The sequence below is a fragment of the Triticum urartu genome, chromosome 5, assembly GCF_003073215.2.
Source record: "Triticum urartu cultivar G1812 chromosome 5, Tu2.1, whole genome shotgun sequence".
NCBI lineage: Eukaryota > Viridiplantae > Streptophyta > Magnoliopsida > Poales > Poaceae > Triticum > Triticum urartu.
The window spans coordinates 169873470-169945558 of NC_053026.1; the positions used below are offsets into that span (position 1 = coordinate 169873470).

The 72089-nt window shown below is 45.2% G+C and overlaps 1 protein-coding gene and 2 long non-coding RNA genes across 4 annotated transcripts; all 3 read left to right on the forward strand.

Moving 5' to 3' along the window:
• Positions 1-22673: 22673 nt before the first annotated feature.
• On the forward strand, positions 22674-24435 carry LOC125508286. Its single transcript, XR_007283346.1, has 2 exons — positions 22674-23489; positions 23572-24435. It is a non-coding gene; the product is annotated as an uncharacterized LOC125508286 (long non-coding RNA).
• A 2095-nt stretch (positions 24436-26530) lies between these two features.
• On the forward strand, positions 26531-28015 carry LOC125555792. Of its 2 annotated transcripts, XR_007304865.1 has the most exons (3): positions 26601-26742; positions 26827-27174; positions 27956-28015. XR_007304865.1 is itself a non-coding variant. In XM_048718637.1 (2 exons), the coding sequence occupies exons 1-2, from the start codon at positions 26531-26533 to the stop codon at positions 27017-27019; spliced, it is 405 nt and encodes a 134-aa protein (XP_048574594.1). In that variant the 3' UTR covers positions 27020-27509. The 2 variants fall into 2 exon arrangements, 1 of the variants encoding a protein (XP_048574594.1); XM_048718637.1 differs by lacking the exon at positions 27956-28015 and having other exon boundaries at positions 26531-26742; positions 26827-27509.
• A 4901-nt stretch (positions 28016-32916) lies between these two features.
• Positions 32917-35251, forward strand: LOC125508287. Its single transcript, XR_007283347.1, has 3 exons — positions 32917-33304; positions 33595-34779; positions 34919-35251. It is a non-coding gene; the product is annotated as an uncharacterized LOC125508287 (long non-coding RNA).
• Positions 35252-72089: the final 36838 nt, after the last annotated feature.

Sequence of the window (72089 nt, forward strand, 5' to 3'; positions counted from 1 at the left end):
TCTAGCCAAGCTACCTAGATCCACCTGCTTGCTTGTTGCACATTGTGTGGAGGGAGCAGATCTCGCCACTGCTTAAGTGTAAAGCTAGATAGTGTGTGTGTGTGTGAGAGTCCACTTAGCTGAAAATGTTGGGAGACATGATTTATCTGTTCAGTCACCATCACACACACTCAGATTAACATTCAACACCTGAACTAGAGTTAACAAATTGGGCATCTTCTAGGTCAAACTATAAATGTTGATTAATTTTTGTTTCGGTTGAGAATCGGGCACCTTCTAGGTCAAGAAAATTGGGCATGACCTTTGCTAATTTTCTTGACCTAGGAGTGCCCCATTCTCAACCGAAACAGAAATTAATCAACATTTCAGGAGAAAGGGGTCATTTCAGAAGATCACAAGTAGCAGCAGCATCACAAGTTGACAAAATCACAAGTAGCAGCAGCATCACAAGTAGTGCAGCAGCAGCAGCATCACAAGTAGTACATCAGCAGCAGTGAATAAAATCACAAGTAGCAGCAGCATCACAAGTAGTGCAGCAGCAGCAACATCACAAGTAGTACATCAGCAGCAGTGAATAAAATTTTTATATGAAGTTTCTGAAATTTATGGAAGTTTCTAATACACTAAAGGAGAGAAAGGAGAGGAAGTACCCTAGCAATCTATGAAAGTGTCCAGTACACTAAACTCCAACTCCGGTACCAGAGGAAATGGGCAGTAGATGGGCAGCACTAGACCACCTACAACAGACTCAACAAATTACTCCAGTTAAGTTAAATTACTCCAACTCCTATTTGCAAGATCACAAGTACAACAAGCAGTGCTCTACTTCTATTTGCAACATCACCAATTATACTAGCGGATTACTCAATCACACAATTATACTAGCAGATTACTCAATCACAAAGCAAGCTTTCGATGACAGTTATTTCTCATAGCATAAAGATGGAGTAGAAGCAGTAGAAGCAGTAAGTTCACAGTGGAACATCATCTACAGTGCACAAATCTGAACCTAGGAACCTAGGAACCTAGGAACACAGGAGAGGGAGGAAGGAGGAAGGAGGAGAGGTACCTGGGCGGGAGGACGGCGGCAGTGGCTGGAGGACGGCGTTGTCGACGAACTCGAGGGCGGGGGCACCGGATGCTCCTCTCGTTGATGGGGGAGGGGAGGGGCTGGAGGCAAACCCTAGCCGCCAAGCGCACGAGTGCTGCAGCTAGGTGGAGTAACCTCTGCCGGAGACGACGGAGCAGGTGGCCGGCGTCGTGGTTGGTGAGGAGCAGGTGGCCGACGTCGTGGTTGGTGAGGAGAGCGCGAGGAAGAGCGCCTCGTGCGCGATGAGGAGGCGCGGCGTCGGCGTCGTGGGTCGGGAGGCGGCGCACGTAGGGGGAGGCGGCGCTCGAGGGGGAGGAAGGGGAGAGGGAGACGGCGGGGGCGCGTGGGCGGCTACGGCGCCGTGGGTCGGGGCAGCGGCGGCGGCGTGGTGGATGGAGGGACGAGGGAGGGAGCGGCGCCGTGGAGGGATAGGAAGGACGAAGTGTCTGGCGAGGGCAGTAGGTGGAGTGGGGGGAGGGTTCTAATGGCGCACCTCCCCTTGGTGCGCCATAAGTACAACTATTCTAATGGCGCACCTCCCCTCGGTGCGCCATTAGAATTTTGTTTTAATCTAGCCCACTAACCATATCTACAGCCTAACCCTATCTACAATAGAACCCATCCACTAGCCCGATTGGTTAGCACGCAGCACACACACTAGGAGGTCCTAGGTTCGATTCCCAGGCTCCCCAATATTTTTTTATGCATTTTAAATGCTGTTTTTGATATTTATTTGTGTTTAAATATGTTCAAACTTGTTTAAATCATAACAGTAATATTTTTTTATAAAAATAGTAATAATTTTTTTAAAAATATGTTCAAATTTGTTACTTGAAAATATCATCGGCGGCGGCGGTGGAGCGGGGGAGGGTGCGGGGGGTGCCCGTTGGCGGCGGTGGAGTGGGGGGGGGCGGGTGCTCGGGCGGTGGAGCGGGGGAGGGTTGCGGTGGGTCGTCGGCGGCGGTGGAGCTAGCGGGGGACGGTGCGGGTGGGATCGAGATGGAGGGGGATCGAGATCGAGATGGAGGGGGAATCGAGATCGAGATGGAGGGGGATCGAGATCAAGTGTCCTCATGAATTCAAAAAGTGCCCATGAAATTTAAAAATATTCATGATATCAAAAAGTGCCCATGAAATACAATCGAGAAATGAAGACTACGATCTTAGCTAGCTATCTGTTCACAATCTTCTTGCCCTTCTTTTTCGCAAATGGAGTTCTTCTGTGGAACGGACATCCTTTAGGTAGGGTGGTCCTGCTTCTTCTTGTGGTGTGTGCTGCTACTTCATCGTCGTCGTCATGTTCGATCTTCGGGTCACCGTACTTGTCGAAGTCTTGCTCATTGGCTACTCCATCCATTTCGATGATCTTCCTTTTGCCTCTCCTCATGACAACACGACTGGGCTTTGACGGGTCGGTAATGAAGAAGCATTGGTCCACTTGGGAAGCCAGTACCCATGGCTCATTTTTCGCGGTGACGTTTGCGCCCGCGGTCTTGGATTTGGCTTCGGGTATAACCATGGTGGTGAAATACCGGTCTTCTTTTAGGACGCTCTTGGCCCATCTGACACGGAACATCGGGACCTTCTCTCCAACGTAGCTCAGCTCCCAGATCTCCTCGATCCTTCCGTAGTATCTGTCCTTGTCGTTACCGGTGTAGGATTCCATCGTTACCCCGGAGTTCTGATAACCATCGCTCTTCATGTCCTTGTTCTTGGTGTAGAATGTGTAGCCATTGATATTGTACGCCTCATAGGTCATCAGGTTGTGCTCGGTGCCCTGTCACAAGGCGAATATGAGTTGTTCTTCCGCGGAAGAATCCTCATGTAAAGGGTACGACAAAAGCTTCTGCTTGAACCAACGCGTGAAACATGAGTTGTGCTCTTTGAGTATATCTCCATCCGTCCTCTGTTGGCCTCGGTCATTGTACATCTTCTCAATAAAGGTTTTGTGCTCTACCACCCAAGGATCGACCACATCTATGTGTTGTAGCGTGACTAGGTTTCCTCTTTCAAAGTCGGCGAGTCGACCCTCGAAGTCGACATGCATTTCGGGGTGACCCTCACGGTGACCCCATCCAGCGAGCCTGCCGAGGTGCCTGTTGACGGGCAGACCAACGGGGTTCTCGATGCCTAGATAATTCGTGCAGTAGGAGATGCACTCTTCGGTCAGAAAGCCCCTGGCTATACTTCCCTCTGGACGTGACATGTTGCGAACTTATCCTTTGATGACACCATTCATCCTTTCGAACGGCATCATGCTGTGCAGGAACGTCGGCCCGAGTTGGATGATATCCTCCACGATATGGACCAGTAGATGCACCATAACATCGAAGAATGCGGGCGGGAAGTACATCTCAAGCTCGCATAGTATCACCACGATCTCTTCCTGTAGCCTTCTGAGTTGCCTCACGCCAATCGACTTCCGAGAGATGACGTCGAAAAAGTTGCATAGGCCAAATAGTGTTTCACGGACGTGCGCGTCCATGATCCCACGGATTGCAACTGGAAGTATCTACGTCATCAGCACGTGACAGTCGTGAGACTTCATCCCGCTGAACTTCTGCTTCGCTGGGTCTAGGTATCTGCTTATCTTCCCCACGTAACCGTAAGGAAGTTTTACTCCTAGGAGGCAGGTCAAAAACTGCTCGATCTCCTCCTGACTTAGAGTGAAGCACGTGGGAGGGTAGTCATTTCCGGTCTTCTTGGCCTTTTTGCCTTTGCAACGACTTTCTGTGTCCTGCTTCGCCTCATCATCATCATCATCATCATCATTATCATCATCATCATCATCATCATCATCATCATCATCAGCGTGAAGCTCCTGCCTGATGCCCATTGATTTCAAGTCTGCCCTTGCTTTCGGCCCATCTTTGGTCCTCTCTGGCATGTTGAGCAGGGTACCAAGCAGACTCTCGCACACGTTCTTCGTGATATGCATGACATCAAGGCTGTGAGGCACACGGTGGATATCTTCTAGTATGGCAAGTCCCAGAAAACAGACCTCGTTTTCCATACCTTCAGCAGCGGCTCTGGCGCCTTTCGCTTCTTTCCCGGCTCTGGCGCCTTTTGCTTCTTTCCCGGCAGTGGGCAGTCTTTCCAATTTTTCAACAGCTCGTCTATTTCCTCGCCGCTCCTCGTACATGGGCGTTTTCGGGGTTTGGTTTCACCATCGAACAGATCCTTGCGTTTCCTCCACGGGTCATCGTCGCGAAGCCACCTTCGATGTCCCATGAACACGGTTTTCGAAGACCCGGGATCTCTATCTAGCTGGCGATACGTTGTGTCATCCACTCACCTTATGCATCCAGAAAATCCGTGGACTACCTGCCCCGCGAGATATCCGTAACCGAGATAGTCGTGCACTATCGTGAGCAGTGCGGCTCTCATAGGGAGATATTCTTTCTCTGCGGCGTCCCACATATTGGCTGGCGTTTTCCACAGTGTGTCTAGCTCCTCCTTCAGCAGCCCCAGATACAAATTGATGTCGTTCCCTGGTTGTTTTGGCCCTTCAATTAGCATACTCATGTGAATGTACTTCCTCTTCATGAACAACCAGGGGGAAGGTTGTACATCCACACAAACATAGGCCAGGTGCTATGTGTGCTTCTCTGGTTGCCAAACGGATTGCCTCCATCGGTGCTCGCGCCCAGCACGATGTTCCTTGGATCCTTCCCAAATTCTGGATATTCGAAGTTCAACACTTGCCACTGGCTCGCATCCTTAGGGTGAATCAGCATCTTGTCTTTTTTATTTATCTCCGGATCATTTCCGTCATCTTCCCGCTTCTTCTCCTCCCTATCCGCGTGCCAACGCAGGAGCTTTGCTACCTTAGGGTCCGCGAAATACCGCTGGAGACGAGGAGTGATCGGAAAGTACCACACCGATTTTTGAGGAGCTTTCTTCCTCTTCTTGTATCGAGTGACGCCGCACACCGGACATATGGTAGACTCCGCGTGCTTGTCCCGATAAATGATACAATTGTTCATGCACACATGGTATTTCACGTGCGGTAAATCCAGAGGACACACGATTTTCTTCGCCTCCTCAAAACTGGTCGGGCACTTGTTCCCCTTGGGAAGACGTTCGTGCCAGAATGACATGTTCTCGTCGAAGCATGCGTCGGTCATTTTGTGTTTTACCTTCATCTCCAGAGCCATGAGCGTTACTTTCAGGCGGGTATCCTCGGGCCTGCATCCTTCATACAATGGAGTAACCGCGTCTATCTCCAGTTGATCCAGCTTGGCTTTCTCTCGGGCGGCAGCTCTTGCGTTATCCGTCTGCTTGAGAAGCAGCTCTTGAATATGAGGGTCCTGCACCCAGCCTCCATCGTCGTCTACTCCGGCATCTTCATCTTCATGATCATGCCCTTCGTCTTGATCTTCCTCATCATCATGTACGACATCTTCTACATGATGACTGTGTACAGCATCACCGTCGTGATCATGTCCTGGAGATTCTTCATCTTCTCGCCCGCCCTCGCCGCGGTGGTACTTGTCTTGTTGCCCTTCCTCATTTCTTGCCCGGCCCCCATGGACGACCTCATAGTCATCTTCATCACCTTGCCACCGATAGCCATCCATGAAACCACGCAAGAGCAGGTGGTCCTGCACCTGCCCGGAATCCGGGTCCACAATAAGGCTCTTCAGCTTGCATCTTCGACATGGACATCTTATCTCCGTCTCGTTCTTTTGAAGCATCTCGGCCTTCATGGAGATCAAAAACCTATTCACGATGCCTTCAGTCATCGTGCGGACCATGGTCACCTGCGGGGTAGAGCAAAACGATATTTTAGAACCAAGAAAAAATTTGGCATGACCTTCCCTAAAAATAGGACCAAAAAGAATGCATAGTGCCAAAATTCTCGCCGAAAAGGAAATGAATCAAAACATTCCGGCAAAATATTGGCAACTATCGCATTTCAAATACCGGTACCTTCAAACACAAACATATATGCAACACCACAAACACATGCAACACCACAAACATACATAGATCTAGCTAGGCCACAAAAAGTGCATGTGCATGTTGTTGGAGCGAGCTAGGGAGAAAAAAAGTAGATCTACATCATGAAGATAGCTTTCCCCTTACTTACCTATCAAAAAAAGGTAATTTCACCACTTAATTTTGATGAATCTATGGTGGAAATGAGGTGAGGAGGAGGAGATGGCCGAAAGCTTGGAGAAGGAGGTGGAGGGAATGAAGTGGGGAAAGTGAGTGGGTAGGTGTGGGGCTGTCCAAAATATCTTGTTGGGGTCCCAGGTTACTAATGGCGCACCACCAGCAAATGCGCCATTAGTAACCCTGGTTACTAATGGCGCACCTGCAGGTGGTGCGCCATTAGTAGTTTTGCAAAAAAGTAAAAAAAATAAGTATATATACTAATGGCGCACTGGGTAATAGTGTGCCATTACTAGTTTAAACTAGTAATGGTGCACTGTGAAATGATGCGCCATTAGTAGTTTTGCAAAAAAAAAGAATAAATTTTTTTACAGTAATGGCGCACTGTCTGCTTGGTGCGCCATTACTACTTAGAACTAGTAATGGCGCACTTCGACCTGATGCGCCATTAGTATGTATGGAAAAATGGAAAAAAAATAATTTAATACTAGTGGCGCACCTCGTTTCTGGTGCGCCATTAGTGTCTTCCACACTAATGGCGCATCACCAACCGGTGCGCCATTAGTATATAGTAGTGGCGCACTGCTTCCATGGTGCGCCATTAGTATCAATCCTATCTATAGCCCTTTTCCTAGTAGTGAAAGACACACTCACACTTAACAATCTCCTTCTATCTACCCCCCCCCCGCCGTCTCACTCTTCCCCTATATCCCCGAAACCAATAATACCACCCCTTAGTTTAATTCCCGCCTACATGCACCATCGATATATAGTAGTCTTCCTCGGTGTCTCTCGAACAAACACGTTCTCTCGAAGTCGAGTCCTCTCATGCATATAGGTCCTAATGCGTTTTTTGAGGCTCACTTTGACCAAACGTTAGAGCAATAATATATGACATGCAATTTACACAAAGCATACCTTCAATTTTGTATGTCAAAGGAGCTTCCAATAATATAATTTGCATAGTGTACATCTCATGTGCTATTAATCTTGTCAATAGTCAAAGGCTGTCTTGAAAAACACATTAGGCCCTATATAGATGGAAGGAGGGAGTAGGTCCCATGCAAAAAATGAGAATAAAATTCAAACATCTAGGCATCGTGGCTCAGTCGATAACATTGAGAAACTTGGTTTTAAAATCATGAAACTTGGCATGGTGTCATGTCATGATAGTACCATGCCGTGGTAAAAAAATTGGCCGAATAGGAACAAATTTTGGTATAAGATTCTTGCAAATCGGAGCTTCTCCCATGAAGGCTCATGGTTCTGGGAGGGAACGTGTCACCTTTGTGTGCATAATTCAAATTTGAAATACAAGCACATGTTCCAGTGCACCAAAGTTGGTTGAAAAATCACATGTGTGTCCTCGGGTAAATTTCTAGGTTCCATGCAAGAAATGGGAATTAAATTCAAAATTCTGGGCATCGTGGCTGGGTTGGAAACATTGAGAAACGTAGTTTTTTAATTCCTGTAAATCCAAAACACGCATGAAAATAATGAAACTTGGCTTGGTGCCATGACATGGCACCAACATGCTGTGGTAAATTTGCAGTCCGATTTGCGAAGGTGCACACATTAACAATCAACAAAGTCATTTTGGAAGAAGTGATGTCACGTTACAATCAGAAACACAAGTATTATTGAAACTGTGGGCGTTCTACTTACTAGTACCATTTATGTGCTGCCACGCGTCCCCTTTTTTATTAGCCAGGAGGCGACGTGTAGGGTAGCTATTTGAGTACGAGAGGCGTGCGATCAGACCCCTGTGCGTGCTTATCGGGAGGAGAGCCCTTTGACCTCCATCTGCCGTCCACCTCTCTCCCAAGGTCTCCATTAATGCCGCCCGAGCCTCTGTTTAATGGCGTGGCTATGTCTCACTCAACTGAGATTTAAGAGATAAAAAAGAAAATCTGAAAGCATGGATCTTGATGTAAGATCCGACGGACCTATATAGCATCTACTGCGACTTATAGTAAGACTAATGAATATATAAGGACGATTAAATTTTTTTTTGATCAAAGAAGGGCTTGCCCCTTCCAATTTTCATTACTGAAAACCACCACAATTCACAAGAAGTTCAGCACAACTCCAGCCTAACACGAAGGACTAAAAGCTACCAGATTGAAATCGCAACATCCCAAGAGGCCAACAAAGGCCAAACATCCGCACTAGAACCCAACATTTCACAACCGACGACACAATCCACATCCTAAACCGATTATTACATCAAAAGAAACCAGGAAACTAGTCTCCGCGGCGAGCGGCAATGAGCTCTTTCATGTCCTCAAGATGCTACTTGAGAACATCCACGGATTCCTCCACCAGCCTTTGGCGCTCGTTGCGGAGCATGTCATTCTCGTCCATAAGTTTCTACAACAAGGCACTAGTCTCCTCCTGCAGGTCTGCACTTCGGACGATCTTCTCCCTCAGCAGGTCGCGCTCGGCCCGGAGCCTCTCATTGCCCTCTCTTAGTTGCCGGATGACGCCAGTAGCCTGTTTAAATGAGGCTATCATGTCGTCCTGCAACCTCGCCGAGCGGGAGATCTGATCCATCTGGCTATGGACGGTCGGATGCATGCGCCTGTAACAGTCGTCGCGTGCCCGCGAGAAATTTTCCCAGGCTGCCGCGGCACGGCGGGACATCTCTACTACATTCGTGGTGCGGCGGCACCAGTCTGCTGCATCGACGGCGTGGCCGGACCAGTCTGCTGCATCAACAGTGTGGCGGGACCTCCGTGCTGCTTCAGCGGCACGGCGGGACCTCTGTGCTGCTACTTCTGCGCGGCGGGACATGTCGGCTGCTCTCGCAGCGAGGCGGGACATCTCTCGTGCTTCCGCTTCCATGCTCGCCTCTCCCTGGTGGCAATCTCTCAAGCCAGAACTCACGCTGGCCATGGCAGACGCAAGGGAAGGATGCTGAATGACTTGTTTGTTTTTGTGGATGAGGTGTTGAGGAGGAATGTGCAGTCATCTTGGCATACTAGTATTTATAACCGATTACTAATACGCTCCTAAGTGGGAAACTGTTTAGGTTGTGATCAGTGTGAACAGGTTTGCAATTCAATATAGCGTGGAGTAATTTGGAATGTGACAAGACGCAAGCTCGAAATTTATTGACGGTTCTAGTTTCGAAGTGCGGCACTATTCCCGGATGGAGTACTTCTTTTTCTACTCCCTCCTTTCCGGTTTTATAGGGCTTATCTCAAATTTTAGTTTTCCCATTTTATAAGGCTCAATTTGGTTGTCCCCAACACATGTTCAGATTCCAAGGTGCACTAAATCATTGCATGCAAGTATTAAGAGAAAATTGACCAATGCATGTACTTTATGCATGCATGCATTGCAATTAATGCATTAAACCTATCTCTCGGGACTTCTCGCACGCACCATCGTGCCACCCACAAAAACTTGTACTCTGAGTTTAGTAGTACGTTATACAGGAAGGGAAGAGGTGCACGCACGCACTCATCCTCTCACACACGCATCTATTTTTTCTCGAAAAGGAGGATGATGACCCCCGGCCTCTACATCTGGGAGTCACACACGCAAATTATTGAAATATATCGAGTGCAGTGCTTTGATGTGCCGCGTCAACTCGTACATCAACGAGAAGTTTGATTATCCTCTCCCTCGCGGACTTAACTGCACATGCCTTTGGCTATATGACAGGTTGGCCACACACCTGTAGGGCCCACCTGTCATACACGCAAAGGCAGGAGCGTCCCTCCCTCGCCCATGAGCGTGGTGGCTGGCAAGACTAGGAGAATCTTTCGCTACACGCTCTCCCTCCCGCACGCGGTGGACATGTAGCAGTTCAATCGGTGTCAGATGGCCAGAAGCGTACTGTAGTACTCCTCCAGTGCGGTAGTATTCCATCATTGTTCGACTTCCCGAAGAGGCAAAGAGCCCAGCACAGCCCGGACGCTCGTGTGGCAGTTTCATGTGTATAGTAGTCTAGGATAGCGTGTACCGTGCCTGTAAGCTTAAAATCGTTGGGTTTGGCTCCATGCTATGTGGCCATCTTGAAGTTTTAAAAAAATTAAAATAGTCTTCTGGCCCTACCCGAAAACTGCCGCGCGTACTGCCCGGGAAAAGCCCCGCCCTCAACTTTTAACTACGCGAAAACAGTTCGAGCTTGTTCGTTCTATATAAATACAGTACTTTGTATGTTTATTCACCTGTGGGGTTGTTCAATGAATGGAGGGGCGGGGAGCACAAGTGAACAATACTGTAGTACTACTAGTAGTAAGTAGGAGTCGTACAATAGTCACCTTAAATAGAGAGTTTATTTTATTTAATGCCACGTACACAAATTGAAACGCTTGTTGTGGAGAGAAAAAAGATAATCACTCCACTATATATGGACGCAGGGGCGTGAGCGCTTGCTTTACTAGGGTTGTTCTCTTCATCCTCTCATCCTCTCCAGATATAAACAAGACAGCGGTAGCGACATTTTCTCTCTGCTCACCGCTGGTCACAGATCCGGTCGGATCCCTTTGGCCGGTGTGTGTAGAGGACTAAAAGGTGCATCATTCACGCGGTCATCGCCGCCGAGGGAGGAAACCCACAGCTGTCGGAGGGGCCCGATCCTCTACCCGTGCCATTCTCTCCGACACATGGCCGGCTCGGGAGGTCCTCCGACCCTTCTTCCTCCATGTCGTATTGTCCGCAGATCCGACCTGCCGCCACCGACATCCCGGCGACCCTCAGGTATAAGTTCTTCGAAAGCGGCCTTGCTCTACTGCCCCAGCTCCCCACGTGTCTGCATGTGCATATTTTTCTACTCCCATCAGCTCTTCCAAAGTCACCTAAATTTTTAGTATTATTAGAGGTAAAGCTACTTCATGCATTCGAATCTAGGGCTTTGTTCAAACAACGAAGAAAGGAGGGAAAGTTGTAGCATGAATCTAGGACTTGATTCAAAGAGGAAATAATATGGTGAAAGTAGTAGAGACCGGATACCCAACCGGTCTCTTGGTTGAAAAGGGAAATAATGGGAAAATGTAGTACAAACTGGATAAGGAACAGTTCTATTATTGGTTGAAAAAAGGATAGAAAGTGGCGGCTGGTGGACAAGTCAACAGAGTATGTCCAAGATTAGATTTGCTGCCTTCACATAGTAAAAGGTCTCCAGGATTAGATTTGCTGCCCTCACATAGTAAAAGGTCTCAGGATTAGATTTTCTGCACTCACATAGTAAAAGGTCTCCAGGATTAGATTTGCTGCCCTCACATAGTAAAAGTTCTCCAGGATTAGATTTGCTCCCCTCACATAGTACAATGGCACTCCTGCTGTTTTCCCCAGTATGATAAGTAAGTTGGTCCTTTACGCTGCTGAGTGTCCTGGTGTCCCCACGGTCCCATGCCCTTAAACCAACTCTTTGGCTGATGTTGATTTACTGTGTCTGGTAAACAAGCAATGCCACCATTAAAGTAATCCCATATTTGAGGAATCTCATTGTTGATCGTAATGCTTCTGGTAACATGAAGCATCGCTGACGTTTTAAAATTTCTATTGTCCTTGCGTGATTGCCATGAACATAATTAAGATGCTTCTTTTCATTTTGTATATGTTTCGTATATTCTTATTGACCATCAACTGTTTACTTTATATCTTTTTGTGCAGATAGGGATATCCATTTCACCTTGTTGCTATTGTGACCTTTTGGTGAACTGCAGAAAACACTTTTTTTGGAATGAGTGTCTGGTGCAGTTCAACTAAAATGTCACGTGGGCAACATCTCTCAATTTTGGTGTAACTGCACAAAATGGTGATTGGAGTTTCCAAAATCTCCGTCAAGTTCTGCTGGTAATCTCGTGCAACATTTTATTAGCCTTTGCAAGATGGAGCCATCACTGTCACCACAATGGCACTTTATTTTAGTGGAACTGCACAAAAGGATAAGAAAACTATAGTTGCACCTTACATGAGCCGGACAGCCAACCTTAATGTTCCTCAATTTTAGTGCAACCACTAAAGAAGAACCTACCAGCTCACAAGAGCAAGTACTTCTTGCTAGCTGAATGATGCAATCTTTGCTTCATTTCAGGTGAACTGCAGAAAAAGGCGCATGAATTGAATCATGGAACTCCAGGCAGACCTCATCCAAGTAGAGCTAGAGGTTGAGTTCAAGGAGGCCGCTATTAAAGCGCAATCATGCTCTCTTGTCTCCTTGTTTGTGTTGTGCAAACATGCTGTGCAAAGAGGAATACTCAACTACAAATGTTGTGACGGTCAAGAGCATTCGCCAAGTTCTTCGATTGTATGACATGGCTAGCCAAGATGGATTTAATCCCGATATTCACTTTATCAAAAGGCTCTAATGGGTTGCTTCTGAATCTTGCAAGACGGGAATCAGTGAGATGTGTAGGCATCTTTGTTGTACGTATTATTTGGATCTTATTTGTTGGTTCTGAATCTTGCAAGTTGGGAATCAATGAGATGTGTAGGCATCTTTGTTGTACTTATTATTTGGATCTTATTTGTTGGTTCTGAATCTTGCAAGCTGGGAAACACGGCATGATGGTGCAGAGGACAACAACCATAACAAATAGTTCAAACTCGGTAGTATTATGTTTGTGAAAGTGCGACAAATGTGATGATTGTGTGCGTCCTGAGAATAATAATTCTAATTATTGTGCATGTTGATCTTGTGGCACCGATAGAACGAGCAAATGCATTGCTTGTTTTAAGTACAAATTTCTATTAAAGCTAATTAAATTTAAGTAAAGTGACCACTAACTCCTGTTATTACAGTACCAATACAGACCCACTCGTGAACCGACGTGTGGCCGAGGGTGCATCTTCTGCCGGGTGTGCAGCGGACGAGGGAGGGGTAGTAACTGTTGTCGCCTGTACACACTCAGCTTACTGTTGAATCCAGTTCCCCAAGAGCTGAAAAATGAACTGCTGCCGCCGCCTACACACTCGTTCACTCGAAGAGACTCCAATGGTGATCGGAGGGGTGAGCCTGCTGGATATGGACTTCAGCAAAGAGTTCCCCTTTGAGTTTGCCGTTTAGTCCTCTGGCTGCACCAAGTGGAATGTGATGTACACCAACGATACGGACTCGGTGAAGCTCTGCATCGCCTCAGTCCTATGGCTGCACTAGGTTCTGGAGCATTCGCCCGTTTCATCGGCAGCGCCGACTGCACCTTTGCTACGGTGGAAAGAAGGAAGAACGCGACGATTCGGCCATCTCGTGAAACAAGCTTGTCGACATCCAGAAGCAATACAAGATCATCAGCAACGGGCAGGAGAAGGACTCCGTGGTTGACCTCGCTGAGACCATCATCGACCCCTGATACGCCAACATGAAAGAAGACAACCCGAACACGTGGGAGGTATCTCTGAATCTAGCCTACATAACCTATGCGGCCGAGGGCACATACGCATGCTACGACATGTACATGCAGATCTTGGACATGAGGGCGTGTCTGCTTCCCGTAACCGACGAGTACACGGACAGCCGCAACATCATGATCAAGCATGCCAGGAAGGTCTAGACGTTGTACTTTATCTGTTTATAAGCACCTTTATCATGTGAGTGTTTCATGCATTAGCCTATGTGTCATAATTATCTGTTTTGTCCAAAATATTTCTTTTAAGAACCCATTAACCTGATTGCTTTTTTAGTGGCAATTTGCTTATGTATGTAAACTAGTTCACTTGTCCGTAAAAAAACTAGTTCAGATGGACCTTCCTCCCAACATATTCCCCTTCTCAGGTGGACCCAGCAGGTCTCTGAATTTTCTCCCACTTTCTTTTTCGATGTAAACTGAGTTTTCTCCCAGTACTTTCCCCTAGAACCAACTCAACTGGCCCACGTCTAGCCTAAAAAATAATAATACCCCACGTACTATTAACTCATCAAATTAAAACGATATTTTATTTCGTAAGTTGAAAGTTCTTACAAAATAATAATAATAATTGTTTATATATAACTTGGCAAGTTAACTCCTAGTGATTGCGTACATAAGCTTGCAAAGATTTTACTGACGTGCAATCATGTGTTTATGTTTTTATAACATTTCTTCGTCTAGCCCAACATGATATTTTCACCCAGCCCATCAAGTCCACGGCTTTCGAGAAAAATGCAAATCAAATGGACTAAAAAACAAATGGACTGACAGCTGGGTCCACGGCCACAGCCCAGTTTTTTTGTGATTTGCCAAGTAAGTCGCTTTGTCAGGCCTGTTGGGCTGCAAATCTTTCAAGATGAGGAGAGCTTTCATTCGGCTGGCCGAGAAAATGGCCCATCAGTAATGAGAAATGGGATGTACATTTTTAAAACACATCAAACCGGCAATTAGTTTCGAGTATCATTTTTTTCATTTCGATATTTTAAATTATATTAAGTTTTATGCATGGAGAATTTGTTGGATTTTATATTGATATACATTTATTTTTAATATCAATTTGAATGTGAGTCGAAATTTTGGGATTAAAAATAGTTCGGACCGCACCAAAATATGCAAAATTTCGTATAATTTTTTAACCGTGGCCACAATATGGGCTGTAATGCTAACAAAAAGAATATGGGCTCCAAAAAAACCTTAAGAATTAGAAAATGGGCTATATGATGTTTTCCACAAATTTGAGGCTTTCCTAAAAAAAAGGTTGACACATAAGTAGTGACTGTTGGATGGCCATCCAAGGGCCGTCGTGCTTCTTCAATCTCTGCTCTTCCTGCTCCAGCCGCTCAAACAGGCGCCGGTGGGACTGCCTGCTCCCTCCTCCCCGCGGCCGGCTTTGCTGCCACGCAGGCCTCACCGCCCCACCGTACTCCCATCGCTGGCCTAGCCATCCCTCTACTCACCACACCTGCTGTTATTCTCCGGCGACGGCAGACGAACCAGTAAACCCTCGTACAGTCGTACTCCCCTCGGCGTGGGAAACAACTGCCGAGTCTTCCCTGCCTTCGTGTCGTTGCCTTCCTAGGCCTCGCTGTCGTCCACCACCCTGGTGCTCTCGGCACGGCCTGGTCAACATGGTCAACGACCGACATGCATCTGAAGTGGACTTTACGTGGAGAGGCTGACAGCTGGGTCCACGGCCGCACGCAAGGAAATGCCTCCTTACTACGCGCAAAATAATGATTCCTCCACCTGACATTAGGGACCCACCGAAAGGGCCTTTGTATTTCGCGAAAAAAACGTTACCGCCGTTGATAGCTCGGACCCACCAGCTATATCTTTGCACTCAAGGAAGTGCCTCCTTATTACGCACAAAACAAATGAATACTCCCCCTGTTAGCTGGGACCAAATATAGTGGCAGGCTGACTTGTGGGCCTACTAAGTTGACGGGGACGGAGGGCTTTGTCAACTTAGTCAATATGCACGATTCTAGCTCCAGTGACCGTACGATGTCCATCCAACGGCCGTAGTGCTTCTTCAACCTCTGGTCTTCTTGCTCCTGCCGCCCAAACCAGCGCCGGTCGTGCCTCGTGCTCCTGCCTCCCGTGGCCGGCTGCGATGCAGCGGAGGCCTCACCGCCCCCTACTACTCCCACCGCTGGCCAGGCCATCCCTCTACTCACCCACACCCCCTGTTATTCTGCGGCGACGACAGCCTCACACCGCAGCGAACCAGTGAACCCTCGTACTCCTCTACGTGTGGGCATCCACCGCCGCATCTTCCCGGGCTCCGCGTTGTCCCCTTCCTAGGCGTCGCCGTTGTCCACCGCCCTGGTGCTCTCGGCGCTGTGTGGTCAACGTGGTCAAGGAATGGCTTCCATCAGACATGGACTGTACGTGGAAAGGCTGACAGCTGGGTCCACGGCCACAGCAAGGAAGTGCCTCCTTATTACGTGCAAAATAATTATTCCTCCACCTAATAGCAGGACCCACCGGACGGGCCACCGTATTTTGCGAAAAAATGTTTCCCCCTGACTGCTGGGACCCACCAGCTACATCTTCGCAGGCAAGGAAGTTCGTCCGGGCAAAAAAATGATTCGCCCCCTGACTGCTGGGGCCCACCAGGTACATTTTCGCAGGCAAGGAAGTGCCTGACAGTCGGGACCCACCTGGTCGAAGCGTCCGTAGCATTGTCATTCTGGTCGCGAATGTGTACGTACATACTGGTCGATGTAGAGGCGCGCATGTGTCGTAGTACAGGCGCGCACATGTCGTAGTAGAGGCGCGCGCGTAGCATTTACACGTACGTACAGCGGCCAGGGTGCAAGAAAGAAAATACGGCCACGTATGTGTACATACGGTCAGGGTCTTGAACGCCTACTCACGCATACGTACGGCCAGGGCTTGTGTACATGGCTGGGTCGGAACGGAGAAACAGCGTCGTCGTCGTGTTCATGGGGAGGCAATGGAATGCGTCATGTTCATGGGAGGCAACAGAATGCATCGTGTTCATGGGGAGGCAAGGGAATGTGTCGTGTTCATCGGGAGGGCTTGGACGGAACAGGCGATGGAAACGAGGCCTGGTGTACCGCAGAACGGAGGAAACGGCCTTGTGTTCGACCGGCCACGTTCAAAACGGGATCCTGTTCATCTGGAGGGGTCTGGCGTACCGCAAAATGGAGGAAACGGACCTCCTACGGTCGAAATGGGGGTCCTGTTGATCGGGAGGGGTGTGGCATACCGCAAAACGGACGAAACAGACTTGTGTTGGAGCGCTACGGTCGAAACGGGGGTCCTGTTCATCGGGAGAGGTGTGGCGTACCGCAAAACGGGACTCCACGGGATACTGCTCATCTCCACCATCGACCTCCTCCAGCCTCCAAGGGCTCCTGTTCATACAGCCTCCACGGGGTCCTGTTCATCCAGCCTCCACCGCGCGCTACTCCACCGGCTACTGTTCATCCAGCCCTCCACACCACGGGGTCCTGTTCAACCACCCCTCCACGGGCACCCCTCCACCGTCTACTGTTTATCCAGCCCTCCACACCACGGGGTCTTGTTCAACCACCCCTCCACCATCTACTATTCATCCAGCCCTCCACACCACGGGGTCCTGTTCATCCACCCCTCCACGGGCACCCCTCCATTGTCTACTGTTTATCCAGCCCTCCACCACACCACAGGGTCCTGTTCATCCAGAGGCAACGCCATAGCTCACTGTTCATCCCCCCCCCAACGCTCACTGTTCATCCCATCGATCGGCTTCAGTTAGCAGTAGTAGCGAAGGAATCACTCGATCGGGTTCAGTTAATAGTCATCGATCGATCACTCGGGTTCAGTAATGCGTAGCCTGTAGTGCAATCGCTCGGGTTCAGTTAGAGCCCAACGCCTCGCTCGGGTTCAGTTAGAGCCAACGCCTCGCACACACGCGTGTACGTGTACGAGAGAAACGCGCATCGCTCGGCCCCCGACCTCCCACCGTAATTGGGAACTCCACAAAATTTTCCTCGCCCTCGCTTCTACCATGGTTTTTTCCGTCATGGACGGCGCAAAGAATGTCATGCAGCTGCGTCTCCGGCCCGCCCAGGACGAAAAGCCCATTTTCTGTCATGATTTTTTATCATAGAAGTAGGAGCCCACCACATCTATGATGGTACCGGGTTTTGTCACAATTATCGTCATAGAAGTGTCATATGTATGACAGGAAAAAAATTCGTTCGGCCCAAAATGTCATGGATGTGTCTTTTTTTGTAGTGCAACCCAACTCAAGTGGGAGCTCAATGAAGTTCGTGTTCGTTGTGTTGTTTCGTTTCCAGTTGATCAGTAGTGGAGCCCAGTCGGGACGATCGGGGATCTAGCATTAGGGGTTGTCTTTCTTTATTTGGTTCCGTAGTCGGGCCTTGATTGTATTCTGGATGATGTAATGCTATATTCATGTATTGTGTGAAGTGGCGATTGTAAGCCAACTCTTTATCCCATTCTTATTCAGTACATGGGATGTGTAAAGATTACCCCTCTTGCGACATGCCTACTATGCGGTTATGCCTCTAAGTCGTGCTCCGACACGTGAGAGATATAGTCGCATCGTGGGTGTTGCCAGTTGGTATCAGAGCCTTCCCCGACTTAGGAGCCCCCTGCTTGATCAAATCGCTGGTCCTATTGAGTCTAGAAGAAAATGTTTTGAGTCTTAGGATTATATATATCAGAGAGTAGGATTCTTTTTACTCCTCAGTCCCTTCGTTGCTCTGGTGAGGCCTCTTGATGTAGAAGTTTTGACTCTTCTCTCCTCAAATTTCATGAAAAAAATTAGGATCACGCGGGTATCTTGGAATCATTCCGATGGTTTTGTGACGAGAACATTGTTCTTGGTGCCTCCTGACATTTAGGGGTTGTGGCAGTGTCCCGGGGAGTTGAGCTCCGAGGTGTTGTCGTCACAATTTTATCGTTGCAGTTCTGGAATACCTGAGTTTCACCGACATCGAAAATCTCTTTTATGCAGTTGTTGGTGAGATAACCTCGACGCCACCAGTACTGGGGCGGGAGTTCGGGAGTATTTCCATAACTCGTATAACGGATGCTTTCCGAAGGTTGAGGTAAACGATTTTCAAAGGTTTCTTGGTTATGTGTTGAAGGATGGATACAACTGGATGTAGGATTTGTTAGTTTGGGTGAGATATTATGCTTCCCCTGTATCCCCAACACCTGATTGCATAACCAGAAAGTTTCGGGAGTTTATAAGTGGGAATTCAAGTAGCTCCTAGGATATCTTTCCGACAGATGCATGATATGAGATTGGGGTTCGACGTCTAGTGGTCCGCCTATCCACGGTTGGTTTTACAGTGGTCTCGTTGTGTCTTAAAGAGTCCTTGGCTATGCTGACTCGGGGACGCTTCGTACGTCATGTGCACTGCCTTGTACAAGATGGTGCTGTACGATCGAGCCCGTGTGGGCCCCACCACGAAAACTTCGGACGAAGTCTCTATCATATGTTTGTTCCGGCATATTCTGCAAGCCAATCCTTTGTTTTTGTTTTGGTTTGTGGTATTTGAGTTGCTTCAATGTCAAGTGTTGATTCCATACCTTTTCCAAGCGTTGTTCTCATATTTCTATGTGAATACTAATCCTTCATGGTAATCGAGATTGTCATGTTAATTCTTTTCAACTGGCGCGTTTCTCTTCAAGTGGATCCAATCATTTTCAACATTCGCAACATCAAGTCTAAGTATTCTCAACGGTGTTTGTTTCATTCGTCCCAAGTTCCCTTTATTTTCCCACCCTCCCACCCTTGTTTCTTCAGGGACTCGGATTTCTTGATCAAGTATCCATTTGATTCTTGTGAACTTTCTTCTTTCCTTTCCTTCAATGTTCTTACCCGGTGGTTCTCATGAAGATGTTCTACAAGTTCAACATTCTCCATTCTCTTTTCTTCTCAGATGGATCCAATTCAAGCTTTGTTGATCATATCCTTTTCCTCGTTTCAAATACCTTCTCATGCCGGTGCACCTCATAATCATTCACTTCTCGCTATTCATTTGTTCGGGAGTGCTAATGATATCTCAGAAGATTCAAGTTTTCCATTCTCAATCCGCTCAAGTTCTTTTGAGGATGTTATCTCATTCAAGCTATTTAATCCAACTGGTGCAATCTCTCTTCAAGAACATTCCAACGATGTTTCTCTTGAGTGGGCCCTAACCCACATGTCTTTTTCCAGGATCTTACCTGACTCTTCTTATTTTCCCGGAGCTATCCTTAAATTCTTTCAAAGTGTGACGTAAGAATGGATTATCATCAGTCAAATGTCTTTCACCAAGATCTTCCAAATTCTTTACATCGTTGGTTCAACCTTTCTATTCGTCATCCCAGAGCATCTCAACAATTCATGGTGGTGTTTCTCATTGTCATTCTCTACTTTTGAAGACCGAGGAAGAGTTCCCCTTAAATCTTATCCGTTCTTTCAAAGATTCGTGATTCTAGCGTGATGCCATCCTCACAATTATTTTCGATTGTGAGATATGCTTTTCACCTATCTGGAGCAATTCAAGATTCTTTTCAGTTTGATTCTCCGAAGGCCATCAATTCAGGTTTATTCATTCTCAGCTTTCAACTATTGTTCTCCAAATCTTACCGGTGCATCGTTCAAGTGTTCTCTAATCAGTTCATGATATCCTTGTTCGCTTGTATCTAAATTTCATCAAGTATCTTCATTCGTTTTTCCAATTCTCCCCGGTGTTTCCTTCTCTTTTCTGCGTTCTTTTTCTATTCTTATGGTGGTTCGTTCAAGATTCTTTTCGTCTTGTTATCATCAATTCATTTGTGTTTCTCAAGCCCTACCGGTGGTTCGTTGAAGAACTTTCTCAAGTTTGCTCTATATCTATCTTAATCCTTTCAATGAGAATAAGTAGTACGCCAAATCTGTTGCTTGTCATCAATTTAAATTGGTGAAGGATAACCATAATGTAATTCTTATTCTTCGTTCATCCAAGTGATTAAGTCCTTATTCCGGAGGTTCATCAAAATTCTTGATTTCTTTTGTCCATCTTTCTTTTCCGGAGTTCCAAGTTTTTTCTGCATTATCTTGTCACGAAGCTCCATCTAAATCATCGCAAGGCTTCACCTTATGTTCTCCACTTCTCTTTCTTTCTATCATCCTTTTTTTACCGGAGTTCTTCATGGAGGCTCTACACGGTGGTTCATCAAGGATTCTTCTGATTATTCATTTGTTTGTCAAGATTTCTCTCGAAGCTATAATCTGCCAAGCTATACTTCAAGTATTCTTCATCTTGCATTCCAAAGTGCAATTCTTTCTATCTTATTTTTTCAGATGGTGTTATATCTTTCTTGACAATTTTCCCTTCATGTTTCATGATTCAAAAGTTGTCAGGAATGAGATATTTAAAACCATCACTTTCTTCCTTGGAGTTATCTTGGTATAGTTTTCACCTAAAGCCTTACATTGGGAATGTTGCTCCTTGTGGTGATTACCTATGATCCAAGGTCTCTTATCACCTCGGTGGAAGAAGCTTTTGTCTTTTCTAGCTCCCAATCAAATCTTTTCTGTGAGTGGAAGGTTGTCACCTCATAATTTTGAGATGTGTTCCATAAGCCCATGTCAAGCTTATCCTTTCGTTGTTGATAATCAAACAACTCCGTTCTAGCATTTGTTGTAAGCGTGCTCTCTCAAGATCTTGTTTTCCATCCGTTCATTCCATTCCATTCTTTCTTTCTTCCAGAGGCTTTGTGATGTTGCCTTTTTCTCTCATTATCTCGAATTGTGAAGATCATGTTCTTTCTTTTGCTTATCTATTCAACCGGAGTGTCATGTTCTTCATTCAAGTTCTCTCTTCTTATAAAGTTTTGCCTCCCTTCTCAACCGGAGTGTTGTCTGAAATCTTTCTTAACCCTTGTGTCATTCTGTCGATAGTTTCAGAGGCAGTGTGTTTTTGATTTCATCAAGTATCCTCTCATCTTGTCAAGTTCTTGTTAATTCCTTCCATTTGCAGTCGGAGTGCTGTCCAAATTACATCATTCTTTTCCCTTCTCTATCTTGTTTAACTGGAGTGTTGTTGTAATTGATCCTTATCGTTCCTTATACATCTCGTCTCTACCGGAGTGCTTGCATGTACTCCTTGTCCATTGCAACCCTTTTCTTATGTCTTTCAACCTACAAGGTTCTGGTAAGGTTCCTTGTTCCTCTTATCTAAAGGCATGTTTTCCACTTTGTTCACCTTCGTTGTATTCTTTCTTTCAATTTGTTCAACCTCTCAAGGTTCGTGGTTTCACTCGTTTGTCAAAGAAGCAATTAGTTCTACCTCTTCTCTTCCTCTTCCGTTTCTCTCTGGTGCCATCCTAGATCTCGGGACGAGATCCTCTCGTAGTGGTGGAGGGTCGTGACGCCCCGAGACCATTGCGCCAGGTGTCTCCCAGTTATTCGCCGTCGTTGCCATGTCATTTGCCTGCGTGTTTCATTTCATCATGTCATCATGTGCATTGCATCATCTTGTTTTCAAAACTTGCATCCGTCCGGGTTCCCCAGTTCCGTCCGTTGTCCGTTCTGAGCCCAGACACACTTGCACGCGCCCGCGGCACGTCCGAAATACTATTTTATAAGTGGCCGGAAAATATTCTCGGAATGGGTTGAAAGTTGGCGTGCGGTGTTTTTTTGTTGTTAGTAGGTCGCCTGCCAAGTTTCATCGCATTCGGAGTTCGTTTGATAGCCCAACGGATAACTATAGCGACAATATAGTCGGTCAAACGTCGGACGTTTTTGGTCTCCGAAAACAGTTGCCGGGTCTCTCTCTTCTCTTCTCTTAGCCCAAGGCTTTCTGCACAGCCCACTACCACTCACCGCCAGGCCCAACCTAACCTCTCTCATCAGCCCACGGCCCTCCTCGCGCCCGTCCGAAAGTTGTCCCGAACCCGACCCGGGCAGTCATCACCGTTGGGTCCGGATCATCCCCTAACATCTACAAAACATCTCTATTTTTCTTTTTGGACTCCCTACCTATTTGATTCTGAACCGTCCGATTACGATCGAAGGGTCTATTCTAACAACGCGCCTTAAGACCTTATTCTGCACATCAACCGTCCTATTCTGATAACACCTCACTACCCGCGAACTGAACCACAACAAAAAATCCCACGCTCACCTTCACCCCACCTCCCTCATGACAACCACCTCGCCCACTCCCCTGATTCCAAACCCCACCTACCACCACCTTCTACCGGAGTGCCACCCCAGGCCGCCGCCACCCCACCCCACCCCTGTCCTCCTTCTACCGACGCCGTTGCCGAAGCACCTCCCAAGGTCGCTACCCCGCCGCCCGGCCCCCGTCCACCTCCTACCAGCGCCGCCACGCCACACCTTTCGGCCACCCGCATCCCGGCGCCGATGGATAGGGGCTCCCCGCACCCCGCCACAACTGGCCGCGACCTTCAGCCCCTCGTTGGCAAGCTATGGTGGTCCTCACGCCCCACATGGCACCTACCACCACGAGACAGATCCAGGCCACGGCAGCCCCCCAGTGCCGGATCCAGGCCACGGCGGCCCCCCACCGCCGGATCCAGGCCATGGCGGCCCCCTCACAACGCCCCGCCGCCGGATCCGGTACCCCACGTTGCCCCTCCGCCAACCAGCGGGCATGGCCTTCCCGTCCATGCGCCTCCACAACCACCCCGCCATCCCACTTTGGGCCTCCTATGGTATGCTTCGTCAAGCCACCGGCGGCGGCGCCGTGCAGTCCATTGCATGGAAGCACGCAGCATGCCCATCTCGCCATTGAGTGGTTTGGGTAGTGCTCCACTGCAGGTCGGTTGCTGGAGGACGGCGGTGGTGACCTGCGGAGATGGGAGTTGGATGCCTGGTGCTGCTCCTGCGCCCTCCTCTTCTGCCCTTCGTCCACCCTTCTTCTCCTCCAAGGATAGGTCCGGTGAGCCTCCACCTCGACTCCCAACTCTACAGGTCCAACTTTGATGCGTGTGACCTTCTCTGATGTGTGCCTCACCCACCAGTGGGGCCCCACATCGCCGGCGTCAGCCTCCAACAAGTAGTGGCCCGAGCGTCCCCTCCCCTCCCCAGCCGGCAACTTCCAAGACGCCCCTTTCCTCTCTAAGCAGGCGGCCAAGCCAGGTGAGAAAAATGGACATGGCCACTGTATCCATGCTTTGCGTGCTGTGGTGCGCCCCTCCACCATGTGCAGTCCGGTTTTCTTCCAATAAGAGTCATCGTTCTCGAGCGCGAGCTCCTACTCTCCTCCGCTGTTTTGGGCTGGATGCCTATCACACCTAGAGTGAGCTACCGTGGCGTCCGGCTCTGCTGTGTAGTCCGCATCGCCAATGAAAAGCGTGCCCCCCGTTCCTTTTCTCCGTGATGAGCAATGCAAGGTCGTCGCTGGAGCAGTACGCTTGCCTCATCTCTCGCGAACCACTGCATCCCTTGCCAGCAGTTTGCTATGTTTCTCTCTTCTGTTCTTTGTGTATGAAAAATGGACTAACTTTTCTTTAATAGTTTGACCTTTCATGTTTTAGATTTTTGCTGTGCTCCCGGATGTGCAGTGCAGTGCACCCGAATCCCGTGAGCAGTGCGCCGTGCTCCCTGGTGTGGTTTATCCACGACAGCGTGCGGTGTCCATGTGCATTTTTGCAGTTCAGTGGATGGATGTTTCAGTGTCTTATGTTTATTGTCGTGCCCGTGGGGATGTATGCATGTTTGTAAAATGGGTGTGCCCGCGGTCCAGCGTGCTGCTAGCCTCCACTGTGCAGTACGACTGGGCGTGCCATGCGGTTCGACAGTGCTCTTATACACTTCGCTGATTTTGTGATTTCTAAAGAGAAAAAATGCAAATGAAGTACGCTATGGTTTGCTATTGAGGTTCATTTTACTCATTTTAGCAGGAAAAGATGAAGTGATGCAGTTCTGTTGGATTTCCCATAACTTAATTTTGTTGTTGTTGAAAACTCCACTTCATTAGTTCATTGTAAAAACTACAGCCGTGTAGTCCACAAACCACGGCCGTGCAGCTCAAACAAGCCCGCAATGAAGAGTCGTGCTTGTGTCTCTGATATTCGATGAACACAAGTGCACTGCAGCTCCTGTATGGTGGACTACGGAAGGTGTGGTGCGGTTGATGGACTGTTGAAGTTTGCCTGGGTCGTCGCTGCAGTACGGCTAGGTGTCGAAAGCTATTTTTTTGTTGATTTTTCAGGTTTTCAGAGACTGCAATTCATTATAAAAAAAATGTGGCATCTAGTTACCTTTGTAAAAAGCAATTTGTATGGCACCCATTTACTTTGCTAAATTGTCTGACGTTGTTCGGAACGCTAAAAAATTGTATAAAAATGCACATCATTAGTCTCCTCTCGGAGTGAGTGATGAAAAGACAAATTATGCAGCTCGCTTGCCTGTCCGATGCAGTGCGGTTTTCATTTTGAAGCAGTGTGGATGATCGTGTGATGTTGTTCATCCCGTAAATGCAAAAAAGTTGTTACGGAAACGAAAAAAAGTAATGTGGTTAACTTCTTGATAGTGTTGTGGTTTATTTAAAACCGATCTGAATTGCACTCTACTTTCTCGTCCTTCAAAAAATTACGTTTGAATAAAAGAAACCATGCAGTTCTCTTACCCGTCTGATGCAGTGCGATTTTTCGTCCGTTGCAGTGCGGTTTTCAGTCGGTTGAAGTACTCACATCGATTTGGGTGTCGCGAAAAACAGAGTGTCCGCATTTTGGTAAATTTAAAACTGCTCTTAAACCGTAAGAAATTAGAGAGAGTGTTCTATATGAAAAAGTTGTGTCTCGTCGATATCTTTCCAACGGCATATCATTTGAATCATTTCGACGACCGGTTTGTAAAAATTTCGTGAAAAACGGTCGCTGCCATTTGTCGTCTGTCACACGATTTTCAAAATTAACTTAAAACTGTAAGGAAACTCAAAACTATTTCTACATGTGGAAGTTGCGTCTTGTCCATAGCTTTCCAACGACATATTACACGCCTCGTTTCGACAAATGGTTAAAAAAGTAGAGCGAAAACAGTACTGAAAATTTGAAAAACAGAATTCCGCGATTTAGTAAATTTGAAACTGCTCTTAAACCGTAATGAATTAGAGAAAGAAATACATATGAAAAAGATGCGCCTCGACGATATCTATCCAACGGTGTATCATTTGCTTCATTCCGACGAGCGGTTTAGAAAAAAAATGCGAAAAAGGCTCGCTGCCACTCGTTGTGGGTCGCACCATTTTCAAAACCGCTCTTAAACCGTGAGGAATCTCGAAAAGTGTTCAACATGGAGAAGTTGCGTCTAATCCATAGCTTTTCAACGATATATTACACGCCTCGTTCCGACAAACGGTTTAAAAACTAGAGCGAAAACAGTACCAGAAAAAACACTACGTGCAGTTTTTTGTCACAGGAAGTTCACTCGCTTCAGTACTACAGTGCTCTAGTTAAAGAAAGTGCAGTGCCCTCGCGTTAAGCATGCAGTACGAAAGTGTTATCAAAATAGTTATTCTGATAATATTATCAAAATAGACCGGCTGTATATATATATATATATAAATATAAATATATATAATATATATTAGCCTATCCCTAGACCGAATCCCTAATTTCTAGGGATCCTCCTAGCCGTCGCCACCCACCTCGGGATCCCTTCCCTCGATCCCACAGTCTCCTTCTCGGATCCAACGCCTCCTCCTACCTTCTCCTCCTCGTTTCCGGCAGCAACCCAACCAGCACTCGAGGCCTCCCCTCGATCCAAATCCTCCCCGACCCTCTCCCTCGTTTTGCGTGCTTGACCAATCGGTCGCCCGAGCCCCGTGCTCCTCCATCCCACCTCGTCGGCTGACGACCGGCACCGTCGCCAGCGACCACGAGTTAAGCGCCCGCGCCCTGTCTCCTTTTCCGCCCCGTGCTTCTCTCTCTCACATCTCCTGGTCTCATTTTCTCCAGGGAACGGAAGGAAGCCGCCATGGCCTGGGCTCGATCTCAAGATCCCATCGTCACCGTCGTCTACAGCTACTGCCCCGCGGTTTTGCCCGCTGGTCGCCCGGCACCCCTCGCCGGAGCCTCCATGGACGCCAAGCCGCCAAGCCTCCCGAGCTCCTCGACCACAGCATCGCACGCCCGAACCCTGCGCTTGTCCTCGCAACCAGCTGCGTCGCCGAAGACCACCGTCAGCAGGTCCCTCTGCCGTTCCCCTCCTTCTCCTTCCTCCCTCCATCCCCTTCTCTGGTTCCTCAAGCTCTCTCTGTGCCTCTCTCATAGGAACCCCGCCGTGGATGCAAACTTCAAGCCACCACTGCTGCCACTCGAGAGCCATGCGCCAAATTCCCGCGCCGTCGGAGCCCGGCTTCGCACCATCTTCCTGTCGATCGCGAACTTGCGCTCGAGTTTTTCCTCTGCGGGCGCCGTCTGCATCACCCCTCGCTTCCCCCGCTCGCCCGACCGCGTGCGTTGACCACGCCCTGCTGCGTCTCGCCTCGATCTGGAGTTGGCCCAGCACCGCGCCCGTCAACCTCCAGATCCATCGGGTGGGCCACACCGCTGCAGGCCCAGCGGCGCCATATCCGCCAGCCCAAGCCGGCCTGCTGCACTGACCGGGCCAGGCCCATGGTGAGCGCCCCAGCGCCCAGCAGTTTCGCCCCGTGTCTTGTTTTTTTAGATCTGCGTTTCAGCTTTTTCCAGAGTTTGTCAGTTTTACAAAAAATCCCTTGAACTTCATGCATATCTTAATTCACAAACTAAGCATCACATGTAAAAACTTTATATATGAAAATGCTTAAAATTGTGTCTAGTTTCATAATATGTGACTTTCACCCATGTTTAAAATGTTTAAATTGCTGTTTTTGTAGATTTACTCTTATGCCATGTTAAAATGCTTTAATTCATAACTTAATAACCGTAGCTCCAAACCTAACAAAATTTATATGTAAATTGGGTAGAAAAATGCCTAGTTTAACATGGTGGCATTACTTTGCATGTTTAGCAACTCTAAAATATGGTTTAGGGCAGAACAGTACCAAATCCAATATATGCTCATGAGGAGTTTCCGGACTTGTTGTTTGTTGTTCCGGCCTCATTTAAACTTGCCTAGATAGGTAGTGTTCATATGTTTCACCCTTGCCATGTTAAACAACATTTAATATTGTTCGGTACATAAACGAGATCGAACTAAATGACTTGAATGTGGTGTTCCGTCAATATGCAACTCGTTGCATATTGAGCTTCACTTAATTTGTAGGATTGTTTTGTGATTTTTGCCATGCCATGTTTCATTAAACCGGACATGCATCATACTTGGTTGTGCATCATGCCATGTTTATGTGATGGTTGTTTACTATGTTGTTTGCTTCTTTCCGGGTTACTTCTCACGTTAGCTTCGGTTTCGTTCCAGAGTTGTGAGGATCCGTTCATCTACGTCCGTTTGTCTTCTTCATGGACTCGTTCTTCTTCCTTGCGGGATCTCAGGAAAGATGACCATACCCTCGAAATCACTTCTATCTTTGCTTGCTAGTTGCTCGCTCTTTCTGCTATGCCGCGATACCTACCACTTGCTTTATCATGCCTCCCATATTGCCATGTTAAGCCTCTAACCCACCTTTCCTAGCAAACCATTGTTTGGCTATGTTACCGCTTTGCTTAGCCCCTCTTATAGCGTTGCTAGTTGCAGGTGAAGATGAAGTTTGTTCCATGTTGGAACATGGATATGTTGGGATATCACAATATCTCTTATTTAATTAATGCATCTATATACTTGGTAAAGGGTGGAAGGCTCGGCCTTATTCCTGGTGTTTTGTTCCACTCTTGCCACCCTAGTTTCCGTCATACCGGTGTTATGTTCCTTGATTTTGCGTTCCTTACACGGTTGGGTCTTATGGGGACCCCTTGAAAGTTCGCTTTGAATAAAACTCCTCCAGGAAGGCCCAACCTTGGTTTTACCATTTTCCTCACCACCACCTACTTTTCCTTGGGAGTCGCGCTCCCAAGGGTCATCTTTATTTTAAGCCCCTCTGGGACAGTGCTTGTCAAAGTGTTGGTCCGAACTAGAGTCCTTTGCAGCACCACATCGGGGAAACTTGAGGGTTGGTTTTAGTTGTATAGAGCGCTCATCCGGTGTTGCCCTGAGAACGAGATATGTGCAGCTCCTATTGGGATGTCGGTGCATCGGGCGGTCTTGCTGGTCTTGTTTTACCATTGTCGAAATGTCTTGTAACCGGGATTCCGAGTCTGATCGGATCTCCCTGGGAGAAGGAATATCCTTCGTTGACCGTGAGAGCTTGTGATGGGCTAAGTTGGGACACCCCTATAGGGTTTGAGCTTTCAAAAGCCGTGCCCGCGGTTATGGGCAGATGGGATTTTTTTAATGTCCGGTTGTAGAGAACTTGACACTTAACTTAATTAAAATGCATCAACCGCATGTGTAGCCGTGATGGTCTCTTTTCGGCGGAGTCCGGAAAGTGAACATGGCTTTGGTGTTATGCTTGGACATAAGTAGTTTCAGGATCACTTCTTGATCACTTCTAGTTTCACGACCGTTGCTTTGCTTCTCTTCTCGCTCTCATTTGCGTATCTTAGCCACCATATATGCTAGTGCTTGCTGCAGCTCCACCTCATTACCCCTCTCCTACCCATAAGCCTAAGTAGTCTTGATCTCGCGGGTGTGAGATTGCTGAGTCCCCGTGACTCACAGATAATTCCAAAATAGTTATAGGTGCCGATGATACCAGTGCAGGTGACACAACCCAGCTCAAGTGGGAGCTCGATGAAGTTCGTGTTCGTTGTGTTGTTTCGTTCCCAGTTGATCAGTAGTGGAGCCCAGTCGGGACGATCGGGGATCTATACATTAGGGGTTGTCTTTCTTTATTTGGTTCCATAGTCGGACCTTGATTGTATTCTGGATGATGTAATGCTATATTCATGTATTGTGTGAAGTGGCGATTGTAAGCCAACTCTTTATCCCATTCTTATTCAGTACATGGGATGTGTAAAGATTACCCCTCTTCCGACATGCCTACTATGCGGTTATGCCTCTAAGTCGTGCTCCGACACGTGGGAGATATAGCCGCATCATGGGTGTTGCAACAGCAAGGGCCACATGAGACTTCAGGAGTCTAGACTCCCCCTTGAGGCGCGGCGAACGGTGCTCGAGGTCCTGACGGGTGTCCTGTTAGCAGATGACTTGCCAAGGAAGAGTTGCCTTCTGTACCGCTACTTGAACAAGGAGACATTCGCTGAGCAGATGCATTCCTTCGTGCCCAGTCGGCCTCGTGGGGCCCCGTGAGAACCCCATCTTGTGGTTCCTCTCCCTGTCGCTGGCATCGAGCTCGCCCCAAGTGTGGATGCAGGGGGGTGAGCACCGCTGGGGGCCGATGGTGAAGGTGTCGAGATGCTGATGCTGCCCAGGGCTCCCGAGGCTTCATCCTCGGGGACTCGTGACTCTTGCTTTGGGGCGGCGGTTGAGGGGGCGACACAGCCCATGTCTCCTGAGGCCGTGGCTCCTAAGGCCTCGGTAGGTCACTGCGAGGCAGAGCATGATTGCTCCCCTCAGCTTGGCCCTCCTGAGGCTGCCCCTTCGAGCGCTTCTCCAACTGTGCCTCGTGTCGGCCGCCATGTCCAGCACTTTGGCCGGCTTTGCGTGGACTTCGAAGATCTCCGCAAGAGGAGGGTGTCCCCAAGCAGCGGCACCTTCGGGCCATTAAAATGGAGAAAGTACATTGCTGTTGACGATTAAGTACCTTATCTTGGTGATTCTCCGCATGCTGCTTCCCTTCCTGACGATGTCTCTTCAGGATCCCTTCTGCCAAGGCTGCGGAATATACTGAGAAGGAACCTCCTCTCGCCTCGTTTCTCCCGCTGAACTCGATCACTGCAAGCCCGCGCGCTGCTCACGGCATGGAGTCGACTGGGGAAGCCAGGCGGTCAACAAGGCGTCTTGAGCTCGCGCCTTCACTGTCTCTCCTTCGCGGCCTTGCTTGGAGTACAACAAGCGTGCCAAGGGTTCCACCCCTGGTCGTGGACGGCAGTTGGATGGCTTCGGTCTTGGGTTCCTCTTCAAGCAGCGGGCCTCCACTCGTTTGGGCTCCTCGCGAGGCCTGGCCCGCAACTGGGCGGGCGCCAGCTCCTAGCCCCCCACCGAAAGGGGATGAGCCGCTTCGGGCCCCATCCGCAGTCCCCGCGGCGGAGGACGGAGTCAACAACATGCTCGAGTCGGCGCAAGAAAGGAGCATCGTCCGCCACAAGCTCTTCAAGGAGGCGATGGGCGCGATGAACCGGCTTGGTGAACAGCTCGTGGATGTGGACGCGCACCTCGTGGCCGAGGGTCTTCGGCTGGTGGAGGAGCGGCATAAGCTGAAGGTGGCTATCAACCTCGGGTGCCACCAGCGTGAGCTCGATAATGCGAAGGCCGAGGCTTCCCTCGCTACCTCCCGTGAGGCCTGCTCTCGAGCTCTGGAGGAGGCTCGGGATGCTGACCGCCGTCGCGAGGTCATGGAGAAGCGCGCATGGGAGCTCCAAGCCTGGAGAGCCGTCTTCGATCAGCAAGTGGAGGCGCAGAGCCACCCTGGCGTCGTCGAGGGGGACACCTGCCGAAGAGGAAGAGATCCAGAAGCGCGAGGAGGCGCTGGCACTGGAAGCCGTGGAGCGTAGCCTTGAGCTCGAACAACTGGAGACGAGGGAGCGTCAAGTTGCCCAGGCGGAGGATGCTGTCGGTGCACGGGAGGCCAGTGCTTAGGAGGAGGTCGATCGCCGGCTGGCCGAGGCTCACGCGGGTCTTGAGGGTAGGCTTGACCTGAAGTTGAAGCTCGTGGAAGCTGAGGCCGCTGGTAGGACTGCTGCCCTCAAGTCCAGGTTGACCGAGGTGGAGCGACGCAAAGAGGCCACCGCAGCCGCCCTGGCCTCGGCGCAGGCCGAACTAGCCCCCGCCCGCGCCGAGCTCCTCCCTCTTCAACAACGGGTCGCTGGCGCCGAGTCCGTCGTGTGGCAGAACAGGGAGGAAGTGCTTCAGCGACGGACGCTGGAGCGTGTGCACGCCCCCATGCTCCAGGACCTCAGGAACAGGGCCAACATCGCGCTAGGCCACATCTGTGATGAGAATGCTCCTCATACCCACGTAAATGACTACGCCATCCACCTCCGCTTCTTCACCAACGTGGTGACGCACCTGGAGAACCGTTCCGAGAGGGCTCGTCAACTTGTTGAAGAGAGGAAACGCGGTCTGCTCGGGCCTGCGTTCTCCCGCGTCTTCAGCCATCTCCAGAACGCCGACCCAACTTCGATTTTGACGCCGCCATCGCTCCTGGACCTGAGGCCATCCGGGGCTACCTGTCACGATGGGAGGAAGACAATGTGGATGCGCTGGTCAGGGCCTTCACTTCCGATGACGATGGGGTGGTGGTCGCGGTGGACGCGGGCGATGTGGTCGACGATAGTGATGGCGGCGTTGGTGAAGGTGATGGTGATGCCAGCGATGGTGGCAGTGATGCCAGCGACACATCTGAGGGGGATCCGGGGGACGCGGCGAGCGACATGTCTGACTGATCCCACGTTTCCCAGTTGTTTGTCCTGCACACAGAAGCTCGGGCGCAGCCCGCGCACCCCTACCTGGCGTGCCAAATGTCGGATCTCGGGTTCCGGCAAAACCCTCAAGGTTTGAACACTGGGGTGCATGCGAAGATCTCCCCCTACCGATCCACGTCCTAGCTTTGCTAAGATCTCACGGGCTAACTCGACAAAATCGCAACACAAAGGACACAAGATTTATATTGGTTCGGGCCACCATTGTGGTGTAATACCCTACTCCAGTGTGGTGTGGTGGATTGCCTCTTGGGCTGAGGACGGACACTACAAGGGGAAGAACAGCCTCCTTAGGCGAGGTGTTCTTGTGCTTGGTGGGTGTGAGGATGAGCTGAATCAGTTCCAGACTCGTTGCCTCCTACTGTGGTGGCTAATCCTATTTATAGAGGCCCTGGTCCTCTCCCCAAATATTGAGCGGGAAGGGAGCCAACAATGGCCAATTTGAAAGGGGACATCTAGTACAGCTTATCCTGACAAAAGCAGTCTTTGCCTGCAAAAGGCTCTGGTGGTGACGCCGCCTTGCGCTCCATGGTGACCTCCATCTTGCCATCCTGCTGGTCTTGATCTTGTTGCACTGATATGGAAACCTTTGCTTGACGTCTCGGTACTCCGTGCATGCGCTTGCTTCCCTAGCACCAAAGAGGAAACAAGGACACTGTGCACGCTGGCGCCCGCCTGGCCTTGGTCGTCATGGCTCACGTCACTAGAACCTCGCGAGGTTTGTCTTGCCTTGGTCTCTCCGCCCCTCGCAAGCCAACCTGGTGAGGCCGCTCCTGAGGAGGTCTTGTGTCGTCCGCCTCACGAGGCTTGACCCCTCGTGAGGGTCTTGAGTTCTTGTTGGTGAAGATGGGCCGCACGGGCCCGCTCGCAGAGCCAAGCCATGGGCTGCAGGCAGGCAAGTCTGGGGAACCCCGTTCCCAGAACGCCGACAGTGCCATCGCATGGATCGATTAGTGCAGGCCAAGCCTCCGCGTTGTCAACGGGATGGTGTCGTTTTATTGATTTATTAGTACACCTACTCATTAACATCACATCCGCTATGTGACTAGTTGTGTCAATGGATTTGCACCTCGATCCAGATTGCTTTCATGCAAAGCTTATCATGTTTACCTCTTGTGAAGGAATAGGCAGGCACATGAGAAGACCTGATCAAAGATGCTCATAGTCCGAGGTAAATACAACTTCCATGCAAGCTTTCAAATAGTTTTCTTTTCTTTTGAACACTGTAAATTTGTTTTAAAATTGGTGGTAACAAATTTGTTAAATTATTAGTGGGATAGACCCCCAACTAATAATATAAGAACAAGAGTAGGCTAGGAAAAAATATACAACATCATTAAGCAACAATATCATTGGAAAGATTGCACACTATTATTGAATACTGATGGTCATGACGCTAAGTACTTCTTCCTCCAGGCCTGAAAGAGATAACTAATTCTCCACCATCTCTTCCTTTCACAGTTAAAAACAATCTCAAGTAATCCTGCGACATGTCTCTCTCTTCGGGCACCTACCACCCAATGCAAGCTCACCCATGTCTCCCAAAACCAAGTTAGGGCATGGATCCGCTGTGCTAAAGGAGCTTATTGACTCAAAACCGTTTTCCTCATCTGTATTAGGTTCATTTTCTCAGAATATTTGGTTCTAATTTTTTCCTAGTGCGTTTATACTTGAATCCATACTAATTTTAGATTTGGGTTCAATTTGTTTTGTATCATGTGCTTGGATAGTGTTCTGCTCTCCAAGGATGCAGTCTTGGCTCTTCTCATATACAACCTATGGATACCTCTGGAGATTGGTGGGAGCATAATATTCTCACGTACAACCTATGGATACATAATTGACATCGGTCGGAGCATAACTATGCTCACGAGGCGAGCCTATAAATTAAACCTGCTACCTTAACAAACGCCAACAACAAGAATGAGCCTAATGTCAGTTGTCAATGTTGTCACTGGTTAAATTACTAATCAATTTTTGTATCCACAAAACATGTCAAAGACCCTATGTGGGAGAGTTAACATCGTTAATGGCCTACCCCAGTCTCCATTTCTAGCTAATGTTGTTGCTTGAATTGCTGATCCACCAGAGTCTCATGTTCAGGGGAGTTTCTTGCCAAGCTGCCATGTCCTAACAGTTGTATGTTAGGTCATGAATTTTCTTCTAACTCCTTTTCAGCTAGCAGATAGTGCAGATAGTTGTAGTGTGAAACACTTGACAATGTAGCTCTCTGTCGACTACTACAACATTGAGGGTTTCTGTTATAAAGCTGAATATCTATTTTTTCTGGGCAATTGGTATGCAAAAGCAAAGGCACGTTAGAAATACTAATGCTTCGGTATCTTTGTTGTTGCACTTCTGATTTTCTGTCAATTGTGTGTGACAAGTACCAAATTGTATGTTAAATAGATGATTTGTGAAATACTCGGTGCTATCAACTAGGAGTCATAGCACCGGTAGGGAAAGGGAAGTTATACTTTGTTCATTTTATATCTTCCAAACTGAAGACCACCTTTTAATGATGTTGTGTGTGGTGTCTTCAGGTGATCATTAAATCACAATGTACTTAACTTTGTTGCTTTGGCCCAGTTAAGAGGTCTCTATAATGATGGTCTTCTCTCTTTTCGAGAATGATGTCTTTCCATGGTGAGCGAAATAGATTTTAATGCTTTTATTAAACCAACCACAAATCTGAATGTGGTCATGTATTTAAATAATGGTATGTAGCTGAGTTTGGTTGTTTTAACAAAAAAATAATGAATTTTGGTTTCTTATTCTTGCATAGTCATGTGGTGGAGAGCTTTTCTAATCTGAAATTTCGTGGAAATGCCAAGATGTGTGGAGCGTTTACCGTCCTATGGTGATCTTAAGAGAAATTTAGATACTAGGAGAAATTTTCCGTAATAATGTTTCTGATCAAGATGTGTCTGTTTAGGTAACTTGCATTGCATAATGACTATCCGAATACATTACCTTTAAGTTTGGTTTTATAATTTTTTTATGTTTTATTAATGGATGTTGGATCAACTTCGCACATGTACTATAATTTCATTCTGAAGGATAATCTAGCAGAAAAGTAAATGCAACATGTCATGTTGCTGCTCCAAATCTGTGTTTATTCATGTTTTCCTCCTATTATTTGTAAGATATTTACACATTTAAATTATCTATAGTATGTTTTAACCCTTATTCCAAATCAACAAGTATATATGTAGTAGTAGACTACAAAACTTGAATGCTAAATATAATGTGTTATGAGGTGCTTATTTTGGATGCATATAGTAAAAAATGGCAAGTATTTTCTGCTGCTATCTGGCAGTTCAATTTCACATTGCTTATGGATCCTAAACTTATACATGAAGCTTACGTGGGACTTTTTTTTCTTCTAATGGTACTACTTAATTTACCAAATATTTTTCATTCTGCAATTTATCATGTCCGCTTCTTTTCCTTTCCATTGTTTGTTACATGAAAATGCTTGCACTATACTGAGGAAAGTATATTTACCATGCTCCTGAGAAATAAGAATGTTATAGTATTGTTTAAATTTAATCATCTAATGATGTTTCTAATTATATTCAATGATGTTTCTAAAGATATGCTTACTTTTTGCCATATGCAAAATATATTGACAAAGTGTAAAGTGGATTACCGCCTCATGTTGATGGCATTGTCTCTAAACATTTAATATTGTTTCTCTTTAGTGATATTCCAAATAAATATATTTAGCCATCTAAGCCTAATTAGTTGTCATATTTTTGGCAACGAACATATTTACGGCTGAAATTACATTGGTTCACTTAGACACTGGCATGTATTTGTGTTTCCCAATGATCCAACTACCAGCTTCCGTAGCGTGTTCCTATTTATATACACATGTTTCAATTGTTATGTGCAAGTAGGCTCTTATAGAAAATATTAATATGTGGGTTACACCAAATATAATTTGTTTATATTGCATACACGTAAAATATATAGTCAAAAATGATAAAATATTATAACTAGCCCGTGCAAATGCACGGGTTGGCAACTAGTGTGACTAATGAGTTTGTTGTGGGATGATGCATTACGGAACGAGTAAAGAGACTTGCCGATAATGAGATTGAACTAGGGATGAAGATACCGACGATCGAATCTCAGGCAGTAACATACCAGTGACAAAGGGAATGACGTATGTTGTCATTGCGGTTTGGCCGATAAGGATCTTCGTAGAATATGCAGGAATCAATATGAGCATTCAGGTTCCGTTGTTGGTTATTGATCGGAGATGTGTCTCGATCATGTTTACATAGTTCTCGAACCCGTAGGGTCCTTACGCTTAATGTTCGATGATGATTCGTATTATGAGTTATGTGTTTTGGTGACCGAAGATTGTTTGGAGTCCCGGATGAGATCACAAACATGACGAGGAATCTCAAAATGGTCAAAAGGTAAACATTGACATATTTGACGTTGGTATTCGGACAACGGAATGGTTCCGGAATGTTTCGGGTATTTTTCGGAGTACCGGGAGGTTACAGGAACCCCCCGGGGAAGTAATGGGCCTACATGGGCCATAAGAGAGAGAGAGAGAGAGGGCAGCCCGCAAGGGGTGCCCCCCATGGGAGTCTGGATTGGGAAAGGGGAGGGGTGCGGCCCCCTTTCCTGCTCCCTCTCCCTCTCCTTCCCTTTTGCCCCTCTGAAAGAAAGGAAAGGGGGCGACTAGGATTGGGAGTCCTAGTCGGTTTCCCCCCACTTGGGCGCACCCCTAGGGTCAGCCTCCTCCCCTCCTCCTTTATATACGGGGGCAGGGGCACCCCCAAGCACAACAATTGTTTCTTTGCCATATGTGGTGCCCCCCTCCACAGTTTACTCCTCCGGTCATATTCTCGTAGTGCTTAGGCGAAGCCCTGTGCGGATCACATCACCATCACCGTCACCACGCCATCGTGCTGAGGAAACTCTCCCTCAACACTTTGTTGTATCAAGAGTTCAAGGGATGTCATCGAGGTAAATGTGTGCTGAACTCGGAGGTGTGGTATGTTCGGTACTTGATCGGTTGGATCACGAAGACGTTCGACTACATCAATCACGTTAACCTAACGCTTCCGCTTTCGGTTTACAAGGGTACGTGGACACACTCTCCCCCTCTCACTGCTATGCATCTCCTAGATAGATCTTGCCTGGCCGTAGGAATTTTTTTGAATTGCATGCTACGTTCCCCAACAGGCTTGTCACATAGCGGTGCATCAAGGACATAATTCTTCTGTGCAACAATGAGAAAATCCTCAAGTTACGGACCCAGTCCATGTAGTTGCTACCATCATCTTTCAACTTAGCTTTCTCTATGAAAGCATTAAAATTCAGGGGAACGGTAGCTCGGGCCGTTGACCTACAACGTAGATATGCAAAACTATAAGACTGAGTGATGGCTCGTGTCTGTGTCAGTATTTCCCCTGAAGAGGAAGGGATGATGCAGCACAGGTACAGTAAGTATTTCCCTCAGTGATGAGACCAAGGTTATTGAACCAGTAGGAGAACCACGCAACACTATGTAAACAGTACTTGCACACAAAGAACAAATACTTGCAACCCGACGCATCAAAGGGTTGCCAATCCCTCCCGGGAAAAATATAGATTAGTTTATAGTATATTGGATAAATAGATCTCGCGGAAACGCCAAATAAAATAAATAACAAAAAAATTCAGCAAGGTATTTTGGGTTTCTGGAATAATAGATCTGAAAATATAAGAGGCAAAAAATAGATCGGAAAGAAAATATGATAAAGAATAAACCCGGGGGCCGTAGATTTCACTAGTGGCTTCTCTCGAGAAAAATAGCATACGGCGGGTAAACAAATTACTATTGGGAAATTTATAGAGAGCCTCAAATAATTATGATGATATCGAGGCAATGATCATTATATAGGCATCACGTCTAAGATTAGTAGACCGACTCCTGCCTGCACCTACTACTATTACTCCACACATCGACCACTATCCAGCATGCATATCGTGTATTAAGTTCATAAAAACGGAGTAATGTAAAAAGAATGATGACATGATGTAGACAAGATCTATTCATGTACTCCCTCCATCCAAAAATACTTGTCATCAAAATGGATAAAAGGAGATGTATCTAGACATATTTTAGCTCTAGATACATCCTTTTTATCCATTTTGATGACAAGTATTTTCGGACGGAGGGAGTAGGAATAGACCTCATCCTATTATCCTTAATAGCAATGATACATATGTGTCATGTCCCCTTCTGTCACTGGGATTGAGAACCATAAGATTGAACCCATCACAAAGCACCTGTTCCCATGGCAAGAAAATTCGATCTAGTTGGCCTAACTAAACCAAAGATTCGAAGAAGAAATGCGAGACTATAAGAAATCATGCATATAAGAGATCAAAACTCAAATAACTTTCATGGATAAAAATAGATCTGATCATAAACTCAAAGTTCATCGGATCCCAACAAACAAACCGCAAAAAGAGTTACATCAAATAGATCTCCAAGAGAAAATTGTATTGCGAATCAAAAGAGAGAGAGGAAACCATCTAGCTACAGCCTACGGACCCGTAGGTCTACAATGAACTACTCACGCATCATCGAAGAGGCACCAATGAGGATCATGAACCCCTCCCTGATGGTGTCTAGATTGGATCTCATGGTTCTGGAACTCACAGCGACTGGAATTGTGTTTCGTTGACTCCCCTAGGGTTTTTGGATTTTCAGTGTATTTATAAGCCAAAAGGCAGTGCAAGAGGCCACCGAGGTGGGCACAACCCACCAGGGCACGCTTGGGCCCCCAAGTGCGCCCAGGTGGATTGTGCCCCCCTCGGGGCACCCCTCTGGTACTTCTTTGGTTCAAGTTGTTCCTTCTGGTCCAGAGAAAATCTCCCAAAAGTTTCGCTGCATTTGGACTCCGTTTGGTATTGATTTTCTGCAAAGTAAAAAAACAAGCAAAAAAACAGCAACTAGCACCGGGCACTATGTCAATAGGTTAGTCCCAAAAGATGATATAAAGTTGCTATAAAATGATTGTGAAACATCCAAGAATGATAATATAACAGCATGGAACAAGCAAAAGTTATAGATACGTTGGAGCTGTATCACTAAGTTCATGATAAATTAAGTTCAATTAACCAAATTACTAAAGAACTCCCACTTAAATAAATATCCCTCAATTATCTAAGTGATATGTGATCCAAATCAACTAACCCATGTACGATCATCACGTGAGATGGGGTAGTCATCAATGGTGAACATCTTTATGTTGATCATATCTACTATATGACTCATGTTTGACCTTTCGGTCTCTAGTGTTCCGAGACCATGTATGTACATGCTAGGCTCATCAAGTTTAACCCAAGTATTTTGCATCTGCAAAGCTATCTTACACCCGTTGTATGTGAACGTAGAGTCTATCACACCCAATCATCACGAGGTGCTTCGAAACTATGAACTTTGGCAACGGTGCATACTCGGGGAGAACACTTTTATCTTGAAATTTAGTGAATGGATCATATTATAATGCTAACGCCGTTTTAATCAAAATAAGATGCATAAAGGATAAAAATCACATGCAATCAAAATATGTGACATGATATGGCCATCATCATCTTTTGCTCTTGATCTCCATCTCCAAAGCATCGTTATGATCTGCATCGTCACTGGCTCGACACCTTGATCTCCATCATTGTGTCGGGGTCGTCCCGCCAACTATTGCTTCTACAACTATTGCTAACGCATAGCGATAAAGTAAAGCAATTACATGACGCTTGCATTTCATATAATAAAAAGACAACCCTAAGGCTCCTGTCGGTTTTCAATATTACAAAACATGATCATCTCATACAACAACATATATCACATCACGTCTTGACCATATCACATCACAACATGTCCTGCAGAAACAAGTTAGACATCCTCTACTTTGTTGTTGCAAGTTTTACGTGGCTCCTATAGGCTTCTAGGAAGAACCGTTCTTAACTACGCAAAAACCACAACGGTGATTATCAAGTTCGCTGTTTTAACCTTCTTCAAGGACAAACCATAGTAAAATTCGATTGAACTAAACTAGGAGAAACAGACACCCACGAGCCACCTTTTATGCAAAACTAGTTGCGTGTCAGTCGGTGGAACCGGTCTCATGTGTGTGGACATGTAAGGGAGGTCTGGGCCGCTTCATCTCAAAATACCGCCGAATCAAAATAAGACGTTGGTGGTAAGAAGTATGACTATCACCACCGACAAATATTTATGTTCTACTTGTGCATATCATCTACGCATAGACCTGGCTCGGATGCCACCGTTGGGAAACGTTGCATGGAAAACAAAAAAATTATACGCACACGCGAGATCTATCAAGGAAATGCATAGAAATGAGAGAGGAGCGTGTGTCTATGTACCCTCATAGACCGTAAGTGGAAGCGTTCAGTAACACGGTTGATGGAGTCAAACTTCTTCGCGATCCAACCGATCGATTACTGAACGTATGGCACCTCCACGTTCAGCTCGGTGACATCCGCGCCTTCTTGATCCAGCAAGACGACGAGGTATTGGATGAGTTTCGGCAGCACGACGACGTGGTGACGGTGATGGTGATGCTATCTCCGCAGGGCTTCGCCTAAGCACTATGAAAATATGACCGAGGGTGTAAATGGTGGAGGGGGGCGCTGCACATGGCTAAGAGATTGTCGTGGTTATGTGTGGCACCCCCGTCCCATACACACACACACACACACACACACACATATATATATATAGGTCGAGGAGAGGGGGGAGAGGCCAAGGGGCGCCCCAAGTAAGGCCGAATCCTACTTGGGGTCTTTCCAAATTGGCGCTCCCTTACCATATTTGTTGGAGGGGGGAAGGAAAGGGGGAGAGGAAATGAAGGGGGAGGCCGACTCCCCCCTTTCTTTCTCTCCCCATGGGCTACGGACTAGGAGCGGGGCACCATCCCTTTGTGGGCTGGGGTGCTCGCCCCTTTGGCCCATATGGCCCATTAACCTCCCGTGGGAGCCCGGAACCCCTTCCGTTGACCCGATTTCTACCCGGTACATCCTGAAACTCTTCCAGTGTCCAAATATCATAGTCCTATATATCAATCTTCACTACAAAAAATACACTTCCGTGATGATACGTGTTTGTCACAGTAGGTCGCATTTTCTGTCATGCATGTACATCCATGACGATTTTATGACAGAATCAAGATAGTCATACCTGTGCTGTCGTAGAAGTGTTCCATGACATTACCAAAATTATCATCACGGAAGTGTCCACTTCCATGACGATATATCATGCGTCACAGAAGTGCTTTCGTCAAGGGTGACCGATACGTGGCATCCACCGTAACGGAACGTCGTTATGCTATCGGGTCTAGTTTTGGATCCGATAACCCATTAACAGCCTAGACCAATGGGGATTTTCCACGTCTAAAATCATCATTGGCTGGAGGAGACACGTGTTAGGTCCGCGTTGGCACAGGTGTCACTCATCCAATGGGCGAGACGCGCCTATGATATGTTGACATGTGGACCGACCCATCAAGTTTAAATGGGCCGGCCCAACTGAAGGCCCACAAGATTTTGCGGACCATAATGGGCCGGCCCAGCTAAAGGTCCACGAGATTTTGCGGACCATAATGGGCTGGCCCAGCTAAAGGCCCACAAGGTTTTGCGGGCCTTAATGGGCCGGCCCAGGTAAAGGCCCACAAGATTTTTGTGTGCCATAATGGGTCGGCCCAGCTAAAGGCCCACAAGGTTTTGCGTGCCTTAATGGGCCGGCCCAGGTAAAGGCCCACAAGATTTTTGTGTGCCATAATGGGCCGGCCCAGGTAAAGGCCCACAAGATTCTTGCGGATCATAATGGGTCAGCCCAGCTAAAGGCCCACGAGATTTCACCGACATTAATGGGCCGGCCCAGCTGTAGGCCCACAAGATTTTGAGGACCCTAGTAGGCCGGCCTATTAACTGGCTGCCATGTTTTGGGCCAAATACCGGCCCATATTTGATCCGGTCTATTAATGGCCAGCCACGCTCCGGGCCTAATAGTGGCCCATATAAGATCCGGCCCGTTAAAAGCCTACCACATTCTGGGCCAAATTACGGCCCAGATCAGATCTGGCCCTTTAAGAGGCTTTGGGCTCAATTATGGCCAATATCAGATTCGGCCCGTCAACTGGACACTATGCTTTTGGGCCCACTTGCTAAAGGCCCACTTAGTAATTCGGCCTGATATTAGTTTTGGCCTGTTAAGGGCCCGTTTAACATTTCGGCCCTATATTAATTTCGGCCTATTAAAAGCCTGTCATATAGTTGGGCCTAACTACGGCCCGGTTTGCATCCGGCCTGCTCGCAGTAAATATCTGATTGGGCCAAACAAGGACCAAGACAATTTTGGCCTGTTAAAATTCCGTGATTTGATTCGCACAATCATGGCCCGGGGTTCATTTCGGGCTGCTACCGGCCCGTGAGCTCTTCAGCATGTTTCAGGCCCAACCTACATCGTGATTGCATGACGGCCCGATTATGTATCGTAATTTTACGGTCTTGCCGGTTTACTGCGAAGACAGGATATATATACAGTAAAATAACTGCAGCATCGTGAATAAGAAAAAACCTAGACTATACAATAAAGAAATTATGGCATATTACATCCACTAGGCATCAAAGTTCGCCACTATGATAATAAAGCACAAGAAGACAGTAGATTACATACACTGGGCATCAAAGATCGCCACCAGTGCAAATAAACACGCCGACAAAATAATATACAAAACCGACAGCACTTCAATAGAGTTCAAGAAAGGTTAGCCCTGCTGGGGAGCTGCAGCGCAAGTAGCTGAGCAGGATGATGAGACTGCGCTTGTTGAACACTTATATCTTCCTCACTCTGAAAGATAAACAAGCAGACAGATGACAGGTTTTGCACATAAAAGTATCAGTGCTGACAATTCATCACATTTCTTACTCACGAATAAAGTGACATAGTTTAAAATTGCATTAACACAATATGGTATTGTTCAGGTCAAGACATGGCAGGAAATGACATTGTGAAGGAGTTGGCAGCTTCACAACACCACTGGATTACAGATCAAGAACTCATAAGTATCACTGGTTAGTGTGCTGTCAATTTATACCATTTCAGATTGGCAAATAAAGAGAAGGTTTAAATAATAGTAGAATAATATGACATTGTTTATAGTTAAGACATTGCAGAATATGACATTGTGCTGTAGTGGGTAGGTTCACCACACCACTGGATTACGGATGAAGAACAGAAGCATACATGCAGTGCAAAAGAAGATCACTTGCTCTGTATAGTTTAATTTACATGGTATGAAGAAGGAACTTGGTTGTACAACTAAAAACTTAAATTGAGAAAGGACAAACTTTTGTTTATGAACTACATAATAAACTTTAAACAAGCAATTTGATGCAAACACCAAAAATAAATAGCTGTTGTAGTCATGCCTAACCAAATATATACAACAAAGCTTGAAGGCTTGAGATGGACAAACTTACATTATTGGTGAAGACATGCTCTATAAAGGCCTTGTCCATGATGATGGGGGGCAATTCAAGAAGTTTACCATAGAATCTTCTTCAAAAGCATTGCCTTTATTTTACATTTTGTTAAGAGTAAATATAGATGTGATAATATACGAAAAAATGGAGAATATTTAAGATAAGATGAAGAGTGATGCTACATAACCAAGTAGCTATAAATGTAAGTGCAGCGATACAGGCAAAAGGTACAGCCAAGAGCAATGCACAGTTAAACTTCTTCAGTACCAACCTTATGGTAAGAGTAAATATAGATCTGATGTGTAGAAAATGGAGGGCAAAGGAAAATAAGCTACAGAGTGATGGTACATGAACAACTGCCTGTCATTATAAGTACACTGATAAAGGACAGCATGTACTTACAAGAACAATGCAGAGCTAAAAAACATTGGCATTGGATATATTCTACACTAATGTAACCATTCATACAGATCAGATAATTTGGAGCGAATAATTGATAAGCAAGCTATCATGCATATTGCTGTCACATAATGAACCAGGTATGTATGCAAGTACAGTGATACAGGACAACAGGTACTAACAAGAGCAAAGCAGCGGGCAGCATATTTGCGATATCCTATCATTCTTGTCAAAACGGAATTCTTCTTCGAGCAGATTTCCTGCAAAAAAGATCCGTAAGGCACATGCGGAAAAGTCGAAGTTCAAATTGTCATGTGATTTCATAGACAGTACCTCATCTTGGGAACGAGACCAGTGCATAAAAAGGTTTTTCCATTCAATGTCTTCTAAATTTAGCACAGGAGACTTCACCGGAAATTCGTTTATAGACTTGCCATCAAAGTGTGATTTCCTCAGGTAACACCGATACTGCTGCAATGCTTCCTCGAAAAGCACAAGCAAGCTTTGCTCGTCATGACTATCCAGATTGCCCCTGGCCTAGTTACAACAATGTAATGTAAATCATTCATGTGTTCAATCAGTAGAAAACAGGAAAATAATAACCATGAATAATAGCACTTACACGTAAGTTGGACAGGAAGATGTGAAAATGGTGTTTGTCTTCACAATAATCTTCCCATGATGGGAATATATGCATGTAGTCCTTAACAACATTGAAAGCATTATCTTCTAAACTGGGAATAAATGGAATGGGGTTCCAATCTACAGGAATTGGCCGTCTCTGCAGTTGGGATAGGTCTTCGGCCAGTGGACTTGCTGTACTTTTTGCTGGAGTGGGATTTTTCTATGGTACAACTAGTGCTATGGCAAATGAAATCGGTATACCTTTTGCTGGAGTGCAGGTCCTGTGTGGTGGGGCTAGTGGTGTGGCCAGTGAAGTATGGGTACAGTATGCTCATTGCCATTAACATGAAAAGTGACATTGCCTTTAGTGCAATCAATAATAGCCCCTGCAGTATTCAAAAAGGTTCTTCCAAGAATAATAGACATACTATCGTCCTCGGGAATATCAAGAATAACAAAGTCCGTTAAAATAGTAACATTTTCAACTACAACAAGCACATCCTCACAAATACCGACATGTATAGTAGTTGATTTATCAGCCATTTGCAAAGATATTTTAGTAGGTGTCAACTTATTCAAATCAAGTCTACGATATAAAGTGAGAGGCATAACACTAACACCGGCTCCAAGATCATATAAAGCAGTTTTAACATAGTCTCTTTTAATGGAGCATGGTATAGTGGGAACTCCTGGATCTCCAAGTTTCTTTGGTATTCCACCCTTAAAAGTATAATTAGCAAGCATGGTGGAAATTTCAGCTTCCGGTATCTTTCTTTTATTTGCAATAATATCTTTCATATACTTAGCATCAGGATTGGTTTTGAGCATATCAGTTAATCGCATACGCAAAAAGATAGGTCTAATCATTTCAGCAAAGCGCTCAAAATCCTCATCATCCTTTTTCTTGGATGGTTTGGGAGGAAAGGGCATGGGTTTCTGAACCCATGGTTCTCTTTCTTTACCATGTTCCCTAGCAACAAAGTCTTTCTTATCATAACGTTGATTCTTTGATTGTGGGTTATCAAGATCAACATCAGGTTCAATTTCTATATTATTATCATTACTAGGTTGAGCATCATCATGAACATTATTATTGACATTATCACTAGTTTCAGGTTCATTACCAGATTGAGTTTCAGCATCAGAAATAGAGATATCATTTGGATTCTCAGGTGTTTCAACAATAGGATCACTAGAAGCATGCAAAGTCTTATCATTTTTCTTTTTCTTCTTTTTAGAAGAACTAGGTACATTTATATTATTTCTCTGAGAATCTTGCTCAATTCTCTTAGGATGGCCTTCTGGATACAAAGGTTCCTGAGTCATTCTACCACCTCTAGTCATAACTCTAACAACATTATCATTATCTTTACTATTTAATTCATTGAGCAAATCATTTTGAGCTTTAAGTACTTGTTATACTTGAGTGGTAACCATAGAAGCATGTTTACTAATAAGTTTAAGTTCACCTTTAACATTAGCCATATAATCACCCAAGTGTCCAAGCATATTTGAATTGTATTTTAATTGCCTACCAAAATAAGCATTAAAGTCTTCTTGCTTAGCCATAAATTTATCAAACTCATCTAAGCATGGGCTAGCAATTTTAGTAAATGGGATTACAACTTTATCATATCTATAGAGAGAATTTACCTTTACTACCTGTGTCGGGTTATCGAGACCATGTGTTCCTTCAATAGGTAAAGGATTAAGATTATATGTTTCTTCAACAGGCAGTAGATTAAGACCATGTATTTCTTCAATAGGAGGTAAATTCTTAACATCTTCAGCTTTAATACCCTTTTCTTTCATAGATTTCTTTGCCTCTTGCATATCTTCAGGACTGAGAAATAGAATACCCCTCTTCTTCCGAGTTGGTTTAGGAATAAGCTCGGGAATTGGCTCCGGAGGTGTCCAATTATTTTCATTTGTCAACATATTATTCAATAGAATTTCAGCTTCATCCGGTGTTCTTTCCCTGAAAACAGAACCAACATAACTATCCAGGTAATCTCTGGAGGCATCGGTTAGTCCATCGTAAAAGATATCAAGTATTTCATTTTTCTTAAGAGGATGATCAGGCAAAGCATTAAGTAATTGGAGAAGCCTCCCCCAAGCTTGTGGGAGACTCTCTTCTTCAATTTGCACAAAATTATATATATGCCTTAAAGCAGCTTGTTTCTTATGAGCAGGGAAATATTTAGCAGAGAAGTAATAAATCATATCCTGGGGACTACCCATACAACCAGGATCAAGAGAATTAAACCATATCTTAGCATCACCCTTTAATGAGAACGGAAATATTTTAAGGATGTAAAAGTAGCAAGTTCTCCATCTTTAGTGAATAGGGTGGCTATATCATTCAATTTAGTAAGATGTGCCACAACAGTTTCAGATTCATAACCATGAAAAGGATCAGATTCAACCAAAGTAATTATATCAGGATCAACAGAGAATTCATAATCCTTATCAGTAACAAAGATAGGTGAAGTAGCAAAAGCAGGGTCAGGTTTCATTCTAGCATTTAGAGATTGCTTACTCCATTTAGCTAATAATTTTTTAAGTTCAGTTCTATTTCTGCAAGCTAAAATAGCTAAAGAAGCATCTTGATCAAAAACATAACCCTTAGGAATGGTAAGCGGTTCTTCATCATCACTTTGATCAGTATCATCAGATTCAATATTTTCAATTTCTCTAGCCCTAGCAAGTTGTTCATCAAGAAAAGCACTAAGTGGCATAGTAGTATCAGGCATAGAGGTAGTTTCATCATAAGTATCATGCATAGCAGAAGTGGCATCATCAATAACATGCGACATATCAGAACGAATAGCAGAAGCAGGTGTAGGTGTCACAAGCTTACTCAAAACAGAAGGTGAATCAAGTGCAGAGCTAGATGGCAGTTCCTTACCTCCCCTCGTAGTTGAGGGATAGATCTTGGTTTTTGGATCTCTCAAGTTCTTCATAATGATAAGCAGATATATATCCCAAGTGACTAAAAGAATAGAGCTATGCTCCCCGGCAACGGCGCCAGAAAATAGTCTTGATAAACCACAAGTATAGGAGATCGCAACAGTTTTCGAGGGTAGAGTATTCAACCCAAATTTATTGATTCGACACAAGGGGAGGCAAAGAATACTCTCAAGTATTAGCAGCTGAGTTGTCAATTCAACCACACCTGGAAACTTAATATCTACAGCAAAGTGTTTAGTAGCAAAGTAATATGATAGTGGTGATAACGGTAGCAAAAGGTAACAGTAGTAAAAGTAATGTTTTTGATATTTTGTAGTGATGGTAGCAATAGCAACGGGAAAATAAATAAGCGAAGAACAATATATGGAAAGCTCGTAGGCAATGGATCGGTGATGGAGAATTATGCCGGATGCGGTCCATCATGTAATAGTCATAACCTAGGGTGACACAGAACTAGCTCCAGTTCATTGATATAATGTAGGCATGTATTCCGAACATAGTCATAAGTGCTTATGGAAAAGAACTTGCATGACATCTTTTGTCCTACCCTCCTATGGCAGCGGGGTCCTTACGGAAACTAAGGGATATTAAGGCCTCCTTTTAATAGAGAACCGGAACAAAGCATTAACACATAGTGAATACATGAACTCCTCAAACTACGGTCATCACCGGTAAGTATCCCGATTATTGTCACTTCGGGGTTAACGGATCATAACACATAATAGGTGACTATAGACTTGCAAGATAGGATCAAGAACACTCATATATTGATGAAAACATAATAGGTTCAGATCTGAAATCATGGCACTCGGGCCCTAGTGACAAGCATTAAGCATAGCAAAGTCATGGCAACATCAATCTCAGAACATAGTGGACACTAGGGATCAAACCCTAACAAAACTAACTCGATTACATGATAGATCCCATCCAACCCATCACCGTCCAGCAAGCCTACGATGGAATTACTCATGCACGGTGGTGAGCATCATGAAATTGGTGATGGAGGATGGTTGATGATGACGATGGCGACGGATTCCCCTTTCCGGAGCCCTGAATGGACTCCAGATCAGCCCTCCCGAGAGGTTTTAGGGCTTGGTGGCGGCTCCGTATCATAAAACGCGATGATTTCTTCTCCCTAATTTTTTCTCTCTCCGAAACTCAATATATGGAGGTGGAGTTGGAGTCGGAGAGGCAACAGGGGGCCCACGAGGTAGGGGGCGCGCCCTAGGGGGGCAGGCGCGCCCCCCACCCTCGTGGCAAGGTGGTGGGCCCCCTGGCCTTCATCTTTGGCAGGTATTTTTCTTATTTTCTAAAAAGTATCTCCGTGAAGTTTCAAGTCATTCCGAGAACGTTTGCTCCTGCACATAAATAACACCATGGTAATTCTGCTGAAAACAGCGTCAGTCCGGGTTAATTCCATTCAAATCATGCAAGTTAGAGTCCAAAACAAGGGCAAAAGTGTTTGGAAAAGTAGATACGTTGGAGACGTATCACCTACTTAGCAGACATTCAGGATTTGGAGAAGATCCCGCCTTGCAATGCCGAAGACAATACCACGCGCCGGACTCATCGTCATTGAAGCCTGGTTCAGGGGCTACTGAGAGAGTCCTGGATTAGGGGGTCTCCGGACAGCCGGACTATATCCTTTAGCCGGACTGTTGGACTATGAAGATGCAAGAATAAAGACTTTGTCCTGTGTCCGGATGGGACTCTCCTTGGCGTGGAAGGCAAGCTTGGCAATACGGATATGTAGATCTCCTCCCTTGTAACCGACTTTGTGTAACCCTAGCCCCCTCCGGTGTCTATATAAACCGGAGGGTTTAGTCCGTAGAACAACATACAATCATGCCATAGGCTAGCTTCTTAGGTTTAGCCTCTACTATCTCGTGGTAGATCAACTCTTGTAATACTCATATCATCAAGAACAATCAAGCAGGACATAGGGTATTACCTCCATCAAGAGGGCCTGAACCTGGGTAAACATCGTCTCCCCTGCCTCCTGTTACCATCCGCCTTAGACGCACAGTTCGAGACCCCCTACCTGAGATCCGCCGGTTTTGACACCGACAACTGTAGTCATACAGGCTAGACTTCTAGGGTTTAGCCATTACGATCTCATGGTAGATCAACTCTTGTAATACTCATATTCATCAAGATCAATCAAGCAGGAAGTAGGGCATTACCTCCCTAGAGAGGGCCCGAACCTGGGTAAACATCGTGCCCCCTGTCTCCTGCTACCATCAACCTTAGACGCACAGTTCGGGACCACCTACCCGAGATCCGCCGGTTTTGACACCGATAACCCCCTCGGCGAACCAGAAGCCTCCACATCACCCTCCTGCTCCTCCCAGCCCCGTCGGGCCGCGAAGCCCATCATCGGCCCACCCCGGGCTGCAACCGGGCCTAAGGCGCCCGTCCTGCACCATCGCTCGTTCCGTCGCCTCCCTGGTCGCGCCGCCTGGCTCCCGAGGAGCGCCTCCCGCGCCGAGCATCGCCGCCGCCTCGCCAGAGCCCAGCCACGCCGGATCCCCGCCGTCGGTGAGCAGCGCGTCGCCGCACCCCTTCTTTTTCTCCTCTCTCTCTCTCGCAGGCCTCACCTCTCTCTCTCCCTCTGCCTGCAGAGCCGCCATGGCCTCGGATCTGCGCCGCCGTCACCGGAATCTGTCGTCAGCCACCCGATCCGGCCTCCCCGCTGTCGGATCTAGGAAGCTCGCCCCGCCCCGCGTCCATTCAGGCCGGATCCCGCTCCTCCTCGACCCTGCCGCACCTCCGCGCCACCGGAGCCCACCGCCGCTGCTCCCTGATCGCGAGGAGGACGAGCGCCCAACTCGCCAACCTCCTCTGCCCGCTCGCACGCACAAGGGCCGCATGGGCTCTCCAACCGGCTCAACTGCCCCAAGCCCAGCTCTAGGCCGCTTGCCTCCTACGCGTGGGCCACAAGCAGGCCGGCCCAGCGCGCACCTTGCCGGTCTCTCTCTCCATCGATCTGGCCCAGTGGCCTTGGTGAGCGCCACCATCCTGTCTTTCGCCTTGGGCGATATTCTGCTTTGTTGCACCCGCTGTAGTTTCGGCCCGTTATGTTTTTTCCCTGCCAGGGCGAATTTTCTATTTATCCAGAGAATTTTAGAGTTGCAGAAATCCCCCTAAGCTTCATGCATTTAATAACTCTTGAATCGTGCACCGGATTAAAATGATCTCTATATGTAAAACGCTTAGAATTTTGTGTAGGTTCATATTATGCAACTTTCATCCATGTTAAAAATGTTTAAAATGTTGTTCGTGTTTATTTTGCATAATGCCATGATAAAATGTTTTATTTCATAACTAAATAACCGTAGCTCCATTTTAAGTAATCTTTATATGTAAATGGGGTAGAAAATGCATAGATTAACATGATGTACTTAGTTTGCATGTTTAACAACTCTAAAATATGGTTTAGGGCAGAACAGTACCAAACCTAAAATATGGACATGAGGATTTTTCCAGACTTGTTGCTTGTTGTTCCGGCCTCATTTAAACTTGCCTAGATAGGTAGTTTTATTATGCTTCACCTCTTGCCATGTTTAATAACATTTAATATTGTTGGGTACATAAACGAGAGAGAACTAAATAATTGATGTGGTGTTTCGTCAATATGCAACTCATTGCATATTGAGCTCCACTTAATTTGTAGTATTGTTTGTGCACTTTGCCATGCCATGCCTCATTAAACCGGACATGCATCATACTTGATTGTGCATCATGCCATGTTTATGCTTGTTGGTTTACCATGTTGTTTGCTTCTTTCCGGTGTTGCTTCTTCTCGGTAGTTCCGGTAACGTTGCATTTATGAGGATCCGTTCAACTACGTCCGTTTGTCTTCTTCATGGACTCATTCTTCTTCCTTGCGGGATCTCAGGCAAGATGACCATACCCTCGATATCACTTCTATCTTTGCTTGCTAGTTGTACGCTCTATCGCTATGTCACGCTACCTACCACTTGTTATATCATGCCTCCCATTTTGCCATGGAAAGCCTCTAACCCACGTTCCTAGCAAACCGTTGTTTGGCTATGTTACCGCTTTTGCTCGGCCCCTCTTATAGCGTTGCTACTTGCAGGTGAAGTTGAAGTTTGTTCCATGTTGGAACATGGATATGTTGGGATATCACAATACCTCTTATTCTAATTAATGCATCTATATACTTGGTAAAGGGTGGAAGGCTCGGCCTTATGCCTGGTGTTTTGTTCCACTCTTGCCACCTTAGTTTCCGTCATACCGGTGTTATGTTCCTTAATTTTGTGTTCTTTACGCGGTTGGGTGTAATGGGAACCCCTTGACAGTTCGCCTTGAATAAAACTCCTCCAGCAAGGCCCAACCTTGGTTTTACATTTGTCTAACAACCTATTACCCTTCTCCTTGGGTCGGCCAACCCGAGGATCATCTTTATTTTAACCCCCCCGGGCCAGTGCTTCTCTAAGTGTTGGTCCGAACCGGGTAGCCTGCAGGGCCACCTCCAAGCAACTTGAGGGCTGGTTTTACTCGTAGCTTGACCTATCCGGTGTGTCCTAAGAACGAGATATGTGCAGCTCCTATCGGGATTTGTCGGCACATCCAGCGGCTTTGCTGGTCTTGTTTTACCATTTTCAAAATGTCTTATAACCGGGATTCCGAGACTGATCGGGTCTTTCCGGGAGAAGGAATATCCTTCGTTGACTGTGAGAGCTTGTGATGGGCTAAGTTGGGACACCCCTGTAGGGTATAAAATTTCGAGAGTCGGGCCCGCAGTTATGTGGCAGATGAGAATTTGTTAATGTCCGGTTGTAGACAACTTGACACTTGACTTAATTAAAATGCATCAACTGCATGTGTAGCCGTGATGGTCTCTTTTCGGCGAAGTTCGGGAAGTGAACACGGTTCTTGTGTTATGCTTGAACGTAAGTAGTTTCAGGATCACTTCTTGATCACTTCTAGTTCACGACCGTTGCGTTGCTTCTCTTCTCGCTCTTATTTGCGTATGTTAGCCACCATATATGCTTAGTGCTTGCTGTAGCTCCACCTCATTACCTTACCCTACCCATAAGCTCCATCTCATGGGTGTGAGACTGCTAAGTCCTCGTGACTCACAGACACTTCCAAACAGTTGCAGGTGCCGATGACACCAGTGCAGGTGATGCTACCAAGCTCAAGTGGTAGCTCGATGAAGACCTTGGTCGTTGCTATGTGTCTTTTCCAGATGATCAGTAGTGGTGCCCAGTTGGGACGATCAGGGATCTATAATTTGGGGTTGTCTTCTTTTATTTTGGTTCCGTAGTCGGACCTTTGATTGTACTCTGGATGATGTATGTTTAACTTGTATTTGTGTGAAGTGGCGATTGTAAGCCAACTCTTTATCCCTTTCTTATTCAGTACATGGGATTGTGTGAAGATTACCCCACTTGTGACTAAACCACCATGCGGTTATGCCTCTAAGTCGTGCCTCAACACGTGGGAGATATAGCCGCATTGTGGGTGTTACACTTCTTTGGAGAACTGGATGTCTTCTGGTCCAAAAAAATCTCCAAAAAGTTTCGCTGCATTTGGACTCTGTTTGGTATTGATTTTATGCAGTGTAAAAAACAATCAAAAATACAACAACTGGCATTGGGCACTATGTTAATAGGTTAGTCACAAAATATGATATAAAGTTGCTATAAAATGATTGTAAAACATCCAAGAATGATAATATAACATCATGAATACTTCATAAATTATAGATACATTGGAGACGTATCTCTTCACGCCATGGCCGAGTGAGGCAAACGGTGAGGAGAGGGCACGGGGCAAGAGGCTGCGACACTGGGGGGAGTTCCAGGGGAACGAGAACAGTCGACGGCTGGATGGGACACACCACCAACAATTCTTTGCGACACATGCGGGGTAAACTGACTAATGACCAATGAAGGTTTGCCAATGGCCAGCTGCTGCATCATCACAAAGTCCGTCGCAAGGTCCTCAACCGGTTTGTTGCGCTTGCACAGGTGGCGACTACCAAGCCGTCAGGCATGCCTGGCCAAGACACTATGATGGTCAGGCACACTTGCACTCGAGACTGACCTTGTTGATGCATGTCCATGGCCCGTTGGGTAGTGTTGTATAAAGAATGCGAGCTCTATGACGTCCTGTTGTGAGCGCCATTAGGTGAGATCTCACATTAGGTGAGATAATTGTGATCTATTTTTTGAAAAATATCTACATGTTCTAACATTCTAAAAAAATTGTAGACAAACATCAATTGCTGATGTTCAACCTCAAAAGGTTTCATCTCCTAATTCGACATGTATTAATAGAAACAAAAAAGATAAAATTGGGAATGAATAGTGTCAAAGTATTATTCACCCAAAGCTAACACTATTCACATTTGAAATTGTCTTTTTTGAATCTCCTAGTGTACATCAAGTTTTGAGCTGGTTTTTTGGAGTTGTAGACATACCCCGCATGAATGTTATCAAATAATTTCAGATTTTTTCAAAATGTCAAATATGAAATTTTGAGGTTGATCTCACGATCTCACCCAATCAAAGATCTCATACAAGCCTTCCCCATCTAACATGTTCTATGTTTTCTCGATGATGATCGAATCATTTGTTAGCATTCTACTTCTATAGCTTACCTCACTGTACCAACTTTTTTTAGAAACTTTTCGTCTATTCATCTCCAATCATGGTAGTATAAATAACACAAGAGGTAATAAAAATTACAACCAGGTCCATGGATCACCTAGCGACAACTACAAGCACTAGAGCAAGCGGAAGGCGCGCCGCTGTCATCGCCCCTGCCTCACTGGAGCTGAGCAACCCTTGTTGTAGTAGATAGTCGAGACGTCGTCATACTAAGGACCTGTAGGACCAGCGCACCAGAGCAGCAACCATCGCTGATGAAGAAAGTCCTAGAGTGGAAGCATCAAACCTATAGAAACCAAAACCGAGACGAACAAAGACCGGATCCAAATAGATCCACCAAAGACCAGCACCGATTGAATCTCTTGAGGTCCAACAGAGACACACCCTTCGACGACACTAGACGCATCATCGAGATGGGGATAGAACGTGGGAGAAATTATTCGTACTAAGGGACATCTCCACCGCCACACAGCCCCAACCAGGACACTAAACCTAACAAGAATGAGAATAGGGTCCCCCCCCCTGTGCTGGCGGGAGGCCGAGATCCTCCACACCTCCATGGTCCAAAGGCACTTAATCCGTCTAGGCTTTGGCAGGCTACCCGCTCACGCCACCAAGTTGTATTGGGATGAAGTGGGCATAGGAGGCACACCCACGAGCAGTCCCACTTGCAGCCTGCATACTGCATTATACTATTCGCAAGCCTTTTTCCTATACACTTATCAATGAAATTATTCGCAAGCCATTTTCCTATTGCTAAAAGGTAAGATGATAAATGAAATGATATTAACCATCCGCTACTGATTCAAGACAAATATGCATGGTTGCAATAATATGTAGCAAGCTACCAAATGCATTCTAGAATCATGTTTTTTAATAATTCACTTATCTATTTTCATTATCAATTGGATTTTTGAGTGTCCTAAAAAATATAACATTTTATGAGTGATGCTTATAGGTAAACCACTTTCCTTGTTTTTTCACATAAAAAATTATGCTCATCCATCTTATTTCATTTGTAATACCTCCATACCAAAATATAAGACGTTTTAGTAGGCTAGTTTAGCCTGCTAAAATGTCTTATATTTTAGAACTGATGTAGTATATTAGAAAATTTACCTACATTAAAGAGGAGTTAAGAGGGTTGTTTAATCATAATTATTGATTCATATATCCACTAGTTATAAATGCTTATACATCACTGGTACTCAACATGGCACCGGTAGGGTTTGGGTATGGGTATTACGTGCCCATACCCACACCCATCTCAAAAATTTTTGCCCATACCCATACCTGCACCCCGGGTTTCAAACATTCACATACTCGTACCCAGTGCGGGTAAAAATACCCAAGTAGGTGTGTATACTTGAGCATTTACATCTCACCATTTTGACACATATTGACAAAATTTCGGCAGAAATATACAATATTTCAGCACATATATACAAAATTTCAGCACAAATAGACAATATTTCAGCATATCTATACAACATTTCATCATATGTACACATCATTTCAGCATTTCAGTACATAGGCATATCTCATTTCAGCATTTCAACATAAATTTCAACATTTTAGCACACACACATACGTCATTTCAGCCACTTAAATTTGACACACAAGTTGGTTCAAAACACAACACTAGTGCAAAACCGGGATTTAGCACCGGTTCGTAAGGGACTTTACTGCCGGTTCTGTAACCGGCACTAAAGGGGGGGGGATGAACCACCACTAAAGGGCCACCACGTGGCATGAGCCAGGGCCGGGGGCGTGGAGACCTTTAGTACCGGTTGGTAACACCAACCGGTACTAAAGATTGGGGTTTTGGTTTTATTTTTTATTTTTCCTTTAATTTTGTCATTTCCATTTAATTTAGAGATTGTTTTTACATTATAATGAGTTGTTAAATCACTAGGTGAAAGTTCCGCGGATTAGTTTGAAGTGGATATGGATCGTCCTAAGTGATCAAGTAATATATATGGATATGGCATATTACTTGAGTGATCATCATCATATTAATATAAAAACTCTTGCATCATATCATTCACCAACAACACTAGCTAGGTAATAATCATCATAGTCATCATTACCACTATTTAATCATCATAGTCATTACCGCTATCTAATCACCACCAACACTAGCTTAAAGAAGAAACATTCACTTGTACCAGAAGCAAAGATATCATCGAGTTCAACATGGTCATTAGATTATAAGCATTCATAAGACCACAAAAGCAAATCACTTAGAGATTAAGTTCAGGACAAAGAACACGGACATGAGAGGACAAGTACTAAGAGCATGAACTAGCCAATCACTCCTGCTACTCTCTCTCAGGTAAAATAGCATAGAACATGTGTAGCTCTCCTGATTCATCATATTGGAGCATGCAGATGAACCTGTCTCCTAATCGTCTGCTGCGCTTCTCATTGCTTCCCCTAGTACTTCTCTGCGATCCTTCACAATTTTGCTCCAGTCTTTCACTATTAAGCATTCCTCGGTTTTAGAAATCCTGGATGCACTCATGTGCGCTGTAGGATATGTCTTGGCCGCAAGCTAACCATTGACATGCGACCTTTAGTCTAGATCCACTGAGGCACAACTATCATCAGGAGTCCCTGTTGAAGAACATGCATTGTATAGTAACATACTTAGCAATGAAGTTTATCTTAAAAAATAACATATGCAAAAGATGCACTAAGGACAAATAGTAAAAATCTTACCATCTTGCCTAAATAGATGTGACCATAGTTCAATACGAACACTATTGGTCGCACGTTTTGAGTACTAAGATTTTCAAGTTCAGGAAAATAATTTCTCTTGATAGCATCAAGATCCTCAAGACATGAAACATAATGACTCATCTCCTCACAGTTTAGTTCAGCCTCGGGACAGTGGACGGTCCTGTCTACCAAGCGTCGGACATGTTTGCTTGAATGGAAATAAGTTGTCAACTATTTTTGAATAAACAATACCAAAGACATAAATATGGTTGAGAAACTCACATAATGGTAGAACTGGAGGCGTCTGCACATCGACCCAAATGTCTATTACCTTCAATATCATCTTCCGGACGAATATCAAAGGTGATAACCATATTAGGCTCAAATGCATAAGCCTTGCATAGTGCTTCCCAAGTTTTGCATTCAAAATAGGTGTAGGTGTCTGCATTGTACAATTTGACGTCGAAGGTATAACCATGCTCGGTCTTCAAGTAAACTCTCTTTGCCTCCATAGTTTTGTTAGGACTGAAACCTGTCTTATCCAAGACAAAAATTCTTGCATGGCAGGGGATACGCTAGTAGAATAGTAAATATTTAGAATTATAAGTTTAAGCAAATGAAGCATAAGGCATGCTTAATTATGAAAAAAGACTTGTCGTTGTGACTTACTGTATCCACTTTGAAGGTCTCATCCAGCTTGATGCTGAAGCGCCTGTCATCAACTAGGAAATTTCTGCCGCACAGGCCGCGCTCGTCTTTGCAGTATTCGCACATACCGAAATCGTTTTCGTCATCAGACGACATTTCCTATGTTCATATTTGAAACATTAATTGATAAACACTTACTAGTTCTATTAATTCAACTAATTCAACTAGTTCTATTAAATCAACTAATTCAACTAGTTCTATTAAATCAACTAGTTCTACTAATTCAACTAATTCAACTAAGCACTTACTAAAAATAAACTAGTTCTATTAATTATCTTACTAAAAATAAAGTAGCTAATTCTATATAGTAAAGTTTTAATTAGATGATCAAATCTCATATACCTAAATTTAATATATCTAATTCATCTAAAATTAATATATCTAATTCATCTATAACTAAAAATATAAAAAACTAACTCATCTAACATTAATATGTAGCTAATTCACCTAATTCATCTAACATTTGACATTAATATCTAACATTTCTATATATATACATATATAATCATCTAACAATTGACATTTATCTTACATTAATTTATATAAACTAAAACTATAAAAACTAAAAACAGAAAACAGAAAACAGAAAAAATCATTAAGAAAAATTTGTCTCTTTGTGTGTGTGTACTGTGTGTGTATGTGAGGCCGGCGCCGGCCATGGTGCGGCGGGGGCTGGGGCGGTCTTGATCTTCCAGCGGGGCGACGCAGCCGGCGATGCGAGGCGACTGGCTGGGGCGGCGACGGGGATGGGCCGGGGCGGCGACGTACGACCGGGGACGGGTCAGGGGAGACGAAGCGGGGACGGGCGGCGCACGCGATCGACGTATGACTGGGACGGGCGCGCGCGACGACGAGGGCAGGGACGGGCGTGCGCGATGGAGGTGGCGACGGGGACGGGCGCCCGTGATGGGGGCGGCGACGGGCGGGACGAAGAAGAAGAAAAAACTAACTGAAATTTCCATAAATGTTGTATATATAGGAGCGGCCTTTAGTACCGGTTGGAGCCACCAACTGGTACTAAAGGTCAAATTTGGTCACGCCAAGCGGCGGGAAGCGACCCCCTTTAGTACCGGTTGGAGCCACGACCCGGTACTAAAGGGGGTGCACTCCCATCCTGTGGTGCACAAAGTTTAGTCCCACCTCGCCGAGCGAAGGGCAGCCGCGGCTGCTCCTTCAAGCTCCTCTCTAAAGCAGGCTTCTGGGCCTAACTTTGTCGCGCTGCCCTGTGAGCCTGCTGGGCCTCATGGGCCTGCATATCCACGCCCAAGGCAAAGCAGGCCCACTGGGCAGCGCGCAAATATTTTTATATAGTTTTTTTCTTTTCTGCTTTATTTATTTTCTTCTATTTATTTCTGAGTAGTTTTTTTGTTGTATTTAGAGTTTCTTTGTGAATATTTTTGCTTTAGGTACAAAAAATTACAAACTTTCTATTAGTGCCAGTAGTTTTCAAATTTGAATAGTTTAAATTTGAATTATTTGAAATTAGTGTGAATCACTAGTTTCCAAATGCTGCTGGCCTTCTCTAAATCAACTGGTTTAAAAGTCAATTTTCAGAAGTCTTGCATTCTGCCCATCAATGTCCCACAGGAAGAAACCACCAGATTGGCTACAATCTTCGGATGTCAGGTTGGGTCTCTTCCTTTCACCTATCTAGGTTTACCTGTGGGCACTACCAAACCAAGGGTGCAAGACCTGGTACCTGTGGTGGACAAAGTGGAAAGAAGACTCTCTGCTAGCTCCTCCCTCCTCTCCCAGGGGGCCAGACTGCAACTGCTACTGTCTGTTCTTACCTCCTTGCCAATTTATTTCCTTTGTAGTCTTAGCTTGCCAGCTGCTATCATTAATCATCTTGAGAGAATAATGAGGCAATGTTTATGGAGAGGAAACTCTGATACACCCAAACAATCTTTAGCAGCCTGGCCAATGGTTTGTAAACCAAAAGATAAGGGAGGCATGGGGATAATAAACCTTGCAATCCAGAATAAGGCCTTGCTCACCAAACACCTGCACAAGTTTTACAACAAGGCTAATATACCATGGGTTTCCTTCATCTGGGACACTTATTACAATGGAGTGGTCCCTCATGCAACTATTCAGCGTGGATCCTTTTGGTGGAGAGATATCATGAAGTTAAGTGATGTTTATAGAAATCAGTGTGGTATCACAATCAATGATGGCAACACCTCTCTCTTTTGGCATGATACATGGATCTTAGGTGCAAGCCACCAGCCAATTAAAGAGAGATTCCCTAGGTTATTTTCCTTCACACTGGATGATAAGATTTCTGTCAGGAATTTCATTGAGGAATTTGATATTACCACCTTCTTCCAATTGCCACTATCTCAGGAAGCAATGGATGAATTGGTGTCTCTAAATTCTGATTTATCAACCTTGCAAAGGAGACCTCATGAACCTGATACTTGGTCTTGGACACCTGGTAATGGACAATACTCTGCCAAAAGTTATTACATTATGGCCCATGCACACCTTCCTGATGATGCTCCCTGTAAATGGATATGGAAGAGCAAGTGTGTTATGAAAATCAAGGTTTTTGCTTGGCTGATGCTGAATGATAGGCTCAATACAAGGGATATGTTACTCAGAAGGCATTGGAGATCAGAGGAAGATGAGAATTTATGCCCTCTGTGTGTGGCCCAGCTCCATGAGGACAAAGACCATCTATTTTTCAAATGTTCTTTCAGCATGAGAGTTTGGAATTACCTGCAGGTTACCTGGTATGCAGGGCTAGCTCCTCGTGAATGCATCTTGGCTGCCAAGAGAAGCTTCAACCACCCTTTCTTCTTTGAGGTGGTTTACCTTGCTGTCTGGAATATTTGGATCACAAGGAATGACAAGATCTTCAGGAACATCAGGCCAACCTTTGGCAGATGGAAAGCCAAATTCATCCATGACATTACTCGGCACTCCCATAGGATGAAGGCCTCGATCAAGCCACTACCCCTGGATTGGATTAATGCTTTGCCTTAATCATGTGGCAAATGTTGTTGTATATTTGTATATTTGTATCTTTGTACATGTATAGGTAGGCTTCCTGTTTCATAGTTAGATTTTACTTTTTTGTCCTTCCTTGTACTCTCTTGGCCCAAGTTTTAATAAAAGGCTGTGGGGCTGTTGCCTCACAATGTTCAGTCAAAAAAACTAGTTTGTGAATAACTAAACTTTAAAAATAGATTTTTTAGTGATTTTTTTCTTATGTTTAATATTAGTGTGGTTTATCATTATATCCAAATTGGTAATAGGTTGAGTTGTAATAAGTTTAAAAAATGAAGTGCCTTTGTAACAGATGAGTTTTCGTCCGAAACCCTGATACTTCAAAAGAGATTGTCCAGTTTGTACACGAAGTGCATCCAGTTTTTGCCGTAACCCTCTCTATTTTTTTGCACATGCTATGTGGATGAAATGATGATACCATGCCAAGTTTCAACCTTTCCAGAGTTCATTTGTAGTGCTTTTCAATATCAGAGTCATTTAGCTCCAAACAAATCAGTAAATGCATGAAAAATAGAAAATGAAGGCAGAAAGGGTTGAAAGTTGATGACGTGGCTTTGAATGGTGCACACTGAACGCAAAAAAATTCTGGAGTTGTAATAAGTTTTAAAAAATGAAGTGCCTTTGTATCAGATGAGTTTTCGTCCGAAACCCTCATACTTCGAAAGAGATTGTCCAGTTTGTACACGAAGTTCATCCAGTTTTTGCCGTAACCCTCTCTACTTTTTTGCACATGCTATGTCAGTGAAATGATGATACCAAGCCAAGTTTCAACCTTTTCAGAGTTCATTTGTAGTGCTTTTGATTTTCAAGGTCATTTAGCTCAAAACAAATCAGTTAATGCATGAAAAATAGAAAATGAAGGCACAAAGGGTTGAAAGTTGATGATGTTCCTTTGAATGGTGCATACTGAATGCAAAAAGAGTCTTGAGTTTTAAAACATGTAAAAATATACATAAAAAATACATTAATAATCAATGATCTTTTCGTGTAGAATCTGAATTGTCAATAGGAATCTTCCCCGATTAAGAACCAGCGAAGATTCCTATTGCGGCCACAGATCCTACACATAGAGTTCAATGAAGACCAAGTGGTTGTGATAGTTGGAGCAGTAACATATTTAAGGTGGTAAAAACCCTGTTAGGGGAGCGAGGTGGGACTAAAAAACCGCTGCATGGCAAAACTTTAGTACCCGGTTTGTGGCATGAACCGATACTAAAGGGGCTGGTGGGGGCACAGCCTATCACAGACTCTTTACTACCGTTCGTGGAACTAACCGGTATTAAAGGTTCTCCATGAACCAGTACTAATGAGCGGGTGGGGAAGGGGTTCGACACACAAATAAGTTGGGCAGGATTTGGGTTTGGTGTGTGTGACGGCGCAAGGGGGTGGGGTGTGGTTTGTATTGGAAATTGGAGGGGGTGGGTCATGGGGCGCGGCTGGTCCATCGGTAGATTAGGGTTTTTTTTCATCTAAGACAATAACACATGGGACCTACTTGACAGGGTTATTACTATACGGGTTTAAGGGTTCGAGGGTATGGGTATTACCTTCCCATACCCGTACCCGCCTTACCCGTTGGGTATGATTTTTTTCCCATTTATAAACCCATGGGTATTTTAATTTCCCATACCCCTACCCTAATAGGGTTTTTACCCGCCGGGTTCGCGGGTACCCATTGCCATGTTGAACCGGTACATAAAAATGCTAAAGTTAGGGATGTGAGAGTTGTGCTCGTGCACGACATCAGGTGTCCCTTCCTAAGACCTCTTGTAGTCAGAATATCATAAACTATCTATCATATACATAATCCTAGTATATGATACTATGCATTGAGTGGTTAGCAGTCATGGTGAGAGTTAATTTATTCATTTGTATAATCTCAATACATGTTGTAGCTTAAATTTATTTGCAATTAAGTTTTCTCGTTTGATGTGATATGATATTGTATGGTAATATGAGGAACCCAATTTCGCATCAATAATTAGGGCGCCACATCATGTGTCTGTTTAGGTGGTAACGCATGATATTCTTGTGAGGTCCAATTAGCGCCCTGAATTTCACTATGGAACTCACCCCTTGAATTTCATCGCATCCTCCACCTTAGCCATAACTTCCTCCTTTGATTTTTTTCTGTAGATGTGCTATTAACGATAGGCCACATACAAAATCTTAAGAGAAACAATCACTAACGTAGAACAGGCTCGCAATGGAGGACACAAAATGGACTACGAGTGGCTGGCGCCCTGATCTTACTAGTGGTGGGTGCCCCGCTCGTCACTGGTAATCCGGTTACCTCTGGCAAGTGTCTATTGTTACGCTCCACTCCAGTGCATAGTACTAACTAGTGGCGAGCATTTCTCCCAACCCAGTGATATGTCTCCAACGTATCTACTTTTCCAAACACTTTTGACCTTGTTTTGGACTCTAACTTGCATGATTTGAATAGAACTAACCCGAACTGATGTTGTTTTCAGCAGAATTGCCATGGTGTTATTTTTGTGCAGAAATAGAAGTTCTCGGAATGACCTAAAAATCCACGGAGACACGTTTTGGAATTTATAAAAAATACTGGCAAAAGAATCAGCGTAAGGAGGCCCACACCCTGTCCACGAGGGTGTAGGCCGCGCCCACTCCCCTGGGGCGTGCCCCTGCCTTGTGGGCCCCCTAAGACTCCACCGACCTCAATTTCAACTCTATATACTCATGTTCAGGGAGAAAAAAAATCAGAGAGAAGGATTCATCGCATTTTATGATACGGAGCCGCCGCCAAGCCCTAATCTCTCTCGGGAGGGATGATCTGGAGTCCGTTCGGGGCTCCGGAGTGGGGAATCCGTCGCCATCGTCATCACGAACCATCCTCCATCACCAATTTCATGATGCTCACTGTCGTGCGTGAGTAATTCCATCGTAGGCTTGCTGGACGGTGATGGGTTGGATGAGATTTATCATGTAATAGAGTTAATTTTGTTAGGGTTTGATCCCTAGTATCCATTATTCTAAGATTGATGTTGCTATGACTTTGCTATGCTTAATTCTTGTCACTAGGGCCCGAGTGCCATGATTTCATATCTGAACCTATTATGTTTTCATGAATATATGTGATTTCTTGATCCTATCTTGCATGTTAGTAGTCATCTACGATATATTATGATCTGATAACCCCGCAGTGACAATAATCGGGACCACTCCCTGTGATGACCGTAGTTTGAGGAGTTCATGTATTCACTAAGTGTTAATGCTTTGTTCTGGTTCTCTATTAAAAGGAGGCCTTAATATCCCTTAGTTTCCAATAGGAGCCCACTGCCACGGGAGGGTAGGACAAAAGATGTCATGCAAGTTCTTTTCCATAAGCACGTATGACTATATTCAGAATACATGCCTACATTACATTGATGAACTGGAGCTAGTTCTGTGTCACTCTATGTCATAACTGTTCCATGAGCAATCACGTCCGACATAATTATCCATCACTGATCCATTGCCTACAAGCTTCTCACATATTGATCTTTGCTTAGTTACTTTTTCATTTCCACTGTTACGATTGCTACAAAAACTACTATTGTTACTTTTGCCACCGTTACTGTTACTTCCATACTACTTTGCTACTAAACACTTTGTTGGAGATATTAAGTCTTTCAGGTGTGGTTGAATTGACAACTCAACTGCTAATACTTGAGAATATTCTTTGGCTCCCCTTGTGTTGAATCAATAAATTTGGGTTGAATACTCTACCCTCGAAAACTGTTGCGATCCCCTATACTTGTGGGTTATCAAGACTATTTTCTAGCACCGTTGTCGGGGAGCATAGATCTATTCTTTGAGTCACTTGGGATTTATATCTGTTGATCACTATGAGGAACTTGAAAGATGAAAGAACCAAGATTTTTCGCTCAACTACGAGGGGAGGTAAGCAACTGCCATCTAGGTCTGCACTTGATTCTTCTTTTGTTTTGAGTAAACTTGCGACACCTACTCCTGCTATTGATTCTAATATGTCGCATGTTATTGATGATGCCACTTCTGCTATGCATGATGCTTATGAAACTACTTCTATGCTTGATAATACTGTGCCATTAGGTGAATTTCTTGATGAACAACTTGCTAGGGTTAATTATTGAAACTGATAATATTGATGAAAGTGATGATGAAGATTCTCCCCCTAGATTTGAATTGCCTGATGTGCCTGAGGGTTATGTTATGGATGAAGAAACTGCTAGAGATCTTTTAGCTTGCAAAGATAGATATGATCTTAAGAAACTGTTAGCTAAGCTGAAAGAAAAGTCTTTGAATGCTAGAATGAAAGATGACCCTGCTTTTGCTAGTTAACCTATCTGTATTTCTGATAAGGATTATGATTTATCTGTCGATCCTGAGTTAATTACTTTGGTTGAATCTGATCCTTTTTATGCCTATGAATCTGAAACTGTTGTGGCACATCTTACTAAATTGAATGATATAGCTACCCTGTTCACGCATGAGGAAAAATTCGTTACTACTACATCCTTAAGTTATTTCCGTTCTCATTAAAGAGTGATGCTAAAACCTGGTTTAATTATCTTGCTCCTGGTTGTGTCCGTAGTCCCCAGGATATGATTTATTACTTCTCTGCTAAATATTTCCCCGCACATAAGAAACAAGCTGCCTTAAGGGAAATATATAATTTTGTGCAAATTGAAGAAGAGTGTCTCCCACAAGCTTGGGGTGACTTCTCCGATTACTTAATGCTTTGCATGATCATCCTCTCAAGAGAAATGAAATACTTGATATCTTTTATAATGGACTAACTGATGCTTCCAGAGACCACCTGGATAGTTGTGCTGGTTGTGTTTTCAGGGAAAGAAATGTTGAGTAAGCTGAATTGCTATTAAATAATATATTGAGTAATGATAATGATTGGACACTTCCTGAACCAACTCCTAAGACAACTCCAAAGAAAAGGGGTATTCTATTTCTCAGTCCTGAAGATATGCAAGAGGCAAAGAAATCTATGAAAGAAAAGGGTATTAAAGCTGAAGATGTTAAGAATTTACCACCTATTGAAGAAACACATGATCTTAATAACCCGACACAGGTAGTAAAGGTAAATTCTCTCTATAGATTTGATTAAGGTGATATTCCTCGTAATAAGTCTGCTAGCCAATGCTTGGATGAGTTTGATAATTGTATTGTTAAACAAGAAAACTTCAATGCTTATGTTGGTAGACAATTAAAATGTAATGCTTATATGATTGAACACTTGAGTGATTATATGTCTATAGTTAATGGTGACCTTAAACTTATTAGTAAACATGCTTCTATGGTTACCACTCAAGTAGAACAAGTGCTTAAAGCACATGATGATTTTCTCAATGAATTGAATAATGAGGAAAAGGATAATGATGTTAGAGTTTTGACTAGAGGGGGTAAAATGACTCAGGAACCTTTGTATCTTAAGGGCCACACTAAGAGAGTTGAGCAAGATTCTCAGAGAACTAATGTTGATACACCTAGTCCTTCTAAGAAGAAGAAAAAGAAAAATGATAGGACTTTGCATGCTTCTAGTGAACCTGTTGTTGACACACCTGAGAATCCCAATGATATTTCTATTTTTGATGCTGAAACACAATATGGTAATGAACATGAACCTAGTGATAATGTTAATGATGATGTTCATGTTGATGCTCAACCTAGCAATAACAATGATGTGGAGATTGAACCTGTTGTTGATCTTGATAACCCACAATCAAAGAATCAACATTATGATAAGAGAGACTTAGTTGCTAGGAAGCATGGTAAAGAAAGAGAACCATGGGTTCAGAAATCCATGCCTTTTTAGATAAAAGGCATACGCCCGACTTTATAAATAAAGCCACCAGGCAGAGTCACAGAGCAAGCACCAAGCCAACAAAGTATCACAGAAACAACTAACATAGTACGGATACATGGCTACCTAGCCAATCATGGCACACAGGCCAACAATGAAACCATAAGGGAGGGGAGACTAAGCCATCATTCGGGATCGTCGCAACAGGGAGGAAGCCGTAGACGGCATCTTGGATACCATCACATCAAAAGCCTCGAGGTCCGCCTCCTTACTCAATAATCTCCACTGCTGCAAGAAGACACTAGATTTAAATAAGGAGCTCACAGGGTTAGCCGGAAAGATATGTTCTTGAAATCCAAGCCTTTTCCTCCTAAACCATCCAAGAAAAAAGATGATGAGGATTTTGAGCGCTTTGCTGAAATGATTAGACCTATCTTTTTACGTATGTGTTTAACTGATATGCTTAAAATGAATCCTTATGCTAAGTATATGAAAAATATTGTTACAAAGAAAAGAAAGATACCGGAAGCTGAAATTTCCACCATGCTTGCCAATTATACTTTTAAAGGTGGAATACCAAAGAAACTAGGAGATCGAGGAGTACCAACTATACAATGCTCCATTAAAAGAAACTATGTTAAAACTGCCTTATGTGATCTTGGAGCTGGTGTTAGTGTTATGCCTCTCTCTTTATATTGTAGACTTGATTTGAATAAGTTGACACCTACTGAAATATATTTGCAAATGACCGATAAATCAATTGCTATACCTGTCAGTATTTGCGAGGATGTGCCCGTTGTGGTTGTAAACGTCACTATTTTAACGGACTTTGTTATTCTTGATATTCCCATTGACGATAGTGTGTCGATTATCCTTGGTAGACCATTTTTGAATACTGCAGGGGCTGTTATTGATTGCAACAAAGGCGATGTCACTTTTCATGTTAATGGTAATGAGCATACGGTACAGTTTCCGAGGAAACAAACTCAAGTTCACAGTATTAATTCTATTGGAAAAATTTCAACGATAACTATTGGAGGTTTTGAATTTCCTATCCCTACTGTCAAGAAAAAATATGACATTCTTATTGTTGGGGACATGCATATCCCCGTTGAGGTAAGTTAGTGTTATTAAAAAATTCTCTGGTTTCATGTTATTCGGAAAGAGTTTGTTAACAAGACTTGATCAAACTTGTTAGTGGATTCCTTTTGATGAGCATGAGATGGATGAAGTTTAGAAAGCACAATTCTCTGTACCCTCCTTTTACTTTTTGTTATTTAGATTAAATAAAGCAAGAATGGTATTTTCTGTCTGTTTTCTGAATTATCCTTGCAATAAAAATACCCCAAAAATAAAAGTTCTCTAAATGTCCTGAAAATGATATATGATTTTGGTAGAATATTTTAGAATTACTTGCACTGAGAACACACCAGGGGGCCACACCACTTGGCCACGAGGGTCCAGGGCGTGCCCACCCCCCTGGGGCGCGCCCCCTGCCTCGTGGACCCCCTCCACTTCTTCCATCACCCACACACTCCGTCTTCCTCTAGAAAAAAATCATGCCATAGCTCAAATCCATGTTCTAGCTCATCTTGCTACCATTTTTGATCTCCTTGCTCAAAGCTCCATTCACAAAACTGCTTTGGAGGATTGTTCTTCGGTATGTGACTCCTCCAATGGTCCAATTAGTTTTTGTTCTAGTGCTTTATTTATTGCAAATTTTTGCTGCTTAGGTGACCATGTTCTTGAGCTTGCATGTCAAATTTATGTGGTCAAAAGTAGTTTTAATGCATGATATGGCCTCTAGGCACTTGTGGGAGTAGTTTCTATCAATTTTGTTGAGTTTGGTTCACTTTTATTTTGAGTCACTAAAAAATTTCAGAGAAAGAAAATGTTTAGGAAAATGTACCAAGGTGCTTCCTCAAGGAAGCAGGGTCCAAGGCTCGCGATACGTGAGCCGGACGATGAACCACCAAGGGAAGCTCAAGTACGGCCTTGTGAATGGCCGTCAGAGGAGTTTATGGTCCAGGCAGGCATCAAGGATGAATTTGACGCGTATATGCATAATGCTGATCTTGAGGACTTCGTGTCAGATAAGTGCCGGCAGTACCACTACCTAACTGATTCCTTTGTGAGAAGGTTTAAATTTACATCCTCGCGCAATTCTCACACTGTTTTATTTGATCTTTATGATAAATCATATACCATGGACCTAGAAGATTTTAACACTGCTTGTAAACTCCCGCACTGAGGCAATGTTAGTGAACCTCGCAAATCTGAATATAAAGACTTTCTTGCTGGTATCACTATGGGAGAATCTAGGGAAATCACACAAGCTACCATAGGGAGCATTCATTTCCCTTCCACCTAAATAGTTATCTATTTCTCTTGACCTGCAGCATGTCCACCTCAATGATCAGCCATGTCAGTACACATATCATGTGTTTCAGTTTGAGCTCTCTCTCAGGTTTGAGTAGACAGAGTTTTTCTTCGTCTGGTCTTCTTCTCACTAACTCCTCTCACGCACAAATGATTCCACCACTCCTGGACTCACCCAATCTATTAATGCAAGCATGTTACACTACTCACAATGAAAGTAACATAGGTGGTAACATCACACATATTTAGACAAAATAGATGATGTGGCAAGTAATTAATGCAGAAAAAGTGATGTGGTAACATAGCTAGTTAGACTAGTCACAGTGGGGAGTAACTTAGAGTAGTAACATGCATATGTTATTAGTCTATGTTACTACCTTCACAGTGGGTAGTAACATATGTGTTCTGTCATGCATCACTTCATTTATTAGGTTGAAGACTCATCTTTTCTTGATATATGTGATGTTACAGTAACTAGGTATGTTACCACATGCCTCTTTTTCTTTATTAATTACATGTCACATCATCTATTTTGCCTAGATAAATGTGATGTTACCACCTATGTTACTCTCACTGTGGGTAGTCTTACTAGTAGTATGAGTAATATCACACATACCAAGACAAGATGAGTCTATAACTTAATAAATAAAATGTTGCATGACACCACACATATGTTTACTCCTCATTGTGGAGGTACTAACATACTCCACCACGCGGACGGCAAGCCAGCACAACTGCATCATGCCTATGTTTAGGTCGGAGACTCATCAATAGGTGTTAGTGCTTGCATCCAATTGTGGCGGCCATGGCAGCCGTAAGGCCAACTCCACCGCGCGACCCTATCATGTCCGCCCCCGTCCGCTTGGGGTAAAATGGACGAATAGCGCGGCCCAGCGCACGGCCTCAAATGGACAAATGTCCGGATTCCGTCCGTTTTCGACCCATCCCCGGCCCAAATTTGTGCTCGGTTTGGGGTGAAACGGACGCGCGCGGACGGCCTGGACGCACGCCCTTGTCCCCCCGTGGCCCACCCGTCGGGGACACTAGCAGTCCCTCCGCTCCCAACGCTTCCACCCTCTCTCTCTCGCCCCGCCCCGCCGCCGGCGCCACCGCTATTCTTCGGCCGCCTCCTCACCGCGCAGCCTCCGGCCGTCCCTACCAAACCACTTCTAGACATAGCCGCCACCATGCCCGTGTTGTGGCCGTAGTTTTGGCCGTCGATCGGAGGTTTGGCCATCGACGTCTTTGCCGGCCGCAGAGGGGACAGGACCGTCGGCGACGCACCAAGGCATCCTCGGCAGCTTCCGACGAGAGCTCCACAATGGCCAGTAGCCGGCCGGCAACCCCCCTGCTGCGTCGAGGTGATCATCGCGGCCTCTTCGCCACCACGCCTGCAAGGTGTTCGGCATTTTGCCCACAAAGGTATGGACAGTGGAGACGAGTTTTTCTTCCATCACTTCCTTTGTTCATCGGACGATTCGTCGTCGGATGATGAAGATATTGTGGTGGCTGCACTGGTCGTTCACGACCACATTCAACGGCAGCTTCCTCGGTACAGGAGGTCACTCCCTGGCCGTGCTCCCAACCTGAACCGCAACAGGGAGAGAGGCCACGCCCTGCTCTATGTTGATTACTTTGCCAACACCCCTCTCTTCAAGCCGGATAAATTCCGTCGCCGTTTTCGAATGGCTAGGCATGCGTTCAATCATATCCAAGAGGGAGTGGTTGCTCATGACCCATACTTCGAGTGCAAGACGGATGCCCTTGGCAAGCTTGGATTCTCCTCTTACCAGAAATGCACCGCGGCCATCCGCATGCTTGCATATGGAATTCTAGGCGATCTGGTGGATGGGTATGTGCGTATGAGTGAGACAACATGATTGATGTCAATGTACAAGTTTTGCCAGGATGTGATCGAGGTGTTTGGCCCAAGTACTTGAGGCAGCCAACTGCCGCTGATACAGAGAGATTGTTGGCGACCAACGCAGCTAGAGACTTTCCAGGCATACTTGGCAGCATAGATTGTATGCACTAGGAGTGGAAGAACTGTCCATTTGCTTAGCAGGGCCAGTACAAAGGGCATGTCAAGGCTTGCACTGTCATATTAGAAGTGGTGGCATCACATGATCTTTGGATATGGCATTCTTTCTTCGGCATGGCAGGTTCTCACAATGATATCAACGTGCTGCAGCGTTCTCCAGTCTTCGCGAGGCTTGCAGAAGGCCACTCCCCACCTGTCAACTTTGAGATCAACGGCCACCATTACAACAAGGGATACTATCTAGCAGATGGTATATATCCTCAGTGGTCAACTTTTGTGAAGACAATCTCGAAACCCCAAGGTGAGAAGAGAAAGAGATTTGCCCAAATGCAAGAGAGTGTTAGAAAGGATGTGGAACGTGCTTTTGGTGTGCTTCAATCCCGGTGGGGTATCGTTCGAAACCCTGCACTGTCATGGGATGAAAGGAAGCTTTGGGAGGTGATGACTTCTTGTGTGATCATGCACAACATGATCGTCGAGGACGAGCGTGATGAGAGTATCTTCGACCAATGATTTGACTATCAAGGTGAAAATATTGAGCCCCTGCACCAAGACCCGGCCACATTTGAACAGTTTGCCCAATTCCACCGTGAGATGCGTGATTGACAGACTCATTTGAATCTTCAAAATGACTTGGTTGAGCACGTGTGTGATCACATTGGCAACCAATAGATGTATTGGTCCATTTTATGTTTAGTCAAGACAATTTCGATTTGGTTGTAAAACTATTTTATTAAAGACAATTTTAATTGGGTTGTAAAACTATTTTAATTTTCGGACAAGTATTTGGGTTGGAAACTAGTTTTGATGAAAATTTGGGCATTTTTGGCCCTGACGGATAGGATGGGGCAAAAGGATGCGGCCGCGCGCTAGGCGCACGGCTACCGCATCTCAGGACACGCCCGGACACGACCCCAAATCCCTACCCAAACGGACAGAATCCGGACAAAACGGACGTCCATTTAGGGTTGCGCAGTGGAGTTGGCCTAAGAGGCGTACTGGCAATGATGTCGTCCATTAGCAGAGAGAGGCGCTTTCCCTCAGCCTGACTCCGGACCGAGAACATCGCTAATGTCGTACTTGCTTCCTATCAACCTCTTCCTTTCCCTCGCCTCTAATGTTGATTCCCTCGGGTACT

Bases quoted from the DNA above. Each gene is read 5' to 3' on its own strand.
- LOC125555792 (XM_048718637.1), top strand. From the start codon at position 26,531: ATGGCCTGGGCTCGATCTCAAGATCCCATCGTCACCGTCGTCTACAGC. The intron at 26,743-26,826 runs GTCCCTCTGCCG...CCTCTCTCATAG, and splicing joins CCGAAGACCACCGTCAGCAG to GAACCCCGCCGTGGATGCAA.